The 71,912-nt window shown below is 46.2% G+C and overlaps 1 protein-coding gene across 2 annotated transcripts; it reads left to right on the top strand.

Moving 5' to 3' along the window:
• Window positions 1-7,212: 7,212 nt before the first annotated feature.
• HMGA1 (high mobility group AT-hook 1) lies at window positions 7,213-42,282 on the top strand. 2 transcript variants are annotated; one of them, XM_077481415.1, is made up of 6 exons: window positions 7,213-7,441; window positions 16,958-17,060; window positions 27,142-27,201; window positions 27,869-27,958; window positions 34,187-34,237; window positions 40,217-42,282. In XM_077481415.1, exons 2-6 carry the CDS (start codon window positions 16,968-16,970, stop codon window positions 40,283-40,285), a joined length of 363 nt encoding a protein of 120 aa, XP_077337541.1. In that variant the 5' UTR covers window positions 7,213-7,441; window positions 16,958-16,967; the 3' UTR covers window positions 40,286-42,282. The 2 variants fall into 2 exon arrangements, with proteins under 2 accessions (XP_077337541.1, XP_077337540.1); XM_077481414.1 differs by lacking the exon at window positions 7,213-7,441 and adding an exon at window positions 7,464-7,547.
• Window positions 42,283-71,912: the final 29,630 nt, after the last annotated feature.

A 71,912-nucleotide genomic window follows, 5' to 3' on the forward strand; every position in this document is an offset into this window, starting at 1 on the left:
TCCTTTCAGAGTTGGGTGACATTATCACTGAGGAATGGAGCAAGATGGATAAAAAGGGTTCCATGCAGTCAAAAATCCTGAAGTTATACCCTTTTAAAGAAGAGGATGTGAAACACCTGGAGTCAGCTCCACTGGTGGATGCAGCGCTCATGCGTTTGGTGAGATATGTAACCCTACCTTTAGAGGATACGGTATCTTTTAAAGATCCTTTGGAAAGGCGGATTGACTCAGACCTAAAAAGGATATACCTGACTTCTGGAATGGCTTGCAAACCAGTGCTTGCAATGGCAGCGGTATCTAAGGCCATAGAATCCTGGGCTGATTCCGTAGAAGAATTCCTGAGGGGTATTTCTATTGAAACAGCCAAAGACTCCCCTATTCAAGAAATCAGGATGGCGTCTGCCTTTTTGGGGGAGGCATCTATTGATGTTATTCGCCTGATATCTCGGGATATGTTAGCAGCGGTCTCAGCACGCCGTGCGTTATGGCTCAGTCCATGGCTGGCGGATCCAGCATCCAAAAAGGCCTGGTGCCGTATTCCTTTTGAGGGGACATCTTTGTTTGGTAACAAGCTGGATACTGCCATATCCCGGGCTACAGGTGGGAAATCTGGGTTTCTTCCCCAGGACAGACGTCTTCAAAATCAAAAGCATCCATTTCCTAGAAGACAAGGCCCTGATCGTGCCAGGGAGGCGCGGAGCTATAGACCTGGTCGAGAATTCTCAAGGTCATGGAGATCCAGGCAGTCTTCTTTCAAAAATACCTCAAAAGGGGGTTCGTCCGGCAAGCAGGATTCCGAAAAATCCTTTTGAAATTGGGCCCGCTCAAGCTTGTCAGGTGGGGGCTCGTCTTCTCCACTTCGGGCATGTTTGGGCGGCCTCAATTCGGGATTTTTGGACAGTAAAAACAGTTTCCTCAGGTCACAAGTGGGGTTTTATCAGCACCCCAAGGCTAAGATTTATTCCCACAAATCTTTCAGAATCAGAAGAGAAGAAACAAGTCCTATTGACCTACGTGAACTCTTTACTGGATCAAGGCGCAGCCGTTCCCGTTCCAGAAGAAGAACGTGGAGAGGGCATGTATTCCCCTCTGTTTTTGGTTCAAAAGAAAAACGGCACATGGAGGCCGGTAATAGATTTGACCCATCTCAATTCCTTCATTCACAAAGAGAAGTTCAAGATGGAATCTCTGCTTACCATCCAGCAGTCAGTGCATCTGGGGGACTGGATGATATCAGTCGACTTGAAGGATGCTTACTTCCATGTCCCCGTGGCAAAGGAGTTTCAACAGTACCTCCGCTTTGCGGTAGGCAATCAACATCTTCAATTTACATGTCTTCCCTTTGGGTTAACAACGTCCCCACGGGTCTTCTCCAAAGTTCTTTTGGCAGTTGTGGCCTTTCTCAGAGTCAAAGGTGTTCGTCTCCACCACTATCTCGACGACCTACTTCTGCTATCCCAGTACAGAGAGCAGCTCTTGGAGCACAAAGACCTAGTCATCTCCACTCTGCAGGAGTTAGGGTGGCTTCTGAACCTAGAAAAGAGTCACCTAGATCCAACTCAGTCTCTCGTTTTTCTAGGGGCACAGTTCAACACAGTGGAAGGTACTATCGCCCTTCCAGAAGAGAAGGTTGGAGTCATACAAGACAGGATTCATGCAGCCCTTGCGTCATCCCATCTCTCGGCTCTCCAATGTCTGAAGGTGATTGGCACAATGTCAGCCACCATTCCCATGGTAAAGTGGGCCCAGTGGCACACTCGTCCCTTTCAGAAAGGGTTTCTACAACAGTGGGACTTATCCAGCCAGACACAGCGCATATTCCTCACTCCAGCGATGAGGACATCTCTTCTTTGGTGGCTGCAGGAGAAGAACCTGCGCAACCACCATTCGATCATTCCCATCTCATGGGTCACGGTAACTTCAGATGCCAGCAACTGAGGATGGGGTGCTCACTGCCTTTCGGATGTCGCTCAGGGCAGGTGGACATTTCCATCACAAAGAGTCGTCTCCAATGTTCTGGAGTTGAGGGCGGCCTTCCAGGCGCTTCGGTCATTCCACCATCTGATAGCAAATGCCTCGGTCATGTTAAGGTTGGACAACACAACCACGGTGGCTTACGTAAAGAAGCAAGGGGGAACTCGCAGCTGGTCTCTGTTACAGGAGGTGGAGCCGATAATGAATTGGGCTCAGAAGAATTTGTTCAACCTTTCTGCGGTCTACATCCCAGGGGTGCAGAATGTTCAGGCGGACTTCCTATCGCGTGTCGAGTTGGACAACAACGAATGGTCCCTACACAGGGAAGTATTCGATTGGCTCCTGACCTTAGGATTGTCCCTGGAAGTCGACTTGTTCACTTCCCCGTGCAATCGGAAGCTTCCGAAATATTACTCAAGGTTCAGGGATCCTCAAGCATATGGGATAGATGCCCTCACAGAACATTGGAAGTTTCAGACAGCTTATGCCTTCCCTCCAGTTCCGGTGATTCTGCAATTCCTTCGGAGGCTCAGGACAGAGAAGGTGGAGATTCTCGTAGTGATTCCATTCTGGCCCAACAGGCCTTGGTTCCCTCTACAACTGCTCCTCAGTTATCAAGAGCCAGTTCCCCTACCTCTCAGGCCGGATTTGCTATCTCAAGGCACAAGGTTACATCCATGCCCATCATGTCTGCAACTCAAGGTATGGTTTTTGAAAGGGAAAGGCTAGAAGCTCTTGGTTGTCCGGAAGAAGCTATTCCAACCCTTCTCAATTCCAGACGAGGGAGTACTAACAGGGTATATGAGCGCATATGGTCCAAGTTTTCAGCCCTTATGTCCTCCAGAGAAAATTCGTGCAGTTCTCCATCAGTACAAGACATACTTAGCTTTCTCCAAACAGGCCTTGATTTACCTTTAGCTATCAGTTCATTAAGAGTCCAAGTGTCGGCTATTTCAGCCTTTACGGGTATTTCCTGGGCAAACCATGCACTGGTACGACAATTCTTCAAGGGAGCTATCAGGCTCAGACCCCAAAGAAAACCAAGGTTTCCTAAATGGGACCTCCCTTTAGTGCTGGATTTTCTTTCGAACCTTGGTAAGGATCCTACAGAGCCTCTGTCCGTAAGGGATCTCACTCTCAAGACCATCTTCTTGGTAGCTATAACCTCAGCCAAGAGAGTTTCTGAGATTAGGAATCTAGGTTCGGAGGAACCTTTTCTGACTTTCTTTCCAGACAGGGCAGTATTGATTCCCATGTTGGGATCGAATCCCAAAGTAACCTCGGTCTTCCATGAGAATCAGGAAATTGTGCTTCCCACTTTCAAAAATTCAGAGAGTCAGGATGTTCATCCTCTGGACGTAGGACACACGCTAAAGCAATATTTGGAAGTCACAGCTCCTTTTAGGCAAACAAAATTTCTTTTTGTTCTCCCTCATGGCAAGAATAAAGGATTGCGAGCTTCGGCTAGATCTATCTCTACCTGGATCGTTCAGATCATTCAAAGGGCATACAGAGCAAAGGGCCTGGCTCCTCCTGAGGCATTAACGGCTCATTCAACACGGAGTATCTCAACATCGTGGGCAGCTTCTCGACATGTTGCGCCTGAAGTTATTTGCAGAGTGGCCTCTTGGTCTTCCATTAATACCTTTGTTTCTCATTATTGTGTAGAGCCAGCGGCTCTGTCTTCTGTTAATTTTGGTTTGCAAGTTTTGACAATGCTAATTAAACTTTTGTTCTTTGCTCGAGATTTTGCCCTCCCGGATGTGTTTGGCGAGTTATTTCCCACACGTATGCTGCCATGGAGCCTTTCAGGAAAACAGAACATTTATATCAAATACTTAGCGTAATTTTCCTTTCCTGATAGGCTCCATGGCAGCAGGAGTTCCCTCCCAAATGTCTGGAGTAGGCTAGTTACGGAACACTGATAGTAGCCGGGAGAAAAGATTTATGGGAGTTGGGTCCTATTGGGTAATCGTGGAGGCGGGGCTACCCACACGTATGCTGCCATGGAGCCTATCAGGAAAGGAAAATTACGGTAAGTATTTGATATAAATTTTCAGTTTTTTTTACTTACCAGAAATGCCTGTTGCTAGGCACATAATCCTAATCTTCCTCTTCCTCCTCGGAGATGTTCTTTCTTCTCTCCTCGTCGCGTTGTCTTCTGGGTAATGGGTCGCGCTGTGTTCTGGGAAGTGCGTCCCATTTACAAATCGCTGCGCGACTCGCGCATGCGCAGTAGGAAACGGGCAGTGAAGCCGTAAGGCTCCACTGCCTGTTTCCCTTAGAAGGAATGGCGGCGCCGGAACCCAAGAGCCGAGGGACGGGTCGGCCTCGGGCGGCCGACATCGCGGGTGCCCTGGACAGGTAAGTGTGCTTATTAAGTCAGCAGCTGCAGTGTTTGCAGCTGCTGACTTTTATTTATTTATTTTTAAATGGCCCTCCTTTTTAATGTCTAAACTGCTGGCAACAAAAATTGGAGTAAAAAAAAGAGCAAATTCAGAGTTTGACCAGATATGAGTTTGGAGGACCCATAAGCTCATCTCTGGTGTCTGTCTGTATTGGTATTGCTGCTTTGGTACAGTTTTTGGACTTATAGTAGCAATTTGTATGCAAAATAAAAATACATAAAAAAAAAAAAACACAACATAGCAACAATTCCAGTTTAATAGACCCAGCTAGTGGTAGATTGCATTGCCCTCATGAAGATTTTTGTGACTGAAACTGCAAAAAAAGAAACAAAAAAACGTGTAAAATGGACATGCCTATATTTGTGGTGTATGCAGTGGGGGAGGAAGAGAGGGAAGCCCCCTTTGTATCGGAAAGTGAAGGGAGAGAGGAGGGAAGCCCCCTTTGTATTAGAAAGTGGAGGGAGAGAGGAGGGAAGCCCCCTTTGTATTGGAAAGTGGAGGGATAGAGAGGGAAGCCCCCTTTGTATCGGAAGGTGGAGGGAGATAGAGGGAAGCCCCCTTTATACTGGAAAGTGGAGGGAGAGAGGGAAGCCCCTTTGTATTGGAAAGTGGAGGGATAGAGAGGGAAGCCCCCTTTATACTGGAAAGTGGAGGGAGAGAGAGGGAAGCCCCCTTTATACTGGAAAGTGGAGGGGGAGAGAATGAAGTCCCCTTTGTGTCAGAAGGTGGAGGCAGAGAGTGGGAAGCCCCCTTTGTATTGGAAAAAGAGGGAGAGAGGGAAGTCCACTTTGTATTGGAAAGTGGAGGGAGAGAGAGGGAATCCCCTTTATTCTGGAAAGCGGAGGGAGAGAGGGAAGCTCCCTTTATACTGGAAAGTGGAAACAGAGAGAGGGAAGCCCCCTTTGTATTGGAAAGTGGAGGGAGAGAGAGGGAAGCCCCCTTTGTATTGGAAAGTGGAGGGAGAGAGAGGGAAGCCCCCTTTGTATCTTAAAGTGGAGGGAGAGAGAGGGAAGCCCCCTTTGTCTTGGAAAGTGGAGGGAGAGAAGAGGGAAGCCCCATTTATCTTGGAAAGTGGAGGGAGAGAGAGGGAAGCCCCCTTTATACTGGAAAGTGGAGGGAGAGAGGAGGGAAGCCCCCTTTTTATTGGAAAGTGGAGGGAGAGAGCGAGGAAAGCCCCCTTTGTATTGGAAAGCAGAGGGGGGATTTGTATTGGAAAGTGGAGGGAGAGAGAGGGAAGCCCCCTTTGTATTGGAAAGCAGAGGGGGGATTTGTATTGGAAAGTGGAGGGAGAGAGAGGGAAGCCCCCTTTGTATTGGAAAGTGGAGGGGGGGCTTTGTATTGGAACGTGGAGGGAGAGAGGGAGGGAAGCCCCCTTTGTATTGGAAAGTGGAGGGAGAGAGGGGGGCTTTGTACTGGAAAGTGGAGGGAGAGAGAGGGAAGCCCCCTTTATACTGGAAAGCGGAGGGAGAGAGAGGGAAGCTCCCTTTGTATTGGAAAGTGGAGGGAGAGAGAGGGAAGCCCCCTTTATACTGGAAAGTGGAGGGAGAGAGAATGAAGCCCCCTTTGTGTCAGAAGGTGGAGGCAGAGAGAGGGAAGCCCCCTTTGTATTGGAAAAAGAGGGAGAGAGGAAAGCCCACTTTGTATTGGGAAGTGGAGGGAGAGAGAGGGAAGCCCCCTTTATCCTGTAAAGCGGAGGGAGAGAGAGGGAAGCTCCCTTTATACTGGAAAGTGGAAACAGAGAGAGGGAAGACCCCTTTGTATTGGAAAGTGGAGGGAGAGAGAGGTAAGCCCCCTTTGTATCTTAAAGTGGAGGGAGAGAGAGGGAAGCCCACTTTGTCTTGGGAAGTGGAGGGAGAGAAGAGGGAAGCCCCATTTATCTTGGAAAGTGGAGGGAGAGAGAGGGAAGCCCCCTTTATACTGGAAAGTGGAGGGAGAAAGGAGGGAAGCCCCCTTTGTATCGGAAAGTGGAGGGAGAGAGCGAGGAAAGCCCCCTTTGTATTGGAAAGCAGAGAGGGGATTTGTATTGGAAAGTGGAGGGAGAGAGAGGGAAGCCCCCTTTGTATTGGAAAGTGGAGGGGGGGCTTTGTATTGGAACATGGAGGTAGAGAGGGAGGGAAGCCCCCTTTGTATTGGAAAGTGGAGGGAGAGAGGGGGGCTTTGTATTGGAAAGTGGAGGGAGAGAGAGGGAAGCCCCCTTTATACTGGAAAGCGGAGGGAGAGAGGAGGGAAGCCCCCTTTGTATTGGAAAGCAGAGGGGGGATTTGTATTGGAAAGTGGAGGGGGGGGGGGGCTTTGTATTGGAACATGGAGGGAGAGAGGGAGGGAAGCCCCCTTTGTATTGGAAAGTGGAGGGAGAGAGGGGGGCTTTGTATTGGAAAGTGGAGGGAGAGAGGGGGAAGCCCCTTTTGTATTGGAAAGTGGCACACGTGTTGGTCTACCTCAGCTCCATGCCTGCCTTGTGTGTGAGGAGCTGAGGAGAAGGGCATCCTCCTTTAACCACTTCACCGCCATGAGCGCTCCTTTTCTCTCCCTCCCTCCCTCCTCACACGACTTTCTGTTTCGGTCATTTTTGAGATATTAAAAATCGTACCTATTCTATAGAAAAGGGTAACAAAAACGGTCTGTTTAAGCCTGTGCATTGAAAGTTTAATAGGACCGCTGGCATAAGGCATTAGATTAAATGCACGGCTGCGGGAACATACTCCACACCTTCCATTTCTATTATTGTATTTTATTTAGCTGCAGTTTCCCGCCCCCATGCTTGTTGTGAGGTGGGCGTGCCCCCTGCGCTCTGCTCGGCAGACACCTGGGCTGGCCTCCATCATGGGAGGATGTAACACACGGAGAGGGAAGAACGAGGCGCTAACAATAACGATGGGCTCTGGAAGGGTTAAGCGGCCACGCCTTTCTTCCCTATGAATTGTAGTTCCCCCTCCCACCAGATGACATCGGCGGGGTACAAACACGCCCTCCCAAGCCTTTAATCTGGGCTGATAGTATAAATATAGGAGCGGGGGAGGGGTGGGGGTAATTGTCCTTTCCTACAGGAAAAAATAAGGGTATGTATTTCCTTTCTGTCTCTTCTATAGGCCGTGTGTGGGGCTTTGTTTGTATGGCTCCATTGTATGTGTGCGGTGGAGATGGTGGTCGGGGCTGCGCTGCAAGGTGCCTGTGGATGGGGGAGAGGACACGAGGTCGTGCTGTGTCCATGTGCTGGGGTGGAACACGATGAATGAGGCTCTAATGGTGGCTCTCAGGGCAACTTACACATGGGACTGTGCTGCTTGTTTAATCAATGACCTACATGGCTGCTTTTATTCTGTGCTGCTTGGGGAATCCTCACTAAAGCTTGCTAGATATGTCACTATCTCCCTCATTCACATGTAATGGGTGATTTGGAGGCATGTTTCAGCACTTGTATGAGGGATGAGCTTTTTTTTCTTTCTTATTGTGACTCCCTAGCATGTGTAGGCCCTGATTACATGTTAGGGCATGAGGCCCGATTCACACCTGTGCGTTCCTGGATCACGTGGAAAAGACGTATCGCAGTGTCGTGAGTTAATGGCGACCCAAATGCAACTAGGAACATGGTAAAAGGCTCTGTGAGCGACTTCACCGCCTCTTCCATTTCAATGGTCTGCCCTCTGCAAAATAATGTAGTTATATGTAAAATTTATGCAGCATTCTCTAAAAATTATATATATATATATATATATATATATATATATATATATATATATAATTTACTTTTTTTTTATTATAATCAGTCCCTGCCCTCAAGGAGCTTACCATCTAAGATACTTTTATACATTGTAGGGCTTATTTACCTACCAACTTGTCTTTGGGGGTGTGGGAGGAGACCCCTATAAGTGCATTTTATATTGGAATTGCCTTTTTATAATGTTGCGCTTTTCTTTTTTTTTCTTTTCTCCCTCCTCTCCTAAACACCAGGCAGATAGTTCCGTGGTTGGGATTCAAACCAAAGACCCTAGTGCTGTCAGGTGAAAGTGCTAACCACAAAAGAAGGTCGGGAAACCTTTACCAGTTGCTTTGTTTTTTTTTGTTTTTTTTTTCTGGCAAATGTTTACCGACCTCCTTTTAGTGGTTAGCGCTTTCACCTGACAGCACTGGGGTTTCCGGTTTGAATCCCAACCACGGAATTACCTGCCTGGATTTTGGGAGATGCTAAAACCGCCTGAAAACTTTATCCCACTAATATCAATGGATCCTTTCACACTGGGGCAGTGCAAAAAGTCCTGTAAGCAGCATCTTTTGGAGCGCTTAGCCACTTCAGGTTTATTTTTTGCGATATGGCACTGCATTGCATTAACTGAAAATTGCGCTGGTGTGTAATGTTGTACCCAAACAAAATTGTAGTTTTTTTTTTTTTTTTTTCCCCACAAATGGAGCTTTCTTTTGGTGGTATTTGATCACCCCCGTGTGTCTAATTTTTTTTGTGCTATCAACAATTTTGGAAAAACACTATAGTTTGCTATAATATCCCTAAATTTAAAAAATTTCTTCAGTTTAGGCCACTATGTAATCTTCTACATATTTTTCATTAAAAAAAAGGTATAAGTGTATGGTTTGCGCAAAAGTTCCAGCGTCTACTAAGTTGGGGATAGATTTAATGTTTTGAGAGAGAGATAATATCTATCTCTATCTATCTATCTCTAGGGCCAACCGTTTACGCAGCGCTTTACAACATTAGGGTAGCCATTACAAGACGGGGAAATCAGAGAGCCCTGCTCATTAGAGCATATATATAGAGCACGATTAATCGTATAAAGATCTTGATTCACCCCCCTCTGTGATCTCCAGGCTGGATTAGCTAAATTTTTCCAGACTTCCCCCATGGACGCAGCGTGGAACACAAATGGCGCCAATATCGGAACTGACGTCAGTCAGCAGGGAGCATAGGGCCTAGCCTGCGCAAGCATAATCAACACGCCATTCGCTCCCGATGCTCAGGGCTGATTATTCATTTAATACAGCAAGGGCCGGATGTATGGTTATACATTGAACACGATGCTTAGGGCTGGTTATTATAATGAACGGATGCTTTTTTTCAAAGAGGCCCATTATAATAACCAACCCTGAGCATCGTGTTGATTGTGTTCAATGTATAACCATACATTTGCCCCTTGCTGTATTAAATGAATAATCGGGAGCGAGTGGCGTGTTTGCGCATGCGCTGTCTACAGCAGATTTTTTTTTTTTTTTTTTAACCATTTTAACCACTTGCTTACTGGGCACTTAAACCCCCCTCAGTCCCAGACCAATTTTCAGCTTTCAGCGCTGATGCACTTTGAGTGACAATTACGCGGTCATACAACACTGTACCCAAATGAAATTTTTATCATTTTTTTTCCCACAAATAGAGCTTTCTTTTGGTGGTATTTAGTTACAGCTCGGAGTTTTATTTTTTGCTAAACAAACAAAAAAAGATGCAAAAAAAAAAAAAATCATGTTTTAATAGTTTGTTATAAAATTTTGCAAACGGGTCATTTTTCTCCTTCATTGAAGTGCGCTGATTAGGCGGCACTGATGGGCTGCATTGGTGGGCACTGATGGGCTGCATTGGTGGGCACTGATGGGCTGCATTGGTGGGCACTGATGGGCTGCATTGGTGGGCACTGATGGGCTGCATTGGTGGGCACTGATGGGCTGCATTGGTGGGCACTGATGGGCTGCATTGGTGGGCACTGATGGGCTGCATTGGTGGGCACTGATGGGCTGCATTGGTGGGCACTGATGGGCTGCATTGGTGGGCACTGATGGGCTGCATTGGTGGGCACTGATGGGCTGCATTGGTGGGCACTGATGGGCTGCATTGGTGGGCACTGATGGGCTGCATTGGTGGGCACTGATGGGCTGCATTGGTGGGCACTGATGGGCTGCATTGGTGGGCACTGATGGGCTGCATTGGTGGGCACTGATGGGCTGCATTGGTGGGCACTGATGGGCTGCATTGGTGGGCACTGATGGGCTGCATTGGTGGGCACTGATGGGCTGCATTGGTGGGCACTGATGGGCTGCATTGGTGGGCACTGATGGGCTGCATTGGTGGGCACTGATGGGCACAGTTAAGGCGGCACTAATGGGCACAGTTAAGGCGGCACTAATGGGCACAGTTAAGGCGGCACTAATGGGCACAGTTAAGGCGGCACTAATGGGCACAGTTAAGGCGGCACTAATGGGCACAGTTAAGGCGGCACTAATGGGCACAGTTAAGGCGGCACTAATGGGCACAGTTAAGGCGGCACTAATGGGCACAGTTAAGGCGGCACTAATGGGCACAGTTAAGGCGGCACTAATGGGCACAGTTAAGGCGGCACTAATGGGCACAGTTAAGGCGGCACTAATGGGCACAGTTAAGGCGGCACTAATGGGCACAGTTAAGGCGGCACTAATGGGCACAGTTAAGGCGGCACTAATGGGCACAGTTAAGGCGGCACTAATGGGCACAGTTAAGGCGGCACTAATGGGCACAGTTAAGGCGGCACCGATGGGCAAAGATGGGCACAGATAAGATGGCACGGATGGGTGGCACGGATGGGCACTGATAGGTACCACAGATAGATGGGACTGATAGGTGGCTCTGATAGGTGGCACTGATGGGCGGCACTGGGGTGCAGCACCTTTGAGGCAGATTTTGGGTGGCACTGTGGGCACTTCTGGTTGGCACTGTGGGCACTTCTGGGTGGCACTGTGGGCACTATGGGCACTGCTGGGTGGCACTGACAGGGGGCACTTACTTTATTTCAGGATGGCACTGCGGGTGGCAGGTGGGCACTGGCAGGGGGCAGGTGTCCGCTTGAATTGCTGGCCGTGATCGGGACTGATGTCCCGAACACGGCCGCCGGCGATCGGCTTTTTTTTTTCTCCTCGCGCTGTCAGCGCGAGGAGGAATACTAGCCGATTACCGGCTCCGTTTTATCACATGATCAGCTGTCATTGGCTGACAGCTGATCACGTGATAAGGGGTCGGGATCGACCCCTTACACGGATCGGTGATCAGGCGAGTCTCACGGACTCGCCGATCACAGAGCGCGCCGCGCGCGCCCCTCAGGGGGCGCGCAGGCCGCTCGTAACCGGGACTACGTCAATAGACGTAGTCCCGGCAATCTAGGTCCGCGCTAATGCCGTCATTCGGCAATAGCGCGGTTCCCAAGTGGTTAAAGAATAGTGATCTTTATTCTAAGCAAAAGAATCATGATTCTCATTTTAAGTAAATGGTGATCTGTGGGGCCACAACTGCCTATGAAAAAAGCTTGTACTATGTAATTGTGCTCAGTGAAATGCACACATTTCTCTGGACAAGGTGGAGATCATGACATTGCTTTTCCACCATGTCCAACTGGGAACGCTTTGCATTCATTGAGAACATGCAAAGTGTCTTCTGGCACCTGTGTCGAGAGAGTAGCCACCTGTGTTCAATGTTTGCAGAATCTCATTCTTTATATGCAAAGTACATAAGCTTTTTAAGCATATTCAGGTGTTTTTTGCCCCCATAGACTTAAATGTGTGCACTGGTAAATGCAAGACACGTGTTTGCATGGCTGGAATTCCTTCTATTGTAGAAATTTCTCTTCCCTTTGCCCAGCCCAGGAAGCAATAACTTGCAAAAAGCTTATAAAACACTCCACAATCGCTAGAAATTTGTTCTGCTGAGATGTGAAAGCAGGCTAAAAATGACCTTTAGCCCTTGTTTAGCACCCATTCACACCTGAGCATTTTATACACTCAACACTAAGGGCACTTTCACACTGAGGTGTGGGGCAATGCCATTAAAGCGCTGCTAACCATACTGTTTTAGAGGCACTTTTAACCTCACCAGTGGCTGAATAAAGGGTTAAAGCCACCTCTCCCGTGGCGCTTCAGCGGTGCTGACCATTGTTTTTAAATGGGCAGGGGTGCTTTTGGAGTGATGTATACACTGCTCCTAAAGTGCCCCAAAGATGCTGCTTGCAGGACTTTTTTTTAATGTCCTGTCAGCGGCCCCCAGCCTTAAGTGTCATGCTTGTGCATCACCACTGGGGGGGGCTGTATTGAGCACTTACTGTCTCATGCTTCTCATAAAGCCTACGTTGTCTATGAAGCGGCAGGTTCTTCTTCCTCCGGCCAAGCAGCAGACCTCTGGTGAGTCTGGGGGGGTTCCCTCTCCCCCACCAGACGCCACCCCCCCCCCCCCCACGTGTTTTTTTCATCCCTGCTTCTCAGGGAAAGAGCGCCAAAAGAATTTTTGGGGGGGGGGGGGGAGGCATGCCATTCAGTGGCTTCCAGACCCCCAAGCCCCCCCACCATTCCTCTTTCCTGTAGGATCAGACGCTTGTGCAGGAAAGGGTTCCCTTAAAAAGGGGGGGGTAAGGGGCGGAGCTTAGCGCAGAATTGGTGTCGTCCAGTGCGGAAGATGTTTTAAAAGGCACCATTTGTGCTGTTAAATGCTGCTGGGACACAAGAGCAAAGGTGGCATATAAGGTTTGGTAACGCAGGCATTCCTTTTGACAACTTTACTAATGCATCAGGCTGAGCATTAATAGCGACAGGGCTGGACTATTGCTCAAGCAGTGGATGCGTGCCTTCTGGTAGTACCTCTACTTTGTGCATCGGGCTATGAACGGAAGGAGGAGTAAAAACACCTCAAAGGGCTAGTCACATAGAAGCCTAGAACCATCTCAAAGATGGCATCCTCCCCAGTGAGTAATATGTCTGGTCAGAGTGAGTGAGTGCAGCCCATGTGTATATTAAAGCGGTTCTTCACCCTAAAGGGGAAGTTCTGCTAATCTGATCCCTCCCCCCCCCCGGTGCCACAATCGGCACCTTTCAGGGGGGAGGGGGGTGCAGTTACCTGGATAATCCAGGTAACTGCACCCACTTCTGGCCAGACGCCCCCCCCCCCCCCCCCCCCCCCGACACAGCGGGGGACCATAAGAGACGTGCAGTGCGACTTGCGCATGCGCAGTACGGAACCGGGCAGAAGCCGTCATGCTTCACTTCCCGATTCTCTGACAGAGGATGGCGGCGGTGGCAGCAGCGAGACGAGCGATCGCTCGTCATCTGCCGCTGACATCGCTGGACCCTGGGACATGTAAGTGTGATTTTATTAAAAGTCAGCAGCTGCAATATTAGTAGCTGCTGGCTTTTAATATTTTTTTTTTTAGGTGCAGCTCCTCTTTAAGGAGGTTTTTTTCCTATAACCATTTTAAGCTTGGAGCAAAAGATTGATGCTTTCATTGCATCCCAGAGTGGGACTAAACGCAGCAGGTCCCTGTCCATCACTCAGGACCCCCTTGCTGAGGAACAAGGAGCAAGAGATGGCAAATTTCTTTCTAAAGACCAGGAAGAGGCTGAAATTTTCTTAAGAACCTTATACTGAATGTCAGGTTTGCAGGAAAGATTGTTGGTCCACTCCACATTTTTACTGCCAATAACGCAGTCAGTTGATGAGCCCACTCCTAGTTTGGGTTCACTAAAGTCTCCCCAATCTGTTCGTTCTTTTCCTATCCATTCATGGCTAAGGAAGCTAATGTATTCTGAGTGGGAGCACCCAGAAACCATTTTGCCTCTGAAAAAGTTTAGAATTTATCCTATGGAGGAAGATTTTGTGTGTGGGGTTTTTTTATTTATTTTTGAAATGGGGAATTCCAGCAATTGATGCTGTTATATGCTCTGTAAATAAATACCTGACTTGTCCAGTAGACGATGCTCGTATGCTAAAGGATCCAACGGATAAGGGGCCGAAGTTCCTTTTTTCAAAACTATATTTCACTTGCAGAGTATCTCAGTCCTTAAAGGACCAATTTATAGAGGTACTCAGTTATTCCTAAACAGCAGGCCCAGTGATTTGGCTGGGATATCAGAAGCATTTTGTTCTTCAGTAGAAGCTATGAAAGATTATATACGCCAGGCCTCATGCTAGGGCTGGTGTGTGTGTGTGTGTGTGTAATCCTTTGGTTGAAAAATTGGTCAGCTGAAGCGCCTTGCAAAAAGCTCTTGGCCAGTTTCCCATTTCATGGTGACCGGTTATTTGGAGACGATCTGGATAAGTATATCCAAAGAATTTCGAATGGAAAAAGTTCCCTTTTACCGGTTAAGAAGTTTAAGCCTTTTTCTTTTTAAATGTGCTTCGCCAGGGGCATCATCCTCCAGGCAGTCATGATGGCCTCCATTGTCAAGTTCAAGAGGTAAACTTCAGGGTCAGTCCCAGGGGCAAAAAAGGACCTGGGGGAATAAACCCACAAAACAGAATACTAAAGCCTCCTTATGAAGGTACACCCTGCTTGCTCGAGTGGCGGAATGCTTCTACAGTTTTCAAAGATCTGACAGGAACAATGTCAACACAGATGAGTGGCTTCCTCAATTTCTCTAGGCTACAAACTAGAGTTGTGAGAGTTCCTGTCCCCTCGGTTTTTTTTTTTTTTTTTTCCCCCTCAGATCAAACATTCCCAGAGATCCAGTGAGTCTCCTTTTCTAGCTTTGGATCATCTCTTGTCTCAGAGTGATATCGGTAGTCAAATTGGAAGAGCAAGGTTTGGGATTTTATTCAAACCTGTTCACCGTTCCAAAACCAAACGAGGGTGTCGGACCCATTTTAGATCTCAAAGATCTAAACTGGGTTTTGAATATCCGTTTTGTCAATCCAATCAGTAGTCTCCATCCTACATGGGGGAGAACTTCTGGTGTCATTTGAAATCAAGGATGTTTGTTTCCGTGTGCCCTTTTTTATTTTTTTGCCCAGGAGATCTTAGTTAGCCAAGATCATAAAGATGACGGTAGGGGAGCCTTTGACCGTACCACTGTGGCCAGACCTTCTTTCGCAAGGTCCGGTATTCCATCCTACCTTGCAAACGCTAACTTTAACGGTTTGGCTATTGTGACCCACATTCTAAAAAACCATGGGCTATCGCCTTCAGTAGTTTCTACTTCGGTTAATGCTTGGAATCTGGCCTCCAGAGTCGTATACTATAGAGTCTTGAATATGTCTCCTAGTGTGAATTCGGGTTGGCACCCCAGAAAATGTCATGGGTAGGATCCTTGAATTCTTACACATGGGATTGGAAATGAAGCTAGCCTTGAGTACTGTCAAGGGCCATGTGTTGGCCTTATCAGTTTTTTTTTTTTATTTTTTATTTTTTTTCTTCCAACGACCACATGATGCTCTGGTTCTTAACTTTGTTCAGGGTAACATGGATTAATCGCCCAGTTAGGTCACCCCTGAACTCTTGGGACTTCAAATTTAGTCCTGTCTGCTTTACAAAAACAGCCTTTTGAGCCTATTAGAGATATTCCCTTGGTCCTTGATGAGGAAAATTTTCCTTGTTGCCATATCTTCTGCAAGAAGAGTATCAGAGTTGGCTGCTCTTTCTTGTAAAGAGCCATATTTGATTTTTCATAAGGATAAGGTTGTATTTTGGCCTCATCCTAATTTCCTACCGAAGGTAGTGTCGGGTTTTCATTTAAACAAGGATATTCCTTTTTTTCTTCCACAGAACATCGTTCTGTGGAAGAAGTCACTACGTTCTCTTGATGTGGTGAGAGTAGTTAAAGTGGTGTTGCCACCAAACAATAGTTTAAAATTCTTAAAAATAAAAAATTGGGGAGAATTTTTTTTTTTTTTTTTTTTTTTAACTCGCCTCTAAATACCTGTTGCTAGGGGGTCCCTTGTAGTCTGCCTTCTTCCTTGCCCTGCCTGGTGACATCACTTCCTCCCGTGCTGTATAACCATCTAGGACCTGTCACATGTCCCAGATGACTGCAGCGTATCCCGGCGCCCTGCGCTGCTCACGCATGTGCAGTGGGTGCCCGGATGTGGCTGTGCCCACAGTACGAATGATGGCGCCACGAGGGGGGCTTTGTTCCCCTGCATCGCTGGACCCTGGGACAGGTAAGTGTCTAATTAAGTCAGCAGCTGCTAACTTTAATGGCACCCCACTTTAAGGTCTATTTGGAAGTGACCGCTCAGATTCGTAAACCAGAAGTTTTATTTGTATTGCCAGACGGCCCTAAAAGAGGACAGGCAGCATTGAAATTGACTAGTTCTAAATTGATTTGTCAAGCGATTGTTCAAGCTTATGGTTTAAAAAGGAAAATTCCTCCTCTTTCATATTAAAGTGCACTCCACCAAGGCTGTTAGTGCTTCTTGGGCAGTGCATCACCAAGCCTCCATGGCTCAGATTTGCAAGGCTGCAACTTGGTCTTCAGTCCATACATTTACCAGATTCTATCAAGTAGATGTAAAAGGTCATGAGGATCAGGGCCTGGACAAGGGGTGGGCAGGAGGGATGGCTGCCCCTGGTGCAGTGGTTTATTGCAGGAGTAGGGGGCACCCTAACCCTAAGGGAAAGGGGGGTGCAGTTTGGCATCTTTGCCCTGGGCGCTGGATGGCCTTGTCCCACCACTGATGAGGATATCACCTCTGGGTGCAGTGTGCTGCAGTATAAGCCCTCTAGTCTTAGTGTATGGTTAAGTCCATTTTTTATTTGTGTTTTTTATGTAAATTCCTGGTGCATTTAATTTAACTTTCTACAAAAGTATGCTTTTAATTGGCCTATGATTAAATTGGTTTTCTGCAGATATTTCAAAATGAGCGACTCAAAGGCTAAGGCAGCAGCAAAGGGGGCTTCTACAGAGGAGACTGCTAAGCGTGGTAGAGGTCGTCCACGAAAGAAGCCACAGGTGGGTAATTTTCATGAGTCTTCTTACTCTGTTACTTAGTTACATAGGTGAGGTTGAAAAGACACAAGTCCAACCTGTGTGATTTTGTCAGTATTACATTGTATATCTCTGTACATTGTTGTCGTTCAGGTACTTGTCTAATAGTTTCTTGACACGATCGATGCTACTGGCTGAGACCACAGCCTGTGGAAGGGCATTCCAAATCCTTGCTGCTCTTACAGTAAAGAACCCTCAACTTAGTTTAAGGTTAAACCTCTTTTCTTCTAATTTTAATTAATGGCCTGTAGTCTTGTTAAACTCCCTTCTGTGAAAGTTGTATCCATATTGTATTTGTATATTGAAATCGTATCCCCTCTCAAGTGTCTCTTCTCAATACTGAATAAGTTCAGTGCTCGCAACCTTTCCTCATAACTAATATCCTCCAGACCCTTTATTAGCTTGGTTGCCCTTTGTACTCGCTTTATTTCCAGTATATCCTTCCTGAGGACTGGTGCCCAGAACTGAACAGCATACTCTAGGTGCAGCCTGACCAGCATCTTGTTTGAGATTTATAGTTTTATCTCTGGAGTTGATCCCTTTTTAATGCATGCCAACATTCTGTTTGCTTGTTGGCAGCAGCTTGGAATTGCATGACATTGCTGAACCCCCATGTCCTTTTCCATCCTAGATTCCTCCCCCTCCCCCCAGTATAGATTGCATTCATATTTTTGCAACCCAAATGCATTTTTCTACATTGAACCTCATTTGCCATATAGTTGCCCCCATTAATTTGTTCAGATCTTTTTGCAAGGTTTCCATATCCTGCGGAGAAGTTATTGCCCTGCTTAGCTTGGTATCGTCTGTAAATACAGATTTGAACGGTTTAACTCATCCTCCAGGTCGTTTAAGGGAGGGCGGGGGTGGAGGAAGGAAGAGAACTTCCTGTGGCTTTGCCACCGCAAACCTGTACTGGACACATTCTCTCATGGTTTGAAAGTTTCGAAATTCTACGCTTCCTTATGACCTTCCAACTTCTACTTCCACAGAGGGATTGCATAAAGTTGTCTTTGAGACAGCCTTTCATGACACTATGGCCATATACGATCTGGAATGCCCTATTACTGAACTAGGACATGTTTATCTCTGGCCTTCAAGTAAGTCTGGGACCTGACCGTTTTACCTTCCAATACTCGTGTTGGTGGAACCAAATGTGCCAATACTTTATTGCTATTACTGGCCCAAACCACCTACCTAAAGAGGTTTTTTTGGCTTGCATTGCACAAACCAGGGAAGGATCACTTTTATGCTCCCTAGTCAATACAGACTCCAAAATCCTTTCTATACTTTTGGCCACATGACTCCAGACAAATTCCATCCATGGTGTACCCTGATTAAAAAATGCATGTGGTGATGCTGTCGGAGCCCTTCATGGTTTTTGGGCTGGGCAAAGCTTGGTCCTGAGAACTTCCTACCTGAAACTGTCATCTGATGCTTAAAAGGGTCATTGACAGGGTGAACTAGATATACATGGAAGAAACGCTAGGAACATTGGGACTGGGGTATTGGCCCTCCATCACACCCGAGGCTTGGGGGGGGGGGGGGGAAATGAGGGGTTGGTGAATGTGTTGTCAGGACCATTTTCTATTTGTAACCTAATCCGACAAGGGTGCCTGCTGTCCCGCTTGCTCTTCCCACTGATCTGTAAACACTTTCTATTGAAGATCATTACCAATGGGGATATTAAGGGTATCCAAATGGGCTAGAGAGCACACATCTGCTTATGTGGATGATGTCCTATTCTATATTTTCCAGCCGCTCACCACCTTCCCAGTTTTATTGTCAGAGTTGTGGAGATTTGAGCAAGTGTCCAATTTTAAAATTGCACCAAGTCCAAAATCTTACCAGTTAACATCTCTAGGGCATTAGCCTTTTTTTTTTTTTTTTAAATGTATATTGAGAGAATTTTTGTACAGCAGATAAATTTGTACATCCAATGTAGACATTCAAGAGTGACAATGCAACAGTAACAGGAAAAAACCGCCGCAGGCGGAATACAGCATGTTAACCTCTTGATACATCACGTTAAAGGGTAAGGAGAAAAGGACACACCACGGGACCGCTGATTAAGATACATGAATAACCCAAGAGTTGTATTCGTGGGAGGGGACGTAAAGTAAGAGTCCTGAGAACAAGCCTGAGGAAAACATTCCCGAACGTAAATAGCCACAAGTTAGGATGTTGCCTCAGGGTTGAACGCGGAACTGTCCCATATTTTAGAAAACTTGGGTAGGGAGTCTTGTACTAGCGCAGTCATATGTTCCATCCTGCGTATATACGCAATGGCGGAAATTAGCTGTGGATGGGATGGAGGGCAAGGGGACAACCAAAGAGCAGGAATCACTCTCTTAGCAGCCAGGAGGATATAAGCTGTCAGTTTCTTGGCATGTTTAGATAGCGCCGCAATAGGCAAGCCTAACAAGTAATGTCTAGGGTCTAACGGAACATCTATCTCCAAAACAGATTGGAGCAGAGAACGGACCATAGACCAAAAAGGTACAAGCAAAGGGCAGCTCCAGAAGATATGGTAATGGGTGCCCTCATTTCGTAAGCACCTCCAACACAGCTTAGATATGGTGTGATCGTATTTATGTAACATTTCAGGGGTTTTGTACCAAAACATTAGTATCTTATAAGCCGTCTCTCTCTGCTCCACACATCTAGAAACTTTAGAAGTAGAAGTCCAGATATCCTGCCATTGAAAAATAGTTAAGGGAGTTGGTAAAATTGCGGCCCATCTCCTCGTATAGAGATGCGTTTCTGCGGTGGGCGAGGTTGAATTGTGAAGGATACTGTAGATGGAGGATATAAGTCCTTTCTGACAGGGACCATGGGAGCACAAAGTTTCAAGGGCATTAGCCTTTTTCCTGCACCATTTCTACCCATTTGCCTAGTGATTGCAGTCACTTTTATATACATGGTGATCCAAATTCAACCAGAATAGAAGTTCCCCCCTGGAAGGATGTTGCGTGTTCACAAGTTTTTAGGGTGGCACACATAATCTTTTTCAGCATTTACAGCTTCTCCCCCTTTATTACTCCCCCCCCCCCCCCTTTCCATTGCAGCTGATGACTTGTAGTTCTTGAACTGATTCTGGTGAGTGCTTTGGTAGTTCATTGCACTTCCTGCAAAAAAGTGCATTTGTTTTAAAAAGGAGATCTTGGCCAAAATGGAGCTATAACCTCAACTATGGAACCCTTAACTGAGTGAATGCAGACCCTTGAACATGACTATTCTCCCATGCTTGGGGAAAAAGAATCCCAGATTGGCATGCAGAATGTTATGTAGACAGAAGGTGGAGAGTGGTTTAGGCCTCCCTGGTGTCGCCTTACAATAGAGCGTTTTTTTCTTTTGTGTGTCTTTGGTTCAAACCGTGAATTGGCAACAGAATTCTGCTGAAACTGTGGGTGCTCTTAGAAAGGACTATGGCCGGTCGAGGTCTTGCTGATGCAAAGTGGGTTCCAGCTGCACATCTGGACATCTCCACTCATATTACCAACTTTGACTATCTGGGACAGATGGCATGTAAATGGTGACTTGGCCCTAGTTCCATTACAGGACCTCCCCCTGGGTAAAACTGGTGAGAACTTGTGTGTTTTTGAGGTCGGGTATAGATGGGAGTACCACTTGTGCCAAGTTACTGCTCCTTGAAACGGATGCTCATTTGGGCTGCCCCTATGGATCTATGGAGATACCAGCAACCATTTGACTTCATTTGTAAAATGACCCCTAAAATACAAGGTATTGCAGATCCTCTCTCCATATGCATAACAACCCAAGACATGAGACTTCTCTCCCAGGTGAATACATTTTTCGTTGGTCTTCCTCTACGTAAATCCCTTCTTTGGAGAATGAACTGCAAAAGGACAGTTACTATGCATATGTGCCCACATTCAATTTGGTAGATAAAACAAATGCGTCAAGTCTTTTTCGTGGCATACAGTGTATATATAAAGTGTGGTAATTCCAATATTCAAACTTGATAGATCTATATCTTTTAAAAGCGCATATGACAATGTCTGTTACATAATATGTATAGCGATAATACATCATTCTTATTGACAGATTTAAAAGTCCACATGAAAAATGTTTCAAGCAATTCGCAAATGCATATGTACATCATTACAATCACAATCCATCTTGAGCCTTAAAATTATAATCTGTGTGAAACAGTGTACAGTGGAACCTCCTAAAATCTCCCACCATCCAGAAGTGAGCGCAAGGGATTCCAAAGTTTACAACCAAATCAATATCTATATAGAAGTATGCACATAAAGTTCAGGATATCGCCATATATGAAGGCTATTCATCAAATATCTTGAGGTGGAAATATTGAATATATTTACAGAATAGGAAGTCCCACTAGTAGATGCCAAATGATGAAATATAAGGAGGCATATATACAGCTACACACATTGCATGGTTAGAACATCAGGACTATCTTTACATGAGAATATATTTGCTAATCCTTGTGTGTTTATAAAAAATCCTAATTCCCAAAAAGATATAGAATAGATGGATATATAATCTATATCATGGCAAAGGAGACACAGGTCCAGCCCACCTGATAAGATCCATTCTACAAGAACCACACCTTAATTTGGATGGATTTGCATAATATGGTGCCCCACATCTAATCGCATCATAACCACTAACCTAAATTTTACTTATTCCTGCAGCCAGGAGTATGTGTAAATCTGACAAGTCGTGTGGAAGCAATCCTATACAGTTACTAATTTCTTCCACGCACTGATGTTAATTTTGACTGTTCAGCCATGTCTCTTTGGCTCTGCAGTCCACTGGAGAGCCCAGAACCTGTTAAGCCTAGCTAGAATCTACACAGAAGAAACTTCCATTGTGTCACTAATAAAGCGCATCTTCCCCCCCCCCCAATTGAGCATTGTCTGTCCCATGTACAGTACATATGAAACTATTGATTGTGCTACATGTTGCATATCGCCATGTGCACTGGAGGGAAAGCAATAACTGGGCAATTCCCAGTTAACACTTTTTTAAATTGCCTATGGAAAATTTTGGGCATCAAGCACATCATTTTGTGGGCTTGCGCAATATTGGCTCTCTACTCGGCGCAACATCTTTTATCAGAAAAGGTAATATATTGCATTTGTGTGTCCTAAAATTAAATTGCTGTGTAAATTTATTTTTTATTTTGTTTTCCCCCATCTATCAGAACAGCACCTGGAGAGGGCATAGGTCCACCCATTTTCCCCAGAAATACTGCAGGCACCACTTTAAAGACACTTCCACCATTGCTTCAGTTGTAGTGTTGCCTCTGCCATGTTGGAAACCAGGGATGTGCTATGCTCTCTCCAGTTGGGTGGGGGGAGTTGAAGGTTATACTTGTGGTGGTTTCTATTTTCAGGCCAATCCCAGCACCCCCAATCACCGAGTGGCGAGTGATGTCCCTTCCGTCTAGGGCGGGACATCCTGCGGTGTGCAGCTGGTTCTGGCCGCTGGAACGCAGAGGAGGTGGTCCCAGGTGGTGGTTTCCATCCTCGCAGTGGTGAATGGACTTTTGAATAAAAAGCAGCTGGTTGTCTGAGCCTCTGCGGAGAGAGATCCATAGGAGCTGGTGGCGGAAACAAGATCCATTAACACCAGCCAGGTCCAAGTAAGCAGGGGCTGAGGTCTCAAACTTCACTTTGAGCCACGTGGGGATTCCCTCTCCTCTTCCTCCCCTGGGGGGGGGGGGGGGGCGCCTGCATCACACTCCGGAGATTACTGCACTAGGGAGAGATCAGGATGGGGATTGGTGTGGGGTTTGTCACTCTGTGCCTAGTTGGGCTGTGGGGGAGGGAGGCCCTGATGTGTTGTATGTTTATATGGTCTGTTGGGGGCTTGGTGTATTTCAGACAAAGGCCCAGGAAAAGCTAAGCCCCCCCCCCAAAAAAATAGTTCTTTCTGCAAGGCCATGCTTGGGTATGCTTTAACCAAGGCATTATGTAGGGCCTGTATAGCCGTTTAGTCAGAATATGTTCTCTGTGGCCTGTCACCCAGCCCAATGAGTTGCTCAGTTCTTTCTGGAATGAGATGGCGGACACTTCTCAGTCATTCAGATCTTATCTGGATAAGTGTCCGGCTGCACAGCCTAGCAGTGGGGGTTAATCTCCATCCTGTACTCGCCCCTCTCTGCCCTGAGAGGTCAGGTTGGTCCTGAAGGCCACCATGGATAAGAGGTGATTAACTGTTAAAGGTCTGGGACTCGACGCTTGCTAAACCCAGACTGGCAGTGGCTTCCACTATAGTAACCAGTTATTCAGAGCAGTAAACGAGCCATATTGAGGTGGGGACCTCCTGCAAAGATCTGACACTTTGCCAGTTTTATAAAAGGCGGTTGGATTGCATGGCACACCTCCTGCAAAATCCATGAGAATGTCCACAAGATCTTCATCCCTAGTAGACCAGTACAAGCCCTGAATGGATAAGATTTATTTTCAGTAAGGAAACTTCTTACTGCGGGACAGGGGTGTAGCTAGAGCATCTGGCACCACCCCGCCCCCCCACTGATCATGCCTGTACCGTGCTCTGGCTCCCCTTTTATACTCGCAGCCCCCACATGTAAGGTGGTCTTCCTTGCCCCAGGTCTTGATTCCACATGTCCTTTGTGCCTTGTCCTCGGCTCTGATAGATGTAGATGCACATCTACATCTCCCCATAGCACCAGCGTCAAAGGTATTTGTATTTGGTGGTCAAGATGGTGTTTGGGTTAGTGTCGCATCTGCAAATCAGAGCCCTTCCATTTGGACTGTCCTCTTCAAGGATCTTCACAAAGATTAAAAACATGCACTAGTTACTCCCTTACCAAAAAAGCCTCAGACCCCACCAAACTTAACAACTTAAGACCCATCTCTTTACTCCCTTTTTGCCTCTAAACTCCTTGAACGTTTAGTCTACAACTGAGTGACCACCTCATTGAGAATAACCTTGATCCCCCTTCAGTCCAGGTTTCGTCCACAGCACTCCACTGAAACTGCCTTCAAACTACTTACTAACAGCCAAAACCAACAGTCATTATTCCATACTCTTACTCTTGGACCTTTCTGCTGCCTTTGATACAGTTGACCACCCCCTCTTCCTCAAACTCAATTTGCTTGGTCTCCAAGACTGCACTCTCCGTTAGTTTGAATCTTGCCTATGTTATCGCACCTTCAGTGTCACCTACAACGCCACTTCCTCTTCAACTTCCCTTTCCGTTTTGGGTCCCCCAAGGTTCTGTCCTTGGACCTCTACAATTCTCTATCTACACATCCTCCCCGTGGCTTTCACTACTATTTTATATGCCGATGATGCCCAAATCTATCTCTCTGCCTCTCAGCTCACCTCATCAATCTCCTCACGCATCACTGATCTACTAACAGACATATCAGCCTGGATGTCGAAACCACTTCCTCAAACGTAATCTAAAACTGAGCTATTACCTTTTGTATCAATTGACCTTTCCTTTTTTATATTGTAAGCTCTAACGAGCAGGGCCCTCTGGTTCCTCTTGTACCGAATTGTAATGTAGCTGTAAGGTCTGCCCTCATGTTGTAAAGCGCTGCGCAAACTGTTGGCGCTATATGACACCTTAATAATTATTGCAGAGGCCTTGGCACCACTCAGGATGGGGGGGGATTTCAATTGTACCCTACCTGGATGATCGCCTCGTGTTTGCCAACTCAAAGGATCTTTTGTGCTGGCTTCTGAGCAGTGAGGAGTCGAACCTGGTCCTTTCCCACATAAAATTCATAGGTTAGACCATTGATTCTGTGCAAGACCTTTTTCTCCTAGAGGAAAAAAGTCCAGACAAGCTTGCCAATTGCGATTCGGGGGACAATGTCAACCCTGGGCCTTCTTACAGCCTTGCTTTCAGTGGGCACACATCCATTCAATGAATTTCCGCCAAGCAATTCTGCAGAAGTGGTTTACGGGGAGTCATTAGAGAAACATATCATGATTCCCTTTTCGATTCAAGAGGAAATTGTGGTGGAGGCAGACATTTTAAAAAGGGGGGCCTGTTCTGGACATTTCTGGCAGAAGAGGTTAACAATGGATGCAAGCCCAGGGCGCATATCTAGAGGGTCAGATTGCCCAAGGATCTTGGACAAACAAGGGGTCCAAGAAATCTTCCACTTCCCCCCCCCCCCCCCCTTTTATTTTTATTTTTGCCGAAGGAATCCACAAGCTTGATTCAAGTAGCCCTTTGGCCCAAGGGCATGGTTCTAGACCCTACTTAAGTTGGCAGTGGGACTCCACTGGTTTCTACCATTGCAAGAGGACCAGGGACCCCCTCCTTTATTTCAATGTAGGGTATCTTGGGCTGGCAGCCTGGATATTGAGCAGAAAATCCTGAAGAAATGGGGTTTGTCCAAGTTTATTTTGACCCTGCTAGATAGCAGGAAAAGTCACGGCCATTTATTTCAAAATGTGGAAATGTTTCAACTCCTGGTGCACAGGAGGTCACTTCCGTCCTCGCGTTCCTGCTTGACGGAATGGAAAAGGGTCTAGCGGCCAGTACTTTAAAGATTCTGGTGGCTGCTTCCCCCCCCCCCCCCCCAGTGGTCTGATTTGCCAGTGGTTTACAAGGTCTGACTAAAAGCCCTTTTGAACCACCAGAGGATGCTATGATTAAAGATTGTTCTTTAAAACTAGCTTAGTGGCAGGCAGTTCAGCTAGAAGGGCCAGCGAGCTGCAGTCCTTGTCTATTAAATGGCCATCAAAGGATCTTGTAGGGACTCGGAAGTAGAACCTCCTGCAGGGGTAGTGGCCCATTCAACCTGTGCTGTGGCAACATCCTGGGCAGAACGAGCCAGTGCTTCATCAGGACAAATCTGCAAAGCAGCCACGTGGATAAGTTTCTCCACTTTCACCAGCTGCTAGATGAATTTGCTCTCAGCTGCCACGCAATCATTCAGCAGGCAAGTCCTGCAGGTGGTGGTCCCATCCTAAAGTAAGTATCTCCAGGTGCTGTCCTAAAAGACTATTTGGGAAAACCTTTAGTTGGATGTAACGGTATTTCTAGGACTTTCAGGACAGCACCTATGACCCTCCCTTGACCTATGTTGATGTATATTATTGCTGTTTTGTTTGTAACTTCAGCAACTGAAAACATGGTGCAAGTGTCTGGTCTTTAAAGTGGTGACTTTAAAGTTTTCTGGGGAAATGGGTGGAGTCACACTCCTAGGTGCTGTCCTGAAAGATTCAAATAGTTTCTGGGAGTCTGTGTGTGGGGGATTTTTTTATTTTCTTTATACACTTGATAAAGCTGCTTGCAACTGTGCCAAATTTGGAATTTTAACTAATCTCCAAGCTTAAATTTACCTAAACCCAGAAAATGCAGCAACTTGGAACCCAGCTCTGGCTCCTCACTGTTTCAGAACGGGGGCCACGATTGACACTAGCTTCTGTGGTCTCCGCCCCCTTCCTCTACTGTGACATTCACAAAAGTCAAGTTTTTCATTACTTTGCTTTGAGAATGATTTGGGGCAGATGCCAACCCCTGGGCTGGCTATAAACGTGTGTGTATTGGTTTAACCATTTGATGTCCGTGCTATAGCCAAAGGACTGCTAGAGCGTGGACCTGTGTTTCCGGTAGGATGTCCTCCCCTTTGCACGCTCCCCATGCACTGTGATCACCGATCCACGTAAAGGGCCGATCCCAGCCCCTTATCACGTGATCATCTGGCAGCCAATGACAGCTGATCACATGTGTAAACAAAAGCTCAGTGTTTTGGGGTTTCACACAGGTGATCAAATACCACCAAAAGAGCTCTAAGTACAGTGTTGTATGACCGCAATTGTCATTCAAAGAGTGACGGTGCTGAAAATTGGTCTGGACGGGAGGGGGGGATGGGGGGGGGGCGGTGTTTAAGTGCCCAGTAAGGAAGTGGTTAAAGTAGCGGAGTTGGCTGTGAGCATCAATGGCTAATCAAGAGAGGTCAGAACATTATTAATTTTACATTATGCGTGACTGTCAAGCCTGGTGTATGAGCTATCAAACCTATGGTAACCCTTTTTGTCTATAAATATTTTTTTTTGTGTTAAGGAAGCCTCAAGCCAACCAGCAAGGTCAACCTCTCCTTCCCAAGCACAAACTAATGCAAAAGTGAGTACATTTAAAATAACATAACTGACTATTCCAGAGGTATTACTAATGTTATATCGTTTTCTAGGCTTTCTTTTTAAATGGAATTTGTGGCCATTTTTTTTACTTTATTGTATGCTATCTAAGAGGTTCAAAATGTTTATCATGGCACATTGGTGTCAACTTCCTATAAACTCATCCACAAAGAACAGTAACTTTTGGCTGCTACTTTAAGGCAGCTTTACTAAAGTAGGGATTCTCCACTTTTAAAATGGTTTTACAGTTTACTTTTGAATATAAGCAGATTTAAACTTTATTTTCATAATTGAGGTGAACAAGCAAAATTAATTTTTTTTTTTTTTTGTAGTTTCTAACCTTTTAGTAAAACTGCCTTGTGTTGCTTTTCACATAAACCTGACTGCAATGGTAATGTCTGACACTAGTACCTTATTTTAGTACCAAAAACTTTAATTTGGCTTTCTGTGTCAAACTTGTGTATACATTTGCATTGGGAATTAGGCATTTTCCCATTTTTGCAAATCTAAAGTGAATATTCTTTTGTGGTTTTTATTTTTATTTTTTTATGCTGGCTAGGCAGATTTCAGTATTGGAACTTCAAATCTCCTTTTTTGTAAGGCAAATTGAACTTTGGATTTAACCATTGGACTTTTCAATGTCTTCTGTGCAGGAGCCAAGTGGTTCTCCCACCACAAAACGTCCACGTGGTCGCCCTAAAGGCAGTACAAAGAAGGGCCGCAAAGAAACCTCAAATACTAAGGTGAGTGCTACATGTCGCAAGTTAATGCTATCTATTTTTTTTTTTTTTTTCATCTGTTTGTTTTGTCACCTTTTTTGCTGGTTATGCTCATATAGTTTAATCCCTACTGGTAGCGTAGGGCTTGCATGACTATATTTGAACTCTTAAGGAATTGTGGATTGATTTTGGCTTCAAGGGCTATTTAAACCCTAATCCAAAAATGTAATATTCTGCAAATCCTTAAAGAGGAAGTAAACCCCTTCAAACCACTTTGACCTACAGGTAAGCCTAGATTAAGGCTTACCTGTAGGTCCAAGCAATATCTCCTAAACCTATATGGTTTAGGAGATATTTGCCCGAAAATGGGCACCGCTGTCTACGGCGCATGCGCACTAAATGCGCACTAAATTCCTCTTTAACCTTTTCAGCCCCAGAAAGATTAACCCCCCTAATGACAGGCCATGGGGCACTACTTCTGTTAGCCACCACACCAGCTTGAACAGCACTTATGGGACTTGCCATGTCGCCAAATTATACTGCAGTGCTGGTTTGTCTACAACCAAGGGTGTACTAGGCCACTGGAGCTTGCCAGTTCAACAAAAGGTTGAGCGGCGCTAGTACTTACGCGCTACTGTATCAGTAGAACAGGGTCAAGTATGCCTGACCTTGGCTCTGGTGGAGTAGTGGTCCCTGCTATCTGTTGGAGTGCCGCTCTCTACAGTTTCACAGACTGAATCTGACAGTGAGTACCCCCCCCCTCTCATCTGTCATGCTTGGCATCCTTTCGGCCTCTTCACTAGCGTACCTTTTTGGTTTACAATTATGGCCAATAAATGTATAGGTAACTAATGCGACTCACAGGTAAAAGAGCACCTGGTTGTCAGAACTATTTGAACTGCTACAAAAAATTAACTGCTAGCGCTAGCAGGGATCAGGCCTGACTGCTAAATGCTGTGGTTTTGTGTGATGTGTTTTGTGACAGTGATCTTCTAATACTGTACTTCGGTGGGCTGGGCGGATGGGCTAAACACGTGCTGGCAGGTGTCAAAGCTGATCTGCTAATGCTGTGTTTTTGGGAACACTATGCTACTGGGGACGCTGGTATAGATCAGATATTGATCCATTCAGACACTTTTCTAGTGAGGGAGGTGTATGTGTTGGTGACAAACCAAGAGCATCAGATTTTAACCCTTTGATTGCCAGTAGCACTAACACCTAAACGGACATTTACACTAACTAGCATCACATGTGACACTAGTTGTGATCAAAAACAAAATCTGTACACTATATGCTGATGGAGTGAAAGGGTTAAACCTTAGGTTTAGGGTACCATCCCCTAACGCAGAGGCGTGTGCCACGTACTTGTACGTCACTTTGTGCAGCCAGTCGCCCTGCTTCTGTATATGTACGTGGGACAGACTGGATCTGGTCAAAGGCATTGTAAACATTCACAATGGTTTTTGTTATCTTACTAGAAGTTAGTGTAGTGGTGATCCTGATGTTTTCCTTTATGATGTGGCTTCAATATGTGTCATGACTGATCGATTCACCTATGACCATGAATTCATTAATCTGTCTTGTTTCTAGAAACTAAAGGGTCAGGCAACATTTTCCAGGTCACCTTGCATCCAATGCATGCCTTGATATTTCCTTTGTTGCATTACAAATGTGGGGGAGCAAATGTGATGAATGGCGCACGCTCAGTTGCTCTGCATTCATCAGATGAATTACAAGCCCTCACCTGCACGACCAATAGACTAAGATTGTGGGATAGTTTCTCACAGGTGTCAGACAGAGGTCATGCTTTAACCTGTGCATTATCAAGCCTTGTGTTTCAACAGACAAGTGTCTTGCACTGGAATATGAAAATTTACTTTTTACTATAGGCTGTAGGGCTGCAACTAGTATTTTCATAATCGATTAGGCCGATTGTTTCCCTTTAATTAAAAGCCTCAGTGTGGTGTGTAATTCTAGTTAATATGCAAAGTTTAAAATGTATTCTTGGGGGTAACATAGTGTAGCACTAGATAGGTGAATAAGAAAATTGGATATGAGGAAGTTTCAGTAATGAAACTAGTACTGTACCACATACAAATGACAAAATAAAAATAAGTTAATGAAAATACAAATATTAGGTCGCTCAATATACAACATATGTATAGGATCGCACAAATACTGGTAAGTATCAGTGACTGAAATGTGAGTCCCAGTAAAAATAGTCCACATGTGTTGAGTAGTAGACAAGTATCAATGTTGGTCTTCCCACTGGGAGAATCAGATAACCCACAATTCAGGTGGACTGGAAATGACGGCTTGTCTGAAGTAACTTCAAAAGGAATAATTAAATACTCTTACCAGAGAAAGTGGACTAATCTGTCATATGACGGTTGAGTCAACTGCGCTTGTAGTCCAAAGTGATGCCAATTGGATATTGTGAGTTGATAGTAGTCCACGTGAGTCACTCAGCTGTCTCCGGATTACATGGACTTCCAGTGTTAGAGGCAGTAACATGCGTCTCTCGGGACGGCAGGGTCCAATTGTTCGCATTGGGGTGCCACCCCAAATGCAGTGGATGTTCAGCAAAAAAAAGAGGGAAAAAAAAAAGGCTCCAAATGGTGCCGGTCAGACAGTAACCATTGGGTTTATTTAGAAAAGGTCATAAAAACCATAACATAATTACGACATGTGATCACTAAAATAAAACCTAAAAAAGCAATGTGGGGTGCCAAATGCAAGCCCAAGAAAAAATTAAATTTATTCTTGAATATCAATATGCAGTAGTAAATATAAATATCCCTCTGTATGGTTGGAACAAAATATCTAATCTACTCTGAGAATAACAAAATATACACTATTACCAAAAATATTGGGATGCCTGCCTTTATACACGCATGAACTTTAATTTTGGGGTTATGTTGGAATGCTGCCCAGTCTCTGAAGGGAGGAGCTCATGCTCTGCTTCAGTATGTCACAGTACATGTTGGCGTTCATTGAGGAAACCATGAATTGTAGCTCCCCAGTGCCGGCAGCACTCATTCAGCCACAGGCCATGACACTCCCACCGTGCTTGATTGCAGTCAAGACATGCTTGTCTTTGTACGCCTTACCTGGTTGCCGCCACACACTTGACTAGGGCCTGTTTTGAGTGGAACCTGTGATGTTAAACTGCTCTATGGTCTTGGCCACTGTGCTGAAGCTCAATTTCAGGGTATTGGCAATCTTATAGCCTAGGCCATCTTTATGTAGAGCAACTTTATTTTTTTTTATTTTTTTTTCCCATTCTTTGCTATGAGCTGCCATGTTGAACTTCCAGTTACCAGTATGACTCCAAATTTTAGCACACCTGCTCCCCATTCACACCCAAGACCTTGTAACTGAGTCACATGACACCAGGGAGGAAAAATGGCTAATTGGGCCCAATTTGAACACTTTCACTTGGGAGCATACTCTTGTTTGCCAGAAGTTTAGACCTTAATGGCTTTGAGGGGGCAGCAAGTTTACGTTCAAGCTGTACTCACTACTTTATATTGTAGCAACGTGTTATTACTTCAGTGTTGTAACTTGAAAAGATATATTTACAAAAATGTGATGGGTATACTCTTGTGAGATACTGTGTAGATAGAATTTTTATATCCTGACGTAGAATATACAGGATTTTTTAACTAGGAGTCGGACATGAAGCGATGTGGAGGGAATATAAAACTTTTTATATCGTAGTACTAAAGGATGAGTTTTTGTGGTTTAAAAAGTCACTTTGTTGCTTTGCAATGGTTTTGCACACAGCAGCCCTGATTTTTCTTCTGGGCTGGCCCCCCACCGGGGGTTCTGGCTCCTGCCTTCAGAGAGCCCCTATAGCAAGCCACAAAGTATAGTATTGAGTGCCCCTATAGCAAAGAAACTTCTGCTTATTTTAGAATTGTGAATTTTTTTACCTCTAACCCAGGACTACATGTTCTATGAGGCATTGCTCCTCACACATTCACAAGTTCTAATCCATTTACCGACATGAACAGTGTACTGGGCTGTATGTGTGCTGCACTGTATTTTCTGATATGTAAATAAATCATACATTCTGTATGCAGAACTAATTGGCTGACCAACTAATTTCTTGTGAAAATAGTTGACCGCTATTTTTAACAATTTAGGTTTAGTTTCAGCCCAATAGGCTGTGTGTACAGATCAATAAATGACACTGTGGAACTACATGATCAATGCAGATGAAAATCACAAGGTGCAGATAGGAAAGTTTATCATGGCTGCATGCATTTTTGTTTGGTTAGTTCCCCATTTTCACCTTGTGATCAACCAGCAACACCTGTCCCTGTTGGACAACCACATTTTCAATTTGGGGAAAAAATTGTACTTCAGATGGGACTTGGCTTAAAATTTTAGCTGGAGTCATTACACAAAATTGCACCACATCTGAGAATGTGAAAACACTTTTTTGGGGGTTTTAATACAGCTTTAAGCCTTAAAGCAGATCTATGGTCAAAATAAATCTTGCCAATTTCCACATTGTATTTTTGAGATTTTTAGTTCAGAACAGCAAGAGTAGGCTATCTTGAAGCTTGTAAACTGTGATCCCCACACCAAGTTGAGCTCTGTGACATATACTATGCCCTATTAGTAGGCACTGTAACTGTATTCTGAGCTACAGAGGTGCTGAGGAGGCGTTTCAGAGGTGGAGTCAGTACAGCATCACTCCTTGCAGGCAGCAAAGTGCTATGCAATATGTAGCCCGTTCAAATCAAAAGTTAAATGGAAGAGAGCTGCAAAGCATGCAGGGAATCCAGGAAGTTGTGGCAAGAGATGGCCAGCAGACAGGCTGGTAAATGATTTGTATTAATATTACAATGCTGATGTGAAGGAGTATATGCTGTGACCATAGATTTCTTTTGATGCACCTGGATAAAGGAAAATAAGATTCAATTTTGGTTTAATTTATTTAGAAAGCAGCTTAAGTGCGAGTAGGAAAGCCTTGCCAGCAAGCTGGCGAGAAGGACCCTTGGGGCTTTGTTTACACTCGACTAAATTACTAACACTTAAACGCTCCTATACATCATTAGTGTGTGCCTTGGACTTGCGTTAATGAGCTTTAGTATGGGCGTTAGACTGGCATTTTACAAGCATTAAAAATGCTCCCTAAATGCACTATAGGCCGCTTTGAGGGTTAAGGTGTGTTAAAACCGCTCCACAGGGAATGAACATATCTTAATGCACTGCAACTGCCTGCCAAATTGTTTCCCAAGCATTACCATAGACTTTAATGGGAGGCGCTGAGGCTTCCAACGCCTCCTGACTCAACACGAGTCTTCAAAATTGAAGTGATGCAACACTAACGCTTCATGTTGGTGTGAATAGCACTGCTGCCCATTGTATCATTTGCATAGGCATTTAAGGGGCATTTTCAACGCTTCTTAAAGGCATTGTAAAGTTTTGTTTCTTTTAAAAAGTCATACTTGCCTCCACTGTGCAGTTTGTTTTGCACAGCGTGTCCCCGAACATCCTCTTCAGGGGTCCCTCAGAAGTGCTCCTGGCTCCTCCCTGCATCGAGTGTCCACGTTGGAGAAGCTTTCTCCTATGGTGGACACCTGTGTGGGAATGCTCCTGAGTCCTGTATCTGTGGCCATTCACAGAATGCAGGACTCGGCCCCACATCTTTGGATTTGACAGCGGGAGCCAGTGGCTGCGCTGCTATCAGTCTATCTGATCAGGACATGAGACACAAGCTACAGCTGGTGTACTAGTTCCTAGCAAAGGGTTGTGTAAGTAAAACGGGTGGGGGGGGGGGGGGGGGTGCACCGAAGGAGGTTATTCACCTTAATGCATAGAATGCATTAAAGTGAAAATCCATGAGGGTTTCCAACACCTTCTTAATGCCAGTGTGAACTTGGCCTTACTCTAATTGCAGGGCTAGAGTTCTGACTTGGCATGGGGTGTGTAAGACCTTTACAAAGAGACCACTGCTTTCACAAGTCACACTCCATGTTGATTTGGAAAGCAAAAGACTGCCTCCAGTGGGAAAGATTTCTAATTTTAACAATGTCGGCAGGAGAGGGGCTTTTTTCCAAAGGCTATTGCAGCTTCTTAAAACTGATTTTGCACACTTTTTTGTGTTGCAACTGGAATGTATTTAACCAATTTAGACTGTTTAGTTGGGCTTTATTGTTGGTATTTAGTGTTGATAATTTGGTTTCTCAATTGCTCGTCTGATTAAAAACACGTGTTTGTTTTTTGTTTTTTTTTTAGAAACCTGAAGTTGGGAAAACCAGTGGGAGGAACAAAGTTGCTAAGAAACAAGTAAGTTCTAAATAACTGTAGCTTCATTTTAGTCTGAATTAATGTAGGTATTTAAAAACTGAATTGTAAACCGAGGCTAAAGCAACCAAAATAGTTTAACACTATTTCTTTGCTGGAATATTGGTCTTTAAAGTTGCATTGATGTATATATGTTGCAATGTGTATCTGTCGCTGCTTATACATCATGTATGCTTCATGCAGCCACATGTACATGGCTGTATAAATGAGCTTAGATTGCCATGTACACTAAATTTGTAGTAGTGTAATCTTTCCTGTAAGGGTTTTGTTCTTCTGATGTAAAATGTCTTTTCTACTGTGCTGCTCTCATGATTCCTGTTATGTGCTTTCTCACCATGTTAAACACTCATCTTCCCTTGCTTATTTCATCTGCATGTAATTAGGGTTCTACTGACATTGCTATCGGTGCTGATAACTAACTAGTATTTGCACAAGCACTCTTTATAGCTGCACAATTAATAGTTAAAAAAATCGTCATCTTGATTCAACACCCCCCCCCCCCCCCCCAAATCTCTATTGCAGAGTTTGCTGATTCTTTCATAACAAGTAGTCTTATCTGCTCACTCGGCTGTCAAAAAGGGCAGTCTGCCAAGTTTTTAAAGTGAAACATTGTAACTCTTCCTCCTGGGATCAAAGGGATAAACTTCTGCATGTAAAGAGAAAATCCAGGCAGTCTGACAAGTTTTTAATGTGAGAGTTTTTTTTTTTTTGTCACTGTATTTGCCTAGCGGTCCTTCAAATGCAATTTTCTTTTGTTCACTGACTGACACAGCTCCTATTATTCTTGACCATAAGGTTGTTACGCCACCTTTCAGAAGATTAGGCAGAACATGTTAACATATACATAAACAGAACTTTCTAGTTCCGCCCAAGGGGTGGTCCCTTCTGTAACACCCCCCCCCCCCCCCCCCCGCCTGCTTCCTGCAACCTCAGTTTTTGTTTTCTGCCTAGTGAAGGAGATGGACTTGGGAACCCTGCGGGACCATCTGTCCTGGGATTTTTTTTTTGCCTTTTGCGCAAGATTAGATCCTGTGATCTACTATAAACAGCCAGCTGGATGACAGGCTGTATACCCTTATCCTTGTAGTCCCTCCAGCCTGGCCATCAAGCGTGTGCAGACCATAGCTACGTGCTGGATTGGCCAGGACATGCCCCTCAGGCTCCGGGGCAGCCGGGGCACACACATGACTGGGCTACTGTTGTGAGTCAGTGTGCTGTGGCCAGCAGCCACCCCGTACTCTTCAGGAGTGGGTCTGTGATGGAATGTCCCAGCTCGTCTGGATGGTAAGTGCAGCTCTCCCTGCCTCGGTGGGGCTAAGCAGCTGGGCATTCCCTGGGAGGTCGATTTGTGGGCCCCTGTCTTCTCTCCCTGGGGGATTCTGCATGAGCTGTGTCAGATGGTGGTCCCCTGGGGGCTCTCACCTTGGGTGGGGGACTGCGCTGGGTGTCTGTCTCCCCGCTGGAGGTCTGCACATGCTGATTGCCATAGCGCTGTTCTGCTGCCATTTCTTCCCCTCCCCCGTCCCCCCCCCCCCCCCCCCCCGTCCCTGTGTACAGTTTGGCACCCATGTTTGGAACCATGGTCACGAACCATTTTACTGTAGTTTGGCAGCCATTTTCCCTGTGATTGTGTCCTTTATACTGGATGCCCGGTTGCCATTTTGTTGTAACCCAGCACTGTTTTTATGCTCAGCGCTGTTCCCTGAGGCTCAGAACAGCACGGTTTCTTCACTTAGCCACCTGGTAGCACAGACAGGATACGGGCACAACTAGTTGACGGTGCAGAACTTGGTCAGGGTGGGGAGTCCTGCGGTGGGGGCCCCTCAGCCTGCAGCAGCTAGGAGGGTAAGACTATACACCTGTTCTAAGTCCCCAACAGGTGGCAGACAGGGTGGGTCAGCACGGCTTCAGAAACTGGTGTTTCTCCCCCCGCCCCCAAACTCTCTGCAACCGGCTCGTCTGCTAACAGTGCAGTGCCTTGTCGGTGGTCCTAAAAAATTAGTTGCCAGGGTGGAGGCAGTGCAGACTGGCACCACTGAGACTGGGTGGCCCCTGCTGTCATTTCAGATGATGCCTACCAGGACAGTGGGGATGAGTCTCTGTCCATGTTAACAAGAAAAGCGCTATTTGGAGCACCTATGACAGTTGTGCGTGATACCCTGAAGATCCGGATACAGCAGGTCCTTCTGCAGCAGTAGTGGTCCCTTTTTGGGTCCATAAGCCAGCCCATACACCTAAGGTGTTTCCGTACCTGACTTAAATCGATACGTTTATATACAGGAATGGGGGTGACCGCAAGGGACCTTTTCGCTGCAGGGTGATGGTGCCTGTTCCGGAGTCGGAAAGGTTCCAGGGGTTCTACTCAGATCTGTTTACCAAAGAGGAAGGGGTACGTCCAATCTTGGACCTAATGGCCTCAATTGCTTTGTGAAAGTACAGAGGTTCAGAATGGAATCTGTTCGCTCAGTAGTCACTGCACTCCATCAAGGGGACTCCCTGGCGTCTTTGGACACCTGCACATACCCATATGCCTCAGGCATCAGAGGGTTCTGCAAATTGCAGTCGGGGGAAGCCCACTACCAGTTTGTGGCTCCCCTTTTTGGCTTAGTTTCAGCACCCGAGTCTTAACAAGGTATTGACTCCAATTTTGACGTTGAGACAACGCGGGATTGCAATCGTAGGTTATCTGGACAATCTCCTTCTGAGAGCAGATTGCGCCTCAGAATTAAGAGGATGTGGCTATCGCCATGCAAACCCTGCAGGAATTTTGGTGACTGTTGAACCTAAAGTCGGTGCTTATACTGATTCAGCGCTTGGAGTACCTAGGCTTACCGCTGGACTCCATGGAAGCGAGAGTTTCCTCCCTTCAGACAAAACTGCAGACTCTCAGAGCCGTGGAAAAACTATTGCTGAACCACAAGTGGTTGTCGCTGAGTTTCTGCATGCGAGTTCTGGGCCTCATGGTGGCATCCCTCGAGGCGGTACCATACACCTGGTTTCACACCAGTCTTGCAGAAGGAGATATTGACAAAATGGGACATCTGTTATGCCTGGATCGGAAGAGTCGGGTGAGCCAGTCAGGGACTCCCTGCTTTGGTGGCTGAGGTACCTGGCGCTCCGGCCCGGGAGGTCTTTCCTACATCTGCATTGGACTGTGGTCACAACAGACACCAGCCTGACCGGCTGGACTGAGGTACTGAGTACAGTCAACCCCCAGGGTCTCTGGTCAGGTGAGGAACCCAAGTTTGCCGATCAATGTGCTCTAACTCCGAGCGATCAGGCTTTGCCTCTTCACATAGTCGATGACTACGAGGGCGTCTGATCAGGATCCAGTCAGACAATGCCACGGTGGTGGCATGTCGCTCAAGGAGCAACAAGCTTGGCTGCAGCACGGGAGGTTGCTCACATCAGTCAGTGGGCAGGGCGACATGTACTGGCCCGAGCGGCAATTTCCATCCCCTGAGTGGAGAACTGGCAGGCAGACTGCCTAAGTCGCCAGATGCTGGACCCAGGAGAATGGGCGCTGCATCCGGAGGTGTTCAGGCTACTGTGCCTGTGATGGAGCACACCAGACGTGGATCTCCTAGATTCCCGTCTCAATTGGAAGGTGCTGGGATTTCTATCCAGGATAAGAAATCCTTGGACAGATGTGCTGACAGCTCCGTGGGGTCAGTACCGACTGATCTATGCCTTTCCTTCGCAGAGTGGAGACCGCGGTGATTCCAGTAATTCTGATTGCCCCAGATTATCCTTGGTACACTGACCTAGTATGCCTGGTTGTGGACGCTCCCTGGCGACTACCAATGCGAGAAGACCTTCTGTCCCAAGGTCTGATTCTCCATACTGCTTTACCATCACTGGTTTTAATGGCATGGCTGTTGAGAGCCAGGTGCTAAGGAACCAGAGCCTATCTGACTCTGTGATTTCTATGTTGAGAGCATGGAAATTCTTCTTTGACGATATATCATCGTACCTGGAAGGCATACATCTCTAAGCAGAGAGCATGGCGTCCGAGTACCTATTCAATTTCCAGGATCCTGCTGTTTCTACAGCGAGGAGTAGACCAGAAGTTGGCTTTGATATTTTGTCCTTTAATGGTGCTCAGCTTTTTTTTTTTTTCCCTGTTCAGGGGGTTTGACATGTAGTTCCTTCGGTGTGTCAAGTTACCCCCGTGGGATCTGAACCTGGTCATATCGGCGCTTCAGAAACCGCTGTTTGAGAATGTCAGAGAAATTCCCTTGCTGACGCTTTCCCAGAAAGTGGTCTTGTTATCCGTAAGGATAAGGTGGTGTTGTGTCTGGAACCTTCTTTCTGTCAAAGGTGGTTTTGGCATTCCACATCAATGAAGACATTGTTTTACCATCTTTGTCCTAAACCGACACATCCTAAGGAGGTGGTCCGGACTCTAAGGGTGTATTTGTCTGCCATGGCTTCCTTTTTGGAAGTCGGACTCATTGTTTTTCAGTAGCTGGTCCGAAAAAAGGTATAGCGGTCTCGTCAGCCACCATTTCCAGGTGGATCAGACCTATTGTGGTGTAGGCCTACACCTTGAAGGGGCAAGGGCCCCCCTTTCCTGTCGCAGCCCATTCAATCAGGGCAAATTAAACCTCTTGGCCTTTCCGACTTCAAGCGTCAGTCACTCAAGTGTGTAAGGCCTACTTGCGCGTGGTCGTCCATTCACACGTTTTACAAAATTCTACAAAGTGGACGAAAGTGCATCGGCTGATGCCTGTTTTGGCCGCAAAGTTTTGTAGGCAGCTGTGTAATGTTGCAATTGCACTTATTTATTATTCCTAAAGAAAATGGTTACCTCTGATTATAATGCACTGTTGCATTGACGTACTGAGGCTGCAGGAAGCAGGCTGGGGGGTTGTTACTGAAGGGACTGTCCCTTGGGCGGAACTAGAAAGTTCTGTTTTTGTACATGTTAACATGTTCTGCCTAGTCCTCTCCTGAAAATGGTGTAACGACCCTATGGTCAAGAATAAAGGCGCTGTGTCGGTGAACTTCAGAAGTATTTTACGGTAAGTACGAAAATCCTATTTTGGTAAGAAATACACTTCAATGACTAAAAAAAAAATAGTTAGCCCAATTTTATTTTGTGAAAGATGTTACATCGTGAGAATTGAGGGAATCTTGATCTAAATTCTAAGCAAAAAAAAATTGATTCTCATTTTAAGCAGAATCGTGCAGTTTTAGTACTCGTGTAAATTCTCCCTACCCGAAACCGATACTTTTTTTGCTTTCTTTGCGACACATCGCATCTAATTCCATCTTCCCCCATGCACTCCTGTGTGTAAACACAGTATAGAAAGGGAAGTGCAATCTAGTGCTGCAATGGGCAGTGTATTAATGTAATAACACATTAAAGTACATATCTTGTCAAATCTAAATCTGTTTGGCGTCCGTCACACCGATGGGCGGGGGAGAAACCACAGCTGGTGGAGGTGCTCACAGGCCTGGAGGAGATTTATAGGCAGTCTGCCCTATACCCACAGGTGTCCTGGAGCTTTTCAAGCAGCTTTGGCTTTCTATTTGCAGGAATCGCACTGCTTTCCTGTTAAAATTGAATGCGATTATTTGCAATGCAAGCCTATTAACGTTAAAGCTCAAATCGTACCGCAAAGGTATTGGTATCCGTACTCGCTGATAAAAAAATAAAAGTATCTCTGCAACCCTACATGTAATTCAAGTGTTTTCAGATGTACAATATCTAGGCTGCCGGGCCAAAGGCTGTTTAAGCCCACTGAATTTTAAGTTATTTTGAAAACTTCTTGATGGCTGGTCTAGAAACTGATTTAGCAAGCATAATGGTTGCTTGCTCATTGCCCCTTGAGCAGATGGAATGCATCTTGGGAGCTAATGTTGGTATACATCTGTAGGTTTTATTTGTTACTGTTAGAATTCAATAGCACAGGCCTATAAGTCTATCTAATATTTTGCTTAAATTCTTTCCTGCAGGAAGAGGAGGAGGATGAGGAGGAAGAGGAAGAAGAGGGGGGCACCGCAGAGTCATCAGAAGACCAGTGACCTCAATTTCAATGTTGTCTTTGTTCCTCGATGTTCTTTTGTAGCCCACATTCATAGTGAAGAAAAAATGCATTTGTATACTATGTCTTTGAAGGAAAAAACTTGCTTGACAGGACTGAACAACTTATGCCTCCTGCTGCATTACTCAGGTCATTAATAGTGCTGGCAGTTTTGCCACAGACTTCTGTGCTAGTATATTTTTGAACTCATGCCTTCCTTCTCTTCACTGCCAGCATTGTTTTACTTCATAGATGGTTAATGATTGCCAAGACCTAAATTACATTCTCAGCACATTGAAAGCATATTCAATGACCTTAACCATGACTCATTCACTTTGTGGCTGTTGCAATTAATGTGAGATTTTTGCACCACTGATGGCACTGAGGTCTGTTTTTTTCTTTCCAGATTGCATCTAATTAGTTTTTGGGGACCACAAAACTTTGGGGGGGCTTTATTTTCACCAAAAAGACTTGAAAGCCTTGAGTATAAAGATAAACAATTCAATGTAACTGTTTGTGATTGGTTTAAGAGCATTACAAATGAACATTGCTGTAATTTTTTTGTAGCGTGGCATCTTGGCAAAAACTGCATACTCACAAGTCATTACACATCTATCCTGTCATTTGAGATGCAGCTCTTGGAAAACTGATGCCAGACCAGTGGTACCAAAAGCAAACTCCTTCTGGACCCATGTATATTATGCCTCGAGTTATGTGACTAAAAATATGTCCACTAACTTCAAAGCAGTGAATGTCATATTATCATAGCATTGAATTGCCACTGCTTCTAATGCCATTCACATAATGTCAGGAACTGAAAGCACGTTTTAAAACATTACACTTGCCATTGTTTCTGATATTACTTGAAAGTTTTCATTTAATAAAAAAAAGCTACCATCCTTGTTTCTGATCCAATTTCTTTAGCCTTCTGTTGCAGTCTGATCTTGTTCCATGAACATGGTATAAAATTGGCTAACATATTCAGTTAGAATTCTTGTGTACTAATGTAGTAATGCATAGCAACTTTTATGGATTCCTGTTGTCTTAAGTTATCCATGTCATGGGTTCATTGAACTAGATATATTTAATTTGAAGACCACCTCTAACCACTCATCTGAGTGGCTTCCACAGTCTGTTTTAGGATTAAAAATGGTCTGACCTCCATTGAAGTCCAACTGGTTGCCTGGCATCAAATCCTTTTTTTTTTTTGGAACGTGATCCTCTTTGGGACTAACTACATGCAATACATTGCCGTCAATCTTCTAGACTGCTCCATTAAGTATCCATGCTTGTGTCATAAATGGCTCTGTATGATTTAAAATTGGCAACTTCATTTACCAGTCTTTTTTTTTTTTTTTTTTTTTTTTTGTTAGCCCTGTTTACTCAATTTATATATTTACTCAGGCTGCAGATGGCTCTACCCAGATATAGTGTTGATGTGACCAAATGTGTCTGGATTGTCTATGAAAGTGTAGTGTGGTCACATATTGTGATAACTTTTGATGCTTAATGTGTAAATGGTGCTGTATTTTTACCTTGGGTTCATGGTTTGCACTGATGCTGTTGCAAACATGTGGTTCATATATTCCACACCCTCAGACTTCTGTACAATGCCTCAGTAAGCCAGTTTTGCAGTGGAGTTTGTACCTGGGCACACCTCATTCTCAAGATTCTAGGTTAAAGTGCTGTGCTGGTGAGAGTAATAGTGTAAATGTAGAAATGGAAAGGATTTAAACAGAATTGGTTAGGACAGTCTCAAATTAATAATGTTATACTCGTACTCATTAGTCTGTGATTTCTTTTTTCTCTTTCCTCAAATACAATGTAGTTTATTTTGTTTTAAGACGGTGTTTTCAAATTGAAGTAATCTCAACTGTTTTAAAGACATCTGTATTTTTTAAGAGCCTTTTGGGCATGAACACTTGAGATCTGGATATGGAAACGCTGCACTAGGTTCTTTACTTAGAATTGACAATAAAGTTTGCAGTTTTAATGTAATGCGTGTCTTTGGTTTTTAATCGCATTTCTACGGCTACATGCTGTCCTTTCACATGGGGGTCTGCCTCTTTTACAGTCCTGAACATGAGAATCACACTGGGCTAGAGTTTTTAATACTTTAAACCAGGGCTCGACAAACCCCGGGTGCCTGGTCGCATTTGCGCCTAGAATTCGTGTCCTGGCGACTGGGGCAACGCTGCTGGGGTATCCCGTCTCCATTTGGACCCCGAACTCCGCTGCGCAATTGCATCGGGCCGCGCTGGCCAGTAATTGAGGCCGCGGCTTTGTGGCCTTCTAAAATCTTTCGGTAGTCTGGCGCCATCTTGTGGTGGATGTAGAAATTACACCCTATTCCAATAATGCTAATTCCTAATGGAGTGAAGCTCCCCTGCCTGTTTTTCACTGCCCGCCCATTTCCTTCCCAAAGTGAAGAGAAGGAAGTGATTGCAGGCGTCATCTGGCGCCTTTTGCCCAACGGTGAGTGTGGTGGCTGGTAATTATTGGCTTCTCATTATTATTATTATAATATATATACTTATTTATATATATTTTTTTTGTAAAAAAAAAAAAATTATTTTAATTAAGGAAAAAGGGGGGGGGGGGCTGCGGCGCTATCTTCCCCTCATTCGTCTCCATGTCAGGCCAGGGACAGGTCCGGATCACCGTTACCGACCTGGCTCCTAGATTCCAAGCAAATTTGTCAAGCCCTGCTTTAAACTTTATGTATTTGTGGTACTGTATACAGTGAGGAAAATTTGATCCCCCTGCAGATTCATAGGTGTACTTTATACAGGAAAGAAGGTTCCCAGCTAAGATCTTCCAATACATGGGTGCATCCATTGGTCCCCTCAATGCAGCCTGTACTTTTTGTGAAACTGCACCAAAGCATAATGTTTCCGCCTCTGTGCTTGACTGTAGGGATTGGTGTTCTTGGCGCCATAGTCAGCCTTTTTCTTCCTCAAAACAGTGAGTTGAGGTAATGCCAAAGCTCCAATTCTATTACTGATTTTCTTTCTTGTACATCACGGGACACACTCAGTAATTACTGATAGGTGATTGGACACTGGCACACCCTAGACAGGAAGTTCCCCTCCCTCTACTGGAGGTACCTCGGGGGGGGGGGGGGGTTTTGCCAGTGTCTTAGGTGTTGGTCACAAAGATGTGCTGTGCTCCACTGGAATATGCTTACTGGGGCCAGCTGTGCAACCGGATCCATTCAAAGTGTCTTTTCCAGACTGAATTGGATGGTACCTGGGCCTTGTGTCTGAAGAAATTAGGTTTTACCTGTAACACTTCTCTTTTTGGAGAGCTGGGACCCAGTATTTGTGTGGGTTTTTTTTTTTTTTTTCCCAGGTATATTCCTGGCAGGGTGCTTCACGGGCCCAGAACTGCGGATCCCCCCCAAACAGACCCAATCTTCCCCTCTCACGATGGGCTCTGTTAATCAAACCCTGCAGCTGGATAAGGTAAGGGAGACTCCTCAAGAATTTTTCTAATTCTAGTAGGTTTTCTGCTTAAGTAAATGTATGCTATGCCTATAGTCACCACTGGGGGCTGCCAAGAGCACATACCTCTTCATGCCTGATTTGTCTGCTTGGTGTCCACGATCTATGCTCCAGGAAGGATGAAGGTAAGAGGGTTTTTCCTTCTGGGATGCTCCCTCCATGGATTGGGGGACTGAGACAGGCCTGGGCAGAGAGCAGTAACATACCGCACCACCCGCTGCCCTTACAGCGGCTTCATGTCCACCGGCCCTTACCTCTACTCTGCCCCAGCCTCCCCTCCATGCTTGTGAGCAGGGTTAGAGCCTCTGCTTGCACAGGAAATGCTTGTTTTAAAAAAAAAAAAAAAAAAAAAAACGGGGGAGGCGGAGCACTAGGCTACACAGGCACAAGTGCACTCCTTTTAGATGGACACACCCTATGGAGGGACACGGAGCTGACAGGTGCATGTGAGTATGGAGGACATGGGCATTCCCAGGCAGCATTTACTTGGGCACCAGACTGAGTCTTGGTAGCAGCAGCAGTTGCTGAACTACAGTGCTCAGCAGTCAGCGCTTTTTTTTTTTGTGGTACCACTACCTTTTTGTTTTGCACGATGGGTAGAAGAGGTACAAGTACCCTGAAGAATAGGGGCTCAAAGGGGTCCCCTTCAGGCTCTGAGGACACCCCCCCCCCCCTCTGCAGCACCTCATGCCCCAACCCCCCCCCGAAGGACCTGGGGAGACTGGCCAGGGAGAGCCAATCGGGGTCGGGGGCTGCAGCTGATTCTGGCACTTCAGCCCATGTATACATTACACAGGTTTTTTTTTTTTTTTTTTTTTTCCTCAACCGTAAACTGTTTAGAGGAAAGATTAGTGGCCTTAATCGCATCTTCACTCAGCGGAAGAAAACTCGGTAGGCCCCTCTGTCACCCAGGACCCTCAGAATGAGGTACTCTGGGATAAAGGAGAGGAATCCCCCCTCAGAGGATTGGGAGGAGACTGATTCCACTTCTGAGAAATCTAGAGGAGAAGGGCCCTCTTCAGCTTCTCAGGAAAAGCTGTTGGTGCAAAGTCTTGCTGGATTGGTCCGTTACCCGTAGATGGTTTCGTGGTTCTTTGTGTACGGCGTGCATTCCACCAAATGGGACCGACAACCAAGAGGACCGGAATATTACATATACGAACGTGACCAGGTACCGCCTTGATGTACGTTTCGTTTTCACGTTTCAGGAAGCGCTTAAGTACACCATGAAATGATCTGTTAAGCAAGCAGCCCCAGATTGGGCACTGAGTAATGTAAGCAGCCGTTTGGCTTTGCTGTTTAAATAGTATTCTGCTATGGATATTGTTTGCTCTTTCTTCATGCCCCATCTGAGCCTATGAGGAGGAAGGTGTTTTCCATAGAGTTTGTATCATATTCCATGTGAGCAGGCACTCACCTGCACAAGCTCAGCCCACTATCTTTTTAATTTAAAGTAGTCATTACAATCTGGTAAGGAGACTACTGTATCTTCACGTTTGGGTGTCTTCGTGCTCAAATTTCAGATTTCATTGTATTTTGGCAAATGGATTTAGATGAAGCTTATCACAGTTGTATCTGTGGAGTTTAACCACTTCCCGACCAGCGCACGACGATGTACGTCGACAGAATGGCACGGGCAGGCATATTGGCGTACAGGTACGTCCAATATTCAATGCCGCCCTGCCGTGCTGGTCGGGACCCCCGTGAGTCCGGTCGCGGGACCCGCGGACTCGATCGCCGCGGGCATCCCCGCGATCATCTAACGGAGCGGCCGAATGGAGGAAATGCTGAGTAAACAGCATTTCTCCATTCTGCCTAGCAACTAGTGATGCTGATCTCTGCTCCATGTGATTGGAGCAGAGATCAGTGTTCACTAAATGAAAGCCCAACCCCCCCCCACAGTTAGTAACACACCCCTAGGAACACTTAACCCCTACACTGCCACCCACTGGTTAACCCCTTCACTGCCAGTGTCATTTACACAGGAATCACTGCATTTATATAGCAGTGATTGCTGTATAACTGACAATGGTCCCAAAAATGTGTCAAATGTCCGATGGGTCCCCCACAATGTCGCAGTCACAATAAAAATCGCTGATCGCTGCCATTACTAGTAAAAAAAAAAAAAAAATTATTAATAAAAATGCTATAAAACTATCCCTATTTTGTAAACGCTATAACTTTTGCGCAAACCAATCAATAATCGCTTATTGCGATTTTTTTTTTTTTTTTTTTTTTTTTTTTTTTTTTTTATTATTTATTTTAATTTTTTTACCAAAAATATGTAGAAGAATACGTATCGGCCTAAACTGAGGGGAAATTTTTTTATTTTTTTTTTATATATATTTTTGGGGGATATTTATTATAACAAAGTAAAAAATAATGCGTTTTTTTTCAAAATTGACGCTCTATTTTTGTTTATAGCGCAAAAAATAAAAACCGCAGGGGTGATCAAATACCACCAAAAGAAAGCTCTATTTGTGGGGAAAAAAGGACGTAAATTTTGTTTGGGAGCCATGTCGCACGACCGCGCAATTGTCAGTTAAAGCGACGCAGTGCCGAATCGCAAAAAGTGGTCTGGTCTTTGACCAGCAAATTGGTCTGGTCTGAAAGTGGTTAACCCTTTCATGACTAAGCCTATTTTTGGAATTTGGTGTTTACAAGTTAAAATCCATATTTTTTTGCTAGAAAATTACTTAGAACCCCCAAACATTATATATATATATATATATATATATATATATATATTTTTTTTTTTTGCATAATGTGAAAGCTAATGTTACGCCGCGTAAATAGATACCAACATGTCACACTTTATAATCGCACGCACTCGTGGAATGACGACAAGTACGGTACCTAAAAATCTCAATAGGCGACGCTTTAAAAAATTTTTTTTTACGGTTACCAGGTTAGCGTTACAGAGGAGGTCTAGTGCTAGAATTATTGCTCTAGCTCTGACAATCGTGGCGATGCCTCACATGTGTGACTTGAGCACCGTTTACATATGCGGATGCTACTTCGTATGAGTTTTCTTTTGCTTTGCGGGGACGCTTTAAAAAAATGTAAATATATATTTTGATCACTTTTATTGCTGTCACAAAGAATGTAAACATACTTTGTGACAGTAATAGGTGGTGACAGGTACTCTATGGCGGGATCGGGGGTCTAAAAGACCCCCAATCCCTCCTTTACACTGCAATGTATTCAGATCGCCGAAAACGGCGATTCTGAATACTGTATATATTTTTCTTTTTTTTAATTGGCACCATTGGCAGCCGAGTAAACGGTAAGTGACATCACATCGCTTCCGTGTTTACTATTAGGAGACTGGAATGACGCTGATTATGGCGTCATTCCAGTTCCTCCCCAGCAGCCAGAGGCATCAGATTGTGAATCGGTGCTCCCGATTGAGCGGGAGCATCGGTAACAGCGTCCCCTCCCGCTCCTCCGGCATAACAGCCGAGTGGCTTTTAGCCGCTTCGGTTGTTATGGCTATCCAGCCATATCGCCTGCTGTAAAAACTGGTACCAGGATGATGCCTGCAGGTGCGGGTGTCATCCCGTTATACCCCCTGGAAGCCGAGTACGCACATCTGCAAGGGTTTAATCACTGCATGGACTTTGGCTATATGTTTTCTTTTTCCAGTATCTAATTGGGACGATTTAATTATTTTTGTTTATTGTATGTTTGTTTGTTTTTTTTGTTTTTTTGTGGGTTGGTACACCACTCCAATCCTATATGGGTGTTACTGCAGTATTTTTCACTCATTTAATGTAATGTCTAAGATATGAGGATTTTCTAAAAGCGCCCTTATTGTCACCAAATCAAAATGCTAAGGCCTCCTTATGAAGGCGCGCCCCTGTCCACTCGAGTAGGGAACACTACTAAATTTCTCAGGGCTCTGGCAGGAGGAATTTCAGGACAAATGGGTGGTCTCCACAATAACTCTAGGGTACAAACTAGAATTGCCTCCTCGTTTCCTCAGATCAAATGTACCCAGAGAAAGTCTCCTTGTAGTGCCTATTGTCGCAAAAAATATAGTAGTTCCCATGTAAGAGCAGGGAATGGGGTTCTATGCAAACCTTTTCATGGTACCAAAGCCAAACAGATGTCAGACCCAAAGATCTAAACCGATTGGTACTTTCACATGAAATCGATCCGATCGGTAGTATCCATCCTGCAAGCAGGAGAACTTCTGGCGTCAATAGACATCAAGAATGCGTACCTGCATGTAACTATTTTTCCTGCTCATCAAAAATTCCTGTGTTTCGAAGTAGAAAAACCGCCACTTTCAGTTAGTAGCTCTGCCTTTCGGGCTCGCTACTGGACTTTGCGCGTTTACAAAGATCTTTGCCCCCTCCTCTGGCCAGATTAAGGGCCCAAGGTATACAATAATAGCATACATAGATGACTTGCTATTGATAGACCGGTCGGTAGCCTGCCTGGACCAAAATTTGGTCACCACAATCGAATACCTGGAATTCCTAGGTTGGGTCCTCAACTTATTAAAGTCTTCATTAAAACCAGTAAGAAGACTAGAGTATTTGGGTCTGGTCATAGATACAGCCCAGCAGAGGGTATTCCTAGCCCAAGCAAAGATCGGTGCTATAGGGGAACTGATTCAGGTAGTCGGGGCAAAGAAGGGTCCTTCTGTTCATCTTTTTATGAGGTTGTCAGGCGTTAGATGGTGGCTTAATTCGAAGCAGTTCCGCTCAAGGTTACTGCAAAACGGTATCCTATCAGCCTGGAACAAGTAGGTTCAGTCGTTAGATTTTCCGATGCATCTGTCCCCTACAACGTGTCAGAGCCTCAGCGGGTGGTTGATACCCGAAAATATGCGGAAAGCAAAATCCTTTTTACCAGTTACCTGGACAGTGGTAACAGATGCCAGTCTTTTGGGTTGGGGGGCAGTCCTGGAACAGTCGACTGTCCAAGACCGACAGGGCTTTACCCATCAACGTTCTGGAGATCTGTGTGGCGCATCTAGCCCTAAAAGCCTGGACACTCAGGTTGCAGGGTTGCCCTGTCAGGATCCAGTCTGACAATGCCACAGCAGTGTCTTATATCAATCACCAAGGGGGAACCAAGAGTCATGCAGCTCAGAGAGAAGTAAACCAGATCTTAATCTGGGCAGAAAGACATATGCCATGCATATCGGCAGTCTTCATTCAGGGGGTAGAGAACTGGCAGGTGGGTTACTTGAGCCACCAGCAGTTAGTCCCAGGGGAATGGTCTCTTCACCCCGACGTCTTCTTGGCCATATGCCAGAGCTGGGGGGGGGGGGGGGGTGGTGGTTCCGGATGTAGATCTCTTTGCGTCCAACAACAAGGTCGACAACTTTGTGTCAAGAACGAGGGATCCTCTTGCATGTGGGACAGATGCATTGGTAACTTCGTGGCATCAGTTCTCGCTGATTTATGCATTCCCTCCTATTCTGCTACTGCCAAGACTTCTTTGCAGGATCAGGCAGGAAAAGAAGTCGGTGCTTCTGGTGGCCCAGAAGAGCTTGGTATGCAGAAATGGTGAAGATGGCGGTAGGCTCTCCTTGGACCCTACCGTCCCGTCTAGACCTGCTACCGCAGGGACCAGTATTCCATCCTACCTTTACAAACACTAAATTTAACGGTTTGGCTATTGAAACCCACATTTTGAAGAATCGCGGGCTTTTGGGCCCTTTGATATCTACCTTGATTAATGCAAGAAAGCCAGCTTCCAGAATGATTTATCACAGAGTCTGGAAAGCATATGTCTCCTGGTGTGAATCCAGGGGTTGGCACCCCAGAAAATATGTCAGAAGCAGGATCCTCGAATTTCTGCAAAATGGGTTAGAGTTTAAACTAGCCTTGAGTACCAGCAAGGGCCAAGTCTCGGTCTTATCGGGTTCTGTTTCAACGTCCACTTGCTTTGCATTCTTTGGTCCAAAGCTTTATACAAGGGGTAACGTGCCTTAATTCTCCAGTTAGGGTGCCTCTGAACCCCTGGGATTTGAATTTGGTTCTGTCAGCTTTACAGAAGCAGCCTTTTGAACCGATACATCAAATTCCCTTAGTTCTGTTGACAAGGAAATTAATTTTTCTGGTGGCCATTTCTTCTGCCAGAAGAGTATCAGAATTAGCGGCCCTCTCTTGTAAAGAACCGTATCTGATAATGCACAAGGCTAGAGCGGTGTCACGCCCTTATCCTAGTTTTCTACCGAAGGTGGTCTCAGGTTTTCATCTAAAGATATTGTTCTGCCTTTCTTTTTTCCAAATCCCTCCTCTATGGAAGAGAAGTCACTACATTCTTAGGCTTTGACTGCTCTCACTACATCCAATCTGGAAACGGCTGCTCAGGTTTGCAAAACTGATGTTTTTGTTCATATTGCCAGAGGATCCTAACAGAGGACAGTCGGCGTCGAAATCTACCATTGCTAAATGGATTCGACGAGTAATTGTTAAAGCTTATGGTTTGAAGCAAAAGATTCTGCCTTTTCAAATCAAGGCGCACTCCACTAGGGCTATTAGTGTTTCATGGGCAGTGCATCACCAGGCTTCCATGGCTCAAATCTGCAAGGCTGGAACCTGGTCATCAGTCCATACATTCACCAAATGTTATCAGGTGCATGTGCGAAGGCATGAGGATATTGTCTTTTGGGCGTAGTGTGCTGCAGGTAGCGGTACAGGGTCCTCAGGTCTGATTACATCCTATGTTGTATGGTTCCCCTCAGATAGCATTGTCCTGGGACATCCCATCAGTAATTACTGAGTCTCTGTGTCCCTTGATGTACGAGAAAGAGAAAATAGGATTTTTTTATAACGGCTTACCTGTAAAATCCTTTTCTTTTGAGGTACATCATGGGACACAGAGGGGCCCTCCCCTCTTCTAATACACTTTTATATTGATTTGCTTCAAAATGTAGGTACCTCCAGTAGGGAGAGGGGTTATATGGGGGATTAAACTTCCTGTCTAGGGTGTGCCAGTGTCCAATCACCTAGTGATACCCTATAACCCATCAGTAATTACTGAGTCTCTGTGATGTACCTCAAAAGAAAAGGATTTTACAGGTAAAATCCTATTTTATGTACTCGTTACTTTGTTGCAACTGAAGTGCAATTGGGTTACTAGAATGAGCAAGTTTATTGTGGAAGGAATGTGTACTTTAAGCCCAGTTTTGGAGGAGAGAATGGCAGCAGCCTGGCATCTGGGCATCAATAAGGTGGCAAATCGTCAATGTCTTAGGCTTCAATACCCACCTAGCTTTTGTTTTCCAAGCATATCGTTTGGGAGCTAGAACAAAATGATTTTGTTTTGTTTTTTCATCCAAGGAACATGGCAGCATACTTTATGGTAGGTGGTAAAGAAGAGCTATTGAAATGGTAGAGGACTGGACCCAGCATCTTGGTATTGACTAGTGAAAGGTTTGTTGGTCATTGGTAGGTGGGATATTCCATCTGTAAAATGACTTGCTTTTGAAACCACGCCTGAATTTTGTTCTAGTATTTTTCACATAGAAGTTTACATAATGGTATGATCAAATGGTAAAGTTCTCACAGTTTGACAGAATTATGGTAGTTTTGCCATACACCAGAGATAATGGGCATAGCTTTTCAAGGGACTGAATTCCCCCCCCCCCCCTTGATCCATCTGAAAATAACTCCCAAAGACTGCCCGTTGTGCCACAAAACATTTAGGTCTCCGTTACCACTTTAACACTACTAGAGCTTATGGCTACTTCCCCCCCCCCCCTCTCCTCTTTCCCCTACATTAGCACTGAAGTTGGGCAGAATGCTAAAGCAGCCAAACCCCCCCCCCCTCCCCCTACAGGCACCACCATTGAGGCACAGATGATTTTCTGAGTATGTATTAAAGGGAAGGATTCAGACTTCTGCTAGAAAGTCTGTGTGGTTAAGGTTATGTGCAGGGACAGGAGCCATGTGGTACATCTGAGTATGCAGAGGGGGGTGGGGACAACTTTTTTATATTATTTAGACACATGGGGGGGGGGGTGCAGCAAGTACTTTGCTAAAAAGTCAGTTTGTAAGAGGGAGAAGCAAGCAGGGTGGAACAACATCACTTTCACACTGTAGTGTTGCACTGGCAGGACGTCAGGAAAAGTCCTGCCAGCAGCAGCTTTGGAGCGGTGTGTTTACCGCTGCTCCCCATTGAAATCAATGGGGCAGTGCTGCATTAACGCCGCTATTGCAGGCGGTTTTAACCCTTTCTCGGCCGCTAGCGGGGGGTAAAAGCCCCCAACTAGTGGCCGAAATGCGATGCAAATCCGACGGTAAAACGCAGGTAAAAATAGCGGTGTTTTACCGCCGCTGCCATGGGTGCGGCAGTGTGAAAGGGGTCTAAAGGGGAGAGAGAGGAAATTAAGTGAGATAGCTAATTCTATGAAATTCAATCAAATGATTGTGTAGTTAGAAATAAAAATAATAATTCCCTTACCATTCATGTCAGTTATGGATAATCATAAGAATATTACACTGGCAAAGATATGGACACATAAGGGAAGATATAAATTACCTTTTAGGTAGATTATCATATGGACTGAAAAAAATAAAAACATGGAAATCACTCCAAAAAGACTAGAAGCCACCTTTAGACAGATTATCCCCAGATCTATTCTGGCGACAAGAAGCATAAAGTTACGTACGAGTATGAGTGGAATGTCTGACAGAAAAAGTCAGACGGAAGCTTTTCATCGTATATATTCCGATCATGTGTATGCCTCATCTGCCTTTTTTTTTCTTTATTTATTTTTTTTACGAAAATTCTGACGGACGTAGAAATAGCTATAAGTTATAAATCTTTCTGACGGAACCAATTCCTATCGGGAAAACCGTTCGTCTGTAGGCTGTTCTGACGTACCAAAAACAATGCATGCTCTGAAGCAAGTATGAGACGGAGGCGCTCGGTGTGGTAAAACTAGCATTCATATTGGAGCTAGCACATTCCTCACGTTGCTAATTCTGTGATCTTTTAATGCAGCGCATTCTTTTTTTTTTTTTTAGAATGCTGTAAGAATTAAGTTGTTTTGCTGCTCATGTTCACACACAGTTCTCACAAATGTCTTTCTTCTTTAGTTATCCTCATATCATGACTAATATTCTAATTTTTAAAAGCCGATCTCCATAATGTTTACAATTATTTTTTATACTCTTTTATATTTTATCTCTTCAAGATTTATTTAACTTAAAAAATATTTTCTAGTGATATCCATATAATTAGTTTTTTGGAGTGTTACCACAATAACATTATCTTATTTTTTTTTGTAACCTCAAGGAGGTTGGTGTACCTTGTTAATTTGACATTTGTCTTTTTGAAATGTACCTGCCTACTTACAAACTGTCCTATTTGAAGAAAAACACATAGGTAAGAATTTTGTGCAAAGAAAATATAGATTTATGCTGGGTAACAAAATAAAGAGGAAGACTGGGCAACCTTTTGGAATTTGTGACGCCTTTTGTCCCCCATGGCACACATCAACAAATCTGTGGAAAAGAAAAATGGTAGCTTGAGGAGTCCATATACTAGGGAGCACAATCTGGTCCAGAAATCCCAGAGATCAGGATCAGCAGCAAGTGACATATCTGTCCCCAGTTTGTGGTACTACAACAGACTGCGTCTTCTGTCAGACCAGACTGAACCCAGGCCATCACTTTCTTCTCTTCCCTGCAGCCTTCCTTGGAGGCTGTGGCTCTGGCGGTGGACCTGTGGCAGGAGGAGGATGGGCAAGCTCACATATGTGGCTGTTCTCAGTCAGCTGGCACCTCAACCCCTTCTGAAGGGCATCAGAAATAAAACCCTCACAGAGGAGGCGTTGTCTCTGCTCCAATTCCAGAAACCTGGTGGCTAGATAGCAGCCATAGGCCTCTTCAGTGTTGGGGGGCTCCTGAGGAAATGGCTGGCTTTCCTAATGAGGCCCAGTGCTGCGTTCTCCATCATTGTCCCCTTCCTGGGCCTTTTAGTGGTGAGGCACCTGGGATTGGGTGAGGCTCCTACTGGGCCCAGCCACCTCCTGGCTGACGCTTTCCATACCCTCCTCCTGGCTAAGCTCATCCTGTGTATAAGAAAGGGGCATAGTTGTAGTTTTTGCTTCATCAATCACACACAATTTTCAGCTCATGACTTGCAAATTGAATGTTAATAAATAGAAAAAACTATCATTCTGACTCCAACATTTTTCAAGCTGGTCACCAACATTTTTGGCCACTGTCTAGTGATATATATTCATAATTTTTGATATAAAATCATTTGATTTGTAAGCAATTTTAACATCATTAATATTAGGACAATAAATATGTCTGAAAACGCATATATACCTGGCTCCAGCTGGGCGCCACTTCTTCCAGGATCGAAGGCCCAGGTTGTTCCTGGGAAGCCTCTGCTGGAGTAGGGGGAAGGGTTGAAAGAGATTCCCTGGCTTCAGTCTGGTCATCCAGAAACATCAGTTTGTTGAAGTACCACAGCCTGGGGACATAAACATTCTCTGCTGATGTTACTGATCTGAGTGAAGCCTGGATCTTACTGTGCTCCTTCTTTTACATGTTCCTCAAGATCCCAATTTTATTTTCCAAAAACGTCATGTTTGCTTCGGGGAGCCGAGTCTTCACAAATACCAGAAGTTTCTCCAGGGTTGCCTTCCATACTTGTTTATTGTAATATAACCTATGTTTGACCTCCCACAGATTCCTCATCTCCCTGTACTTATCAATAAAACCGGACAGAAATTCTGGGTCCTTAAACTGATTCATTTTTTCTGTAAGACAATACACAAGACAAAAACACTAATGTCAGTCTAAACTCTCATAATCTTATCCCAATATAGGCCTCCAACTTGAAGCAGTATAGACCACTGTGACGGGCCAAGTTAAAATGTTACCTTCATTTAGGACAATCACCACTTCCGTTGGTCCTTCCCCCACATACACAGATCGGACGCACAACGCGTGTTAGCTTGATAAGACAAAAACACCAATGTTAGCCTAAACTCATAATCTTATCCCAATATAGGCCTCAATCTTGAAGCAGTATAGGCCACTGTGGTGGGCCAAGTAAAAATTTTACCTTCGCTCGCCACTTCTGTTCGTTCGCCCCACACACAGATCGTATGTACGACAGATGCATGTTAGCTTTATATACACTGCGCATGTGTCAAACTCCTGCCCGCGCCGCCCACCCCTGACCTTCTTTTTCACGAATATTCCCCTCCCCTTCTCCCTTCAGTGCGTAGTAGGAGCAACATGGCAGAGACACATTTTCCCACTAGCGAAGAGCAAAGCCCGGAACCCCAAACATCCAGATCCAGGAGGAGGAGATTGAAGGCCACCAACATGGCCTTTGATGAAATGGTCGATGGTTGGAATTTTGCTCAGGGAGGATTATGATGGGAAACATGGTCCATACACTCATCCCAATCTGCAAAAGGACCAGATCATGACGACTGTTGTCAATACCCTGGAGCACAAGTTTGGGGTACGACGGTCATAAGACCAATTAAGGATTTGGTCGGACATTAAAATTGAGGGAGCTGGATCAGTATTGCAAAATAAAGAAGGTACTTCAAAAAAGTAAGTACTTGTCGTGTGTTCCTATTATGATTATTAACTTGCATGCTGCTCCATGTGCTTTTCTTTACTGTTGTACAGTTTGAAATGGCTACTTTCATGTTCGTGGGCACAGTAATCGTTCATAGGAAACATCGTTCATTTGCCAATAAATGCAATGGATTTAGCTGGCACAGTGTTATACCTACATTTTGGTCATGCTAATTTGTCCTATTAAAAGAAGTTTAGGACATTGTTGTCTAGATGTCTTTGAAACTAGAATGAATTGCAAACTTGATTCAGTGGAATGTAAGAATGCAATGCAGCTTCAGTTTTATTTTGCTTAGTGAAGGAGAAGGACCTAGGAACCCTGCAGGCCCATCGGTCCATGTTTTTTTCTGCAGAAGCTTTGCTTTTTGTGCAAGACTAAAGATCCTGTGATCTGCTATCAACAGCCGGCTGGGTGACAGGCTGGATTCCCTTATCCTTGTAGTCTCTCCAGCCTGGCCAGCGAGCGTGTGCAGACCAAAGCTACGTGCTGGGTCGGCCACGACATGCCTCAGCTCCAGAGGTGGTCAGTGAGCGTTAATGCTCCAGGGCACACATATAACCGGGCTACTGATGTCTGCGTCACAGTGTGCCGGGCCAACAGCCACCCCATACTGATCGGCGAGTGGGTCTGTGATGGAATGTCTCCCTGCTCTGCAGGACTGGTAAGTATAGCTCTCCCTGCCTCTGTGTGGCTGAGCAGCTGGGCATTCCCTGGGAGGTCGATTCGGGGGTCCCTCACCTCCCTCTCTTCTCTCCCTGTCCCTATCTTCCCTCCCCCCGTGGGGGAGGCTGCTGAGCGGTGTGTGCGTCATATGCAGGAGCTCACCTGGGGGGGTCTGCGCTGGCTGGCTGTGCCCTGATGTGTGTGGTCTCTCCCTGGGGGGGTGGCTGGTAGCTGTGCCTGACGATTGCTGCAGCGCAGTTCACCGACATTTCTCTGCCACTGTCCCTCATGGTATACAGTGTTCGGCGGCCATCTTAGGTGGGGCAAGGAGCAGCATGCTTTCCTGTAGCTTGGCGGCCATTTTCCCTGTGCTTATGTCCTTTATACTGGATGCTCAGTGGCCATTTTCTTGAAGCCTGAGCACGTTTTTGTTCAGCCTCAAGGAGCAGCATGCTTTCCTGTAGCTCGGCGGCCATTTTCCCAGTGTTTTTGTCCTTTTTACTACACGCTCTGTGGCCATGTTCTTGGAGCCTGAACACGTGGATCAGTTCAGCGCCATAGGCAGCAGCTCTGGACAGCGCAGTGTGGTCTCCTATGCACCTGGGCGCTGACAAGGGACACAGGCACTACTAGCTGGACAGCGCAGAGCCAGTCAGGGTGGTGAATCCTGCGGGGAAGAGCCTCTCAGCCATCAGCAGTTAGGAGGGTGGGACCATCACTGTCCTAAGTCCTCATCAGGTGGCAGACAGGGTAGGGTCAGTATGGCTTCAGAAACTGGTGTTTCTTCCCCCGAAATCCAGGCAATTGCAACCGGTTCACCTGCAGACTGTGCAGTGCCTCTGTAGTCGGCAGTCCTCAATTCGTTCGTTGCCAAGATGGAGGCAATGTGTGGGCGCAAAGGTGGTAAAAAACAGCCCCTGCCCCGTCCCCCAGGGAGAGCTCTGACGCAGACTTGGGCCCTACTGAGGCCGGTGTCCCCTGTTCTGTCGTTTCAGATGACGCTGACCAGGACCGTCCGGACAGTGAGGATGAGTCCCCGTCCGGGTCCGTGCATGACAAAGCGCTTGTTGGAGCACTTATCACAGCTGTACGTGATACCCTGAAGATTCAGGAGCCAGCAGATCCCTCTGCTGATGTAGCGGCCCCTTTTGGGTCCCGTAAGCCAGCCCGTTCACCTAAGGTGTTCCCGTATCTGACTTATTGATAAGTTCATTTACAAGGAATGGGGTCGACCGCAGTGGACCTTTTTGGTCCCCAAATACATGGCGGTGCGTTAACCGCTTTGAGGAGAGCCTTCTCAAAAAATGGTCGGCTCCTCCGGTCGCGGACCCCCTAGTAACCAGGTTAAACAAAGTAACCACGAACCCGGTAGAGGGGACTCCTGCATTTAAGGACCCCGCAGACAGGAAGGCAGAAGCAGTGGCTCGTTCCTTGTTACAGTTGTGGGGTCAACCATGCGACCAGTACTGGGATCCGCACTTGTGTCGCAGACACTAACTGAGTGGGCAAAACTGTTGCACCGCAAATTGGGAGAAGAACAGGCTTCTCCTGTCTGCGTGGAACTAGCAGACCAACTAGTGCAAGGCCTTAAGTTCGTTTGTGACACGGCCCTAGATACCCTCCCTCTGTTATCCAGGGCTTCAGTGTCAGCAGTGGTGCTGAGGCACCTGATTTGGTTAAGATGCTGGTCTGCCGACCAGACATCCAAAAAAAGCCCTGACGGATCTTCCCTTCCTTGGCGACCGGCACTTTGGAGCCTCTTTGGATGACATTATTAAAAATGCCGCAGGTGGTAAGAGTACTCTACTCCCACAGGCCAGGAAGGCTAAGGAGCCACGCCGTAGGCAAGGGCCCTCTTTCTCCGCTCACAAACGGCTTTTTCGTCCGCCTGGGGCTTCGACCAAGCATCCCTAGCACGACAGGACGACTTCTGAAGGACCAAAGCATCCCTGGAACCGCAAGCCTAGCAAGCCTGCGAGAAAAAGTCCTACCGCATGAAGGGACACCTTCGGGAGTTTGCAGCCTGGTGGACCTCTCGGCTGTCCGACCAATGGGTCTGCAATCTGATTTCCTCCGGCTACAAGATAGAGTTCCTCTCTTGGCCGCAAAACAGATTCTTCCCCTCCAGCATACCCGTACTCTTGGATCGCCGGGAGGCCCTTTTGGGGTGGTAACAAACCTGCCGAGTCGTGGGGTGATAGTACCTGTTCCGGACTCTGAACGTTTCCAGGGGTTTTACTCAAACCTGTTTGTAGTCCCCAAGAAGGAAGGGGTACGTCCAATCTTGGATCTAAAAGCCCTCAATTACTTTGTGAAAGTACAGAGGTTCAGAATGGAATCAGTTTGCTCAGTAGTCACTGCACTCCATCAAGGGGACTCCCTGGCATCTTTGGACATCCAGGACGCGTACCTGCACATACCAATATGGTCTCGGCATCAGAGGTTTCTGTGATTTGCAGTTGGGGAAGCCCGCTACCAGTTTGTGGCTCTCCCCTTTGGTTTGGCATCGCCCCCCCTCCCCCTGAGTCTTTACCAAGGTATTGGCTCCTGTTTTGGTGTTGCTGCAGCAACATGGGATCGCGATCGTGGGTTACGTAGACGATCTCCTCCTGAGAGCATCTTCAACCTCAGAGTTGGACGAGGATGTGGCGATCACCATGCAGACCCTGCAGGAATTTGGGTGGCTGTTGAACCTAAAAAAGTCGGTGATTGTGCCGACTCAGCATTTGGAGTACCTAGGCTTACTTCTGGACTCCATGGAAGCTAGAGTGTTTCTTCCTTCAGACAAGCTGCAGACTCTCAGAGCCGTGGTAAAACTGTTGATGAACCGCAGGTGGTCATCGCTATGCTTCTGCATGCGAGTCCTGGGACTCATGGTGGCCTCCTTCGAGGCAGTACCGTATGCCCAGTTTCACACCAGAGTCCTGCAGAAGGAGATTTTGACAAAATGGGACAAATTTCCGTTGTCCCTGGTTCGGCAGATTCAGGTGAGCCAGTTAGTCAGGGAGGCACTTCGGTCTGGGAAGTCGTTCCTACCTCTGAAATGGACAGTGGTCACAACGGATGCCAGCCTATCAGGCTGGGGTGGAGTAATGGGAGTTCAGTTGACCCAGGGCCTCTGGTCGGTGGAGGAATCCAAGTTGCCGATCAATCTGCCCAAACTGAGAGTGATCAGGCTATGCCTCTCCACATGGTCGATAAGACTGCAAGGGCATCTGATCAGGATCCAGTCAGACAACGCCACAGCTGTGGCATACGTCAATCACAAAGGAGGAACAAGAAGCTTGGCCACCGCACAGGAGGTCACTCACATACTTCGGTGGGCAGAGCGACATGTACCGGCTCTGTCGGCCATTTACATCCCAGGAGTGGAGAACTGGCAGGCGGAATATCTAAGTCACCAGATGCTGGACCCAGGAGAATGGGCGTTGCATCCGGAGGTATTCAGGCTACTGTGCCTGCGGTGGGGCACACCAGACGTGGATCTTCTGGCCTCCCGTCTCAAGCCAGAAGGTGCCGAGATTTATGTCCATGACTAGACATGTGCAAAAGGAAAAAAATTGTTTAGTTTAGTTTAGTTTTAATTCGTTAATTAATTAATTTCGTTTAGTTATATTCGTTAAATTCTTTAAATTTGTTTTCGTTTTTCGTTTAGTTTTCTGCCGAATTCGAAAAAAATTGGTCACATTCCAAAATATTTCAACCAAATTCGAAAATATTTCTACCGAATTTCAAATGATTTCAACATGATTCGAAATTATTTCAACCGCATTCAAAACTATTTCAACCGGATTCGAAAATATTTTGCGACCCGACTTTAGGGCCATGTATCTCGGGGTCACTTGGTGCTAGAAACCCCACATTTGGATATGTTGTAGTGCTAGTTCTATTGTGTTTGCATTCCAAATTTGACCCCGAGATATGTGGCCCCAAATTCGGGTCGCAAAATGTCATTCTCTGCTGCAGAAAAGTACTTTCATATTGCCCATATCTGGGGTCGCTTGGTGGCAGGTGATGTGGCAAGTGGACAATCCACAAATTGGTCACATGGCACTCGTGGCCGGTCACATGGCACTCATGTTAAGTCACGTGGCACTCGTGGCCAGTCACATGGCACTCGTGTCAGGTCACATGGCACTCGTGTCAGGCCACGTGGCACTCGTGTCAGGTCACATGGCACTCGTGGCCGGTCACGTGGCACTCGTGTTAAGATATCATGGCCAGTCACGTGGCACTCATGGCCAGTCACGTGGCACTCGTGTCTGGTCACGTGGCACTCGTGGCCGGTCACGTGGCACTCGTGTCAGGTCACGTGGCACTCGTGGCCGGTCACGTGGCACTCGTGGCCGGTCACGTGGCACTCGTGGCAGGTGTTGTGGCAAGTGGACAATACACAACTTGTGGCAGGTGACGTGGCAAGTGGACAATACACAACTTGTGGCAGGTGACGTGGCAAGTGGACACATACAATACACAACTTTTGGCAAGTGGACAATGACATACAGCATATGCACTTGCCTTGCAATTCAACATCCATTACTTCTTCAATCAGGCATGCTGACAACTTCATTGATACCATAAATATAAATTAAATAAGGTGTGTGTTTTTTTTGCACTGGTACACTGCAAGTATGAAAAGTTGATGTGACAGATATATATAAGTAAGTATAAGTAACTAACCATCTTCCAAAATTTCTAATTCAAATCGAAAAGATTAGAACAGAATAGAAAAAAAAATAATGTAATAGAATAAAATAGAAAGAATATACAACCATCTTCTGAAATTCAAATTTGAATAGAATAAATTTGAATTTCGAATAGTATAAATTCTAATTTTTTAATTAATTCATTTTAATATTTCAACCAAATTCAAAAATATTTCTACCGAATTTGAAATGATTTCAACATGATTCGAAATTATTTCAACCGCATTCGAAACAATTTCAACCGCATTCGAAACTATTTCAACCGGATTCGAAAATATTTTGCGACCCAACTTTAGGGCCATGTATCTCGGGGTCACTTGATGGCAGGTGACGTGGCAAGTGGAAAATCCACAACTTGGTCACATGGCACTCGTGGCCGGTCACATGGCACTTGTGTTAAGTCACATGGCACTCGTGGCCGGTCACGTGGCACTCGTGTCAAGCCACATGGCACTCGTGGCCGGTCACATGGCACTCGTGGCCGGTCACGTGGCACTCGTGTTAAGTCACGTGGCACTCATGGCCGGTCACGTGGCACTCATGTCAGGCCACGTGGCACTCGTGTCAGGTCACGTGGCACTCGTGGCTGGCAAGTGGACAATACACAACTTGTGGCAGGTGACGTGGCAAGTGGACAATACACAACTTGTGGCAGATGACATGGCAAGTGGACACATAAAATACACAACTTTGGCAAGTGGACAATGACATACAGCATATGCACTTGCCTTGCGATCGACATCCATGACTTCTTCAGTCAGGCATGCTGACAACTTCATTGATACCATAAATATAAATGAAATAAGATGTGTGTTTTTTTTTGCACTGGTACACTGCAAGTATGAAAAGTTGATGTGACAGATATATATAAGTAAGTATAAGTAACTAACCATCTTCCAAAATTTCTAATTCAAATCGAAAAGATTAGAACAGAATAGAAAAAAAATAATTTAATAGAATAAAATAGAAAGAATATACAACCATCTTCTGAAATTCAAATTTGAATAGAATAAATTTGAATTTCGAATAGTATGAATTCAAATTTTTAAATGAATTAATTTTAAATTTGGATAGAAAAGATTATAATAAAATAGAAAATAGACTAGAAAAACGATAGAACAAAACAGAATAGAATATATTATATTTTATTCTGTTCTGTTCTATTGTTTTTCTAGTCTATTCTTTTATATTCTATTAAAATCAAAATCATTATATACTAAATTCGAATTTCGGAAGATGGTTTTATATATATATATATATATATATATATATATATATATATATATATATATATATATATTCCGACATTTGAATTTCGTATAGAATGAATTCGAATTTGAATAGAAAAGATTAGACTAGAAATAGAGAATAGACTAGAACAATAGAACAGAATAGAATATAGATACTATCTATTTCAATTTTTTCTTTTTTTGCAGATTACCATTTGTTTTAATAAGATCTCCTGCAGAATATTAGCATCTATTTCATTTTTTTTGCAGAACTCCTGCAGACTATTAGCATCTATTCTTTTTTAGCAGATCTCATGTAGACTATTAACAGCCATTTCACTTCTTTTTTTGCAGATCTCCTGCAGACTGTTAGAATCAATTTAATTTTTCTTTTTTTTTTTTTTTGCAGATTACTATTTATTTCCATCAGATCTCCTGCAGTATAATAACATCTATTTCATTTTTTTCAGATCTCCTGCAGACTATTAGCATCTATTTCATTTTTATTTTTTGCATTAGAACAGCCATTTCCTTTAGATATAGATGCTAATAGTCTGCAAACAATGAAATATATGTTAATATACTGCAGGAAATCTGATGGAATTAAATAGTAATCTCCAAAAAAAAAATGAAATTGATTCTAACAGTCTGCAGGAGATCTGCAAAAAAAAAGAAGTGAAATGGCTGTCAATAGTCTACAGGAGATCTGCTAAAAAAATAGATGCTAATGGTCTGCAGGAGATCTGGTTAGAAAACAAAATAGATACTAATAGTCTGTAGGAGATCGTATGGAAACAAATAGTAATCTGCAAAAGAAATTAAAAATGAAATAGATAGTATCTATATTCTATTCTGTTCTATTGTTTTTCTAGTCTGTTCTCTATTTCCATTCTAATCCTTTCTATTCAAATTCGAATTCATTCTATACGAAATTCGAATGTCGGAAAGAAATATATATATATATATATATATATATATATATATATATATATATATATTAAACCACCATCTTCTGAAATTCGAATTTAGTATATAATGATTTTGATTTTAATAGAAAAGATTATAAAAGAATAGACTAGAAAAACAATAGAACAGAACAGAATAAAATATAATATATTCTATTCTGTTCTATCATTTTTCTAGTCTATTTTCTATTTTATTATAATCTTTTCTATCCAAATTTAAAATTCATTAATTCAAAATTTTGAATTCATACTATTCGAAATTCTAATTTATTCTATTTGAAATGTGAATTTCAGAAGATGGTTGTATATTCTTTCTATTTTATTCTATTAAATTATATTTTTTTCTAATCTTTTCTATTTGAATTATACATTTTGGAAGATGGTTAGTTACTTTATATACATCTGTCACATCAACTTCTCATACTTGCAGTGTACCAGTGCAAAAAAACACACACATCTTATTTCATTTATATTACTTTTCTGCAGAAGAGAATGACATTTTGCGACCCAACTTTGGGGCCATGTATCTCTGGGTCACTTGGTGCTAGAAACCCCAAATTTGGATATGTTGTAGTGCTAGTTCTATTGTGTTTGCATACCAAATTTGAGACCCCGAGATATGTGGCCCCAAATTCGGGCCGCAAAATGTCATTCTCTGCTGCAGAAAAGTACTTTCATATTGCCCATATCTGGGGTCGCTTGGTGGCAGGTGACGTGGCAAGTGGACAATCCACAACTTGGTCACATGGCACTCGTGGCCGGTCACATGGCACTCGTGTTAAGTCACGTGGCACTCGTGGCTGGTCACATGGCACTCGTGTCAGGTCACGTGGCACTCGTGTCAAGCCACATGGCACTTGTGTCAGGTCACGAGGCACTCGTGGCCGATCACGTGGCACTCGTGTCAGGTCACGTGGCACTCGTGGCCGGTCACGTGGCACTCGTGGCAGGTCACTTGGCACTCGTGGCAGGTGTCGTTGTTTCATCCCCAGTTATCCAGAAGTATAAGCCCCTAGTTTCAGTCACCCTTTCTTGGGCTGAGTCGCTCCTCAAGATACAGGCTCTAATCGACTCTGGGGTTACAGGCCTGTTCATTGATGCTGCCTTCGTATCGAAGCACTCGATTCCGCTGCAGCTGCGTGACACTCCACTTGCCATTGAGGCTCTTGACGGGAGACCTCTACAGCCTGCCCATGTGATTCATGATAGCCAAGGTCCTGTGCACCTCTTTACTCTCCTCCCTGCCGGAGGAGTACCGTGATTTTAGCGATGTCTTTGTCAAAGGTCAAGCTGGTAGTTTGCCTCCACACCGGCCATATGATTGCGCAATTGACCTTCAACCTGGTGCCATACCCCCTCGTGGCCAGGCTTACCCTTTGTCGGTCTTGGAGGATAAGGCCATAGAGGAGTATGTTGCAGGCGCACTTTCTCAAGGTTTCATCCGCAAATCCTCGTCTCATGTTGGTGCTGGTTTCTTCTTTGTGAAGAAGACTGGTGAACTGAGACCTTGTATTGATTATAGGGGTCTCAATCATTTCATGATTAAGAATACCTAATGGTCTGAGTCCGTTGATTACGGAGTTATTTTTACCGCCTCAAGGGAGCAACGGTTTTTGCAAAGCTTGATTTGAGAGTGGCATACAATCTCGTGAGGATTAAGGAGGGCGACATGTGGAAAACTGCGTTTAATACCAGAACAGGCCATTATGAGTACCTCATAATACCTTTTGGCCTTTGTAACGCCCTGGCAGTTTTCCAAGAACTTATTAACTATGTCCTCTGAGATTTGTTGCAGTTATGTGTGGTGGTTTATCTTGATGATATCCTCATATTTTCCAAGTCCCTGGAGAGCCACCACACAGATGTCTGTTGTGTTCTTCAGAAACTAAGAGAGAACAATCTCTATTGTAAAGGTCATTTCCACTACTGTTTTTTTGATAGACCCAGAGAAACTTTTGACAGTCCAACAGTGGCCCCGACCCATGGGTTTACGTCCTCTGCAACGTTTCCTGGGCTTTGCCAACTATTATCGGAAGTTTATTCGTAACTTCTCTTCTGTCAAGAAGGACGTTCTGATCACCCGGCTGTTCCCAGAAATCTTACCTGCAGAATCCCCAGCAGAAGAGGCAACCGGCGCACACTGGTGCATGTTAACGCAGGTGGGTGCACGCCGGAGCGCACTAACGATGTCAGGAGCATGCGGGTGCATGCTAACGCTGAGGGGCGCACGCATGTGCGCGAGGGCACTAATGGGCAGACGCGGGTGCGTGGTAATGATAATGTAAACACGTAAAAAAAAAAGTATGCATGCGAGCGCACAGGCGGGTGCACGTGAACGTGCGCTGACACGCGCTATGACGGATCTTGGTGCCAAAAGGGCTATTTAAAGGGACCTGTCACCTTGCCTCCCTGCTGTCCGGTCTACAGCGTTCCTGAGAGACCCCCCTGCTATTACCTTACTTGTTACCTGATACCTGTTACCCGGCTTCCCTCTGACTACCCTCTGTTTGCTGCATGCCACCGACCCTGGCTTGTCTTGACTATTCTTCTGCCTGCTGCTTTGGTACCAATCCTGCCCACCTGCGTATGACCCGGCTTGACTCTGACTATGCCTTGCCTGCTGCCTTGGTGCTGTTCCTGCCTATCAGCATCCAACCCAGCCTGCTTGAAGATCTGCTAGTGTCTACAAGACACCTTTCTCTCTGTTCCGGTGTTCCTACTGCTCCTGCTCTCCGCTGATCCCGTTCCCAGCCTGCATCTGGTTCCCTGTCTGCTACTTGGAGTCCGGACCAGCCCTGCGCAGTCATGCTACACTACCCAAATTAAATTTTTAGCATTTTGTTCGCACAAATAGAGCTTTATTTTGGTGGTATTTATTCACGACTCACAATATAAGCGCAAAAAAAGCGGAAATTTGGAAAAAAAACAATATTTTCTTTTTTCTATTTTAAAAGAAATCCAATAAAATCAAATTTTTTCATAAATTTAAGCCAAAATATATTCTGCTACATGTTTTTGGTAAAAAAAAATTCCGTTAAGTGTATAATAATTGGTTTGTGTGATCAGGGACATATGTATGCAAATGATCATGTACATATGTGTGCAGGTGATCACGTACATATATGTGCTGATAATCATTGGAACATGTGATTTTAGTGGGACATATGTGGGGGACATGTGTTTTTTTTATTTGGGGACATGTGTGTTTTGGGAACATGTGTGGTGACATGTATTGTGGTGACATGTGTGTTTACACTGTAGATTTATACTAGACTAGTGATCAGTGAGTAAAAAGCTGTAAAAACAGCTCATACTCACTGATCACCAGCCGGCTGCAGCGATCTGCTCTCCTCTCCTCAGCGACGACTTCCGTGTGAGGAGAGGAGAGCTGATTGCCTAGCAACCGGCTGTTTGTTTACATCACATGATTGGACAAGGCCGTCATGTGATCAGGAGGGCCAATCACAGAGCCCTCCTGCCGATCCGAGATGCGCCGTGTCCGGGTGACACAAGCGCATCAGGATCGCGCCGTTGCGCGGGCACATGCGCGCGATCCCCCTCCTTCTGATGGACGTTCAGGAACGTCCAGTCGGAAGGAGGCGGCTCCCACCTGGCCGTATATGTACATTGGCCGGGTGGGAAGTGGTTAATTAAGTGTGATTTAACTGTACTTCTATCTCGGTCTGATTTCATGATTTCTGATACCAGTTTACTGTCCTTCAGACTTTAGGGGGTCAGACTGTGCCCAGTGGGAGTAAACAATGAACCATCTTTGGTATTAGAGGGAGAAATAGTGTTAGTGGGAGGAATAAGGCTCCATCATTGGTGTAAGTGGGAGGAATAGTGCCCCACCGTTGGTGTCGTTGAGAGGAATAGTGCCCCACTGTTGGTGTTGGTGGAAGGAATAGTGCCCTAGTGTTGGTGTCAGTGGGAGTTATAGGACCCCACTGCTGGTGTCAGTGGGAGGAATAGTTGCCTCTAGGGCTGGATAAAGGCAAGCAAAGGGACGTATCCAGCCCCAAGGCCGCAGTTTGGAGACCACTGATCTAAAACATTCCATTGTGGCTCTTGCTGTATGTTTAGGGTGGTTGTCCTGCTGGAAGGTGAACCTCGCCCCAGTATTTTGCAGACTCCAACAGCTTTTCCTCTAAAATGACCCTGTATTTGGCTCCACCCATCAACATCCACCCCATCATCCATCCATCCATTCCCATCAACTCTGATCAGCTTCCTTGTCCCCGCTGAAGAAAAGCCTCCTCACAACATGATGCTGCTCCCACCATGTTTCACGGTGGGGATGGTGTGTTCAGGGTGATGTGCAATGTTAGTTTTCCTCCACACATAGCGTTTTGCTTTTAGGCCAGACATTTCAATTTTGGTCTCATCTGACCAGCGCACCTTCTTCCACATGTGTTGCTGTGCCCCCACATGGCTTCTCACAAACTGCAAACAGGACTTATTATTGCTTTCTTTCAACATTGGCTTTCTCCTTGCCACTCTTCCATAAATACCAGATTTGTGGAGTGCACGACTAATAGTTGTCTTGTGGACAGATTCTCCCACGTGAGCTGTGGATCTCTGCAGCTCCTCCAGAGTTACCATGGGCCTCTTGGCTGCTTCTCTGATGAATGCTTTCCTTGCCCGGCCTGTTAGTTTAGGTGGAGGGCCATGTCTTGGTAGATTTGCAGTTGTGCCATACTCTTTCCATTTTCCGATGAACAGTGCTCCTTGAGATGTTCAAAGCTTGGGATATTTTTTTTTTTATAACCTAACTCTACTGTAAACTTCTTCACAACTTAATCCCTGACCTGTCTGGTGTGTTCCTTGCTCTTCATGATGCGGTTTGTTCTCTAAGGTTCTCTGACAAACCTCTAAGGGCTTCACAGAACAGCTATATTTATACTGAGATTAAATTACACACAGGTGGACAATATTTACTAATTAGGTGACTTCCAAAGACAATTGGTTCCACTAGATTTTAGTTAGGGGTATCGGAGTAAAGGGGGCTGAATACAAATGCACGTCACCCTTTTCAGATATTTATTTGTAAAAAATTCTGAAAACCATTTATCATTTTCCTTCTACTTCACAATTATGTGCCACTTTTTGTTGGTCTATCACATAAAATCCCAATAAAATACATTTTTTATGGCAACATGACAAAATGTGGAAAATTGCAAGGGGTATGAATAATTTTTTAAGGCACATTATATATATATATATATATATATAATGGCACAGGGTTGCTACTAAAGTTATGTTGAAAAGTTTATTGTTTCTTAAGTAAGTGTTTGGCTCCCTCTAGTGACTGCTGAAACTTTATCAGGATCTTTTCTTCATTTAAAGTACAAAAAGTACAAATACTGCAGCTGCTGACTTTTAACAATCGGACACTTACCTATCTCAGGGTTCAGCGTTGCGGGAGATCGAAGCCCCACTCATCCCCCACTCCGCTCGGCTGCGCTGGTATTTTAACTGTGGGCAGCCACAGCCGGGCACCCACTGCTCATGCACGAGCCGCGCCGTGGCTGGCCGCCAGAGGCGGCTCTCTAATTAGGCAAATTAGGCGATTGCCTAAGGCCCCGCAGTCTTAAGGGCCTCGCAATCGAGTAATTTGCCTGTAAATAATCCGATGGCAGCAAGTGCGGGGAGCGGGACAGTAGAGTCCTCTAGATGGCGCAGCGGCTGGATGACAGACGGCATGAGGGCGGCATGTCCATGTGGGACCCTCACTTGAGCTTCTCTCTTGTGCCGCTCACCAGACCTCTCCTCCACACCTGCCTCCTATTTGGTTCTGGAGTCTGAGCGGGGTGTTTCTGAAAAACTACCCAGCTGGATAGTCCCACCATGAGTGTGAAGAGGGAGGAACTCTTATGCTGCCGACCAGAGCAAAGGTGAGTGCCCATGCCGTGCAGCCTTCCCTGTGTGCCTGAATAGGAGGAGCGGTGGGGAGACTGCACATAGATAGTGGAATTGATTTTTACATATTAATCCATACAGCCGCTGAATGTCTGCAGGGAGGAGAGGAGGAGAAGTGATCATTCAGCGGTTGCATGAAGGAATATGGAAAAAATCAATTCCACTATCTATGTGCAGTCTCCCCACCGCTCCTCCTATCTAACTTTTTCTGCATCCCCGTTCTCTGCGGCCCCTCCTTGTGCTCCCTGGCTCCGCCCCTCCGTGCGCTCCCTGGCTCCGCCCCTCCGTGCGCTCCCTGGCCCCGCCCCTCCTGCTCTCCAGCCCCCTTTGTGCTCCCTGGCTCCGCCCCTTCTTGTACTCCCTTTCTCCACGCCTCCTGCTCTTCAGCCCCTCCCTTTGCTCCCTGGCTCCGCCCCTCCTGCTCTCCAGCCAATTCTTGTCCTCCCTGGCTCCACCCCCATTTCACCAGCACCCCCTGCTCTCCAATTCTTTCTGCTTCCCCTCTCAAGCTCCCCCCCAGCACTCTCCACCCCCCACCCTTAGCACTATCTGGCCCCCAGCACTCTCCACCCTACACCCCCTGCGGCTCTCTCTTGCCCCCATCACTCTCCACCTTCCACCCCCAGCACTCTCCACCCCCAGCACTCTCTGGCCCCCAGCACTCTCCAGCCCCCACCCCCAGCACTCTCTGGCCCCCAGCACTCTCCAGCCCCCACCCCCAGCACTCTCTGGCCCCCAGCACTCTCTGGCCCCCAGCACTCTCCAGCCCCCACCCCCAGCACTCTCTGGCCCCAGCACTCTCCGCCCCCACCCCCCAGCACGCAATGCCCCCCAGTGCTCCCTGGCCCCCAGCACTCTCCGCCCCCCAACCCCCAGCATTCTCTGGCCCCCAGCACCTTCCAGCCCCCACCCCCCAGCACTCTCTGGTCCCCACCCCCCAGCACTCTCTGGTCCCCACCCCCCAGCACTCTCTGGTCCCCACCCCCCAGCACACTCTGGTCCCCACCCCCCAGCACTCTCTGGTCCCCAGCACTCTCTGGTCCCCAGCACTCTCTGGTCCCCACCCCCAGCACTCTCCGGTCCCCACCCCCCAGCACTCTCCGGTCCCCACCCCCAGCACTCTCCGGTCCCCACCCCCAGCACTCTCCGGTCCCCACCCCCCAGCACTCTCCGGTCCCCACCCCCCAGCACTCTCCGGCCCCCACCCCCCAGCACTCTCCGGCCCCCACCCCCCAGCACTCTCCGGTCCCCACCCCCCAGCACTCTCCGGTCCCCACCCCCCAGCACTCTCCGGTCCCCACCCCCCAGCACTCTCCGGTCCCCACCCCCCAGCACTCTCCGGTCCCCACCCCCCAGCACTCTCCGGTCCCCACCCCCAGCACTCTCCGGTCCCCACCCCCCAGCACTCTCCGGCCCCCACCCCCCAGCACTCTCCGGCCCCCACCCCCCAGAACTCTCCGGTCCCCACCCCCCAGCACTCTCCGGCCCCCACCCCCAGCACTCTCCGGTCCCCACCCCCCAGCACTCTCCGGCCCCCACCCCCAGCACTCTCTGGCCCCCACCCCCCAGCACTCTCTGGCCCCCACCCCCCAGCACTCTCTGGCCCCCACCCCCCAGCACTCTCCGGCCCCCACCCCCCAGCACTCTCCGGCCCCCACCCCCCAGAACTCTCCGGCCCCCACCCCCCAGAACTCTCCGGCCCCCACCCCCAGCACTCTCCGGCCCCCACCCCAGCTATCTCTGGCCCCCACCCCCAGCACTCTCTGGCCCCAGCACTCTCCGCCCCCCAGCACTCTCCGCCCCCCACCCCCCAGCACTCTCCGGCCCCCACCCCAGCTATCTCCGGCCCCCACCCCCAGCACTCTCTGGCCCCAGCACTCTCCGCCCCCCAGCACTCTCCGCCCCCCACCCCCCAGCACTCTCCGGTCCCCACCCCCCAGCACTCTCCGGTCCCTAACCCCCCAGCACTCTCTGGTCCCCACCCCCCAGCACTCTCCGGTCCCCACCCCCCAGCACTCTCCGGTCCCCACCCCCCAGCACTCTCCGGTCCCCACCCCCAGCACTCTCCGGCCCCCACCCCCAGCACTCTCTGGCCCCAGCACTCTCCGCCCCCCACCCCCCAGCACTCTCTGCCCCCCACCCCCCAGTACTCCCTGGTCCCAGCACTCTCCGTTCCTCACCCCCCAGCATTCTCTGGCCCCCAGCACTCGCCGGTCCCCACCCCCCAGCACTCGCCGGTCCCCACCCCCCAGCACTCGCCGGTCCCCACCCCCCAGCACTCGCCGGTCCCCACCCCCCAGCACTCAATGGTCCCCACCCCCCAGCACTCAATGGTCCCCACCCCCCAGCACTCTCCGGTCCCCACCCCCCAGCACTCTCCGGTCCCCACCCCCCAGCACTCTACAGCTCCTCCCTGCTCTTTTCCCCCCCAGGGACTGCAGACAGGGACAGATCTCTAGATCTCTCTCTCCCCCTTTCCCTCACCCTCTCTTTCTCACCTCCCCCCCTCTCTCTCTTACCCCTCTATCCCCCTCTCTCTTACCCCCTCTCTCCCTCCCCCCTCTCTCTCTCTCACCACACTCCTCTCTCTTACCCCTTCCCACCCCTTTCTCTCTCCCTTCCCTTCTCTCCATTCCCTCCCTTCTCTCCCTTCCCTCCCTCTCTCCTTCTCTCTCCCTTCTCTCCCTTCTCTCCCTTCCCTCCCCTCCCTCGCTCTCTCCCTTCCCCCCTCTCTCCCTTCCCCCCTCTCTCCCTTCCCCCCCTCTCTCCCTTCCCTCTATCCCCCCTTCCTTCCCTTCCTCTCTCCCCTCCTCCCTCTCTCCGTTCCCTCTATCCCCCTTCCCTTCCTCCCTCCCTCTCTCCCTCCCTCCCTCTCTCCCTTTCTCCTCTCTCCCTTCCTCCCTCTCTCCCTTGCTTCCCTCTCTCCCTTGCTTCCCTCTCTCCCTCCGCTTCCCTCCCTCTCTCCTCCCTCTCCCTTCCTCTCTCCCCCTCCCTTCCTCTCTCCCCCTCCCTTCCCTCCTTCTCTTCTCCCTTGCTTCCCTCTCTATCTCACTTCCTTCCCTC

Source organism: Lithobates pipiens, unplaced genomic scaffold, assembly GCF_037356315.1.
Source record: "Lithobates pipiens isolate NorthernLeopardFrog02 unplaced genomic scaffold, aLitPip1_a1.2 Scaffold_16, whole genome shotgun sequence".
In the NCBI taxonomy this organism is placed as follows: Eukaryota; Metazoa; Chordata; class Amphibia; order Anura; family Ranidae; genus Lithobates; species Lithobates pipiens.

What these genes read in the sequence shown, in the direction of transcription:
- HMGA1 (XM_077481414.1), top strand. Translation starts at nt 7,495, where the DNA reads ATGGCTCCATTGTATGTGTGCGGTGGAGATGGTGGTCGGGGCTGCGCT. An exon ending in AAGCACAAACTAATGCAAAA is followed by an intron (nt 27,202 to 27,868) that starts GTGAGTACATTT and finishes TCTTCTGTGCAG; the next exon opens with GAGCCAAGTGGTTCTCCCAC. An exon ending in AAGAAACCTCAAATACTAAG is followed by an intron (nt 27,959 to 34,186) that starts GTGAGTGCTACA and finishes TTTTTTTTTTAG; the next exon opens with AAACCTGAAGTTGGGAAAAC.